This window comes from Podarcis cretensis (genome assembly GCF_951804945.1).
Source record: "Podarcis cretensis genome assembly, chromosome: 1".
NCBI classification, from domain to species: domain Eukaryota; kingdom Metazoa; phylum Chordata; class Lepidosauria; order Squamata; family Lacertidae; genus Podarcis; species Podarcis cretensis.
The window spans coordinates 129,017,120-129,088,114 of record NC_137170.1 but is presented as its reverse complement, the minus strand read 5'-3'; the positions used below and the strand labels follow the sequence as shown (position 1 = coordinate 129,088,114).

At 45.5% G+C, this 70,995-nt stretch overlaps 3 protein-coding genes across 6 annotated transcripts; 1 reads left to right on the top strand and 2 right to left on the bottom strand.

Annotated features, from left to right (window-relative positions):
• Positions 1–34,398: 34,398 nt before the first annotated feature.
• MAIP1 (matrix AAA peptidase interacting protein 1) lies at positions 34,399–39,529 on the bottom strand. Its single transcript, XM_079982828.1, has 5 exons — positions 39,143–39,529; positions 38,384–38,455; positions 37,606–37,732; positions 35,445–35,595; positions 34,399–34,637 (listed from the first exon to the last, which is right to left on the bottom strand). Exons 1-5 carry the CDS (start codon positions 39,512–39,514, stop codon positions 34,559–34,561), a joined length of 801 nt encoding a protein of 266 aa, XP_079838954.1. The 5' UTR covers positions 39,515–39,529; the 3' UTR covers positions 34,399–34,558.
• A 339-nt stretch (positions 39,530–39,868) lies between these two features.
• TYW5 (tRNA-yW synthesizing protein 5) lies at positions 39,869–56,145 on the top strand. 4 transcript variants are annotated; one of them, XR_013840404.1, is made up of 9 exons: positions 39,876–40,335; positions 41,864–42,018; positions 46,758–46,827; positions 49,477–49,521; positions 51,042–51,179; positions 51,397–51,484; positions 53,440–53,556; positions 55,087–55,507; positions 55,568–56,145. XR_013840404.1 is itself a non-coding variant. In XM_079982588.1 (8 exons), exons 1-8 carry the CDS (start codon positions 40,255–40,257, stop codon positions 55,341–55,343), a joined length of 951 nt encoding a protein of 316 aa, XP_079838714.1. In that variant the 5' UTR covers positions 39,876–40,254; the 3' UTR covers positions 55,344–56,145. The 4 variants fall into 4 exon arrangements, 3 of the variants coding, with proteins under 3 accessions (XP_079838715.1, XP_079838714.1, XP_079838716.1); XM_079982588.1 differs by having other exon boundaries at positions 55,087–56,145; XM_079982590.1 differs by lacking the exon at positions 39,876–40,335 and adding an exon at positions 40,350–40,548 and having other exon boundaries at positions 55,087–56,145.
• A 3,744-nt stretch (positions 56,146–59,889) lies between these two features.
• Positions 59,890–63,462, bottom strand: LOC307221762 (mitochondrial protein C2orf69 homolog). Its single transcript, XM_079986546.1, has 2 exons — positions 62,974–63,462; positions 59,890–61,516 (listed from the first exon to the last, which is right to left on the bottom strand). The coding sequence occupies exons 1-2, from the start codon at positions 63,352–63,354 to the stop codon at positions 60,683–60,685; spliced, it is 1,215 nt and encodes a 404-aa protein (XP_079842672.1). The 5' UTR covers positions 63,355–63,462; the 3' UTR covers positions 59,890–60,682.
• Positions 63,463–70,995: the final 7,533 nt, after the last annotated feature.

The window sequence follows — 70,995 nt, the reverse complement described above, 5'->3', positions numbered from 1 at the left end:
ACCACCCACGTCCCTTCCAACCTTTACAAATGGATCTATTTTATACCTGCCTGCTTAGAACCTGAAGTGGTAATTACTTGTGTAATTATGCCACTTGCGACAGCAGGCAAGTTTGTAAAGTAGGAATTACTGATTAGAGTTGAAGAGGGTTGGGCTAGTAGTGAAGCTCAAGTGAGAAGACTAACCTTTTCAAACTGTGTGCAGAATAATTAGAGTGGCACCATGTCTAGCATTACCAACTTTTCAACCTGATCAGAATTGCTGGCTCCAATAGCAATTGCTGGATCTGTAGCAATTGGTAGGCGGTTATGTTTAACGCTATGTCATGAAAAATGTCCCCAGTTGATATATGCCTATGCTGCATAGCTGTCAACCATCCCTTATTTGGCGGGAAACTCCCTTATCCCAGCGCCGCCGTGTCCCGCTGCTGTCCCTTATTGATGATGTCCCTTAAATTTCCCGGGTTTCAAAGGAAGCAGCTCCTCTCCCTCCCTCCCTGCCGGCCAGGGAGGAGGGAGGCTCCAACTGTGTTGCTTGGCTGCGTTGCTCACCCAATAAGGAGTCTAAGAACGACTGGGGGGGTGGAGCTTGCATGCCTTGTGCTGATGAAATCGGCTGCGTTGCCTGGGGACTCGCCTTTGCTCAGCGCTTCCCAGCAGAGAGGTGATGGGGGTTTTCCTTGCTGCATCCCCTTTGCCGGGTTGCTGTGCTGTGGGAACCACCGCTTGAGGCTTCGTTTGGCTGCTGGCTGGGCTTTCTGCCTTTGGATTGGAGGGGCTCAGAAGTTGAACATACCTGTGCTTGGAAAATCCCTTATTTTGGCTGCTGATCCCTTATTTTCGAGGCTGCTGGTCCCTTATTTTCAAATCTGTAAGTTGACAGCTACGCAGTATGCTGTCAGTAGGAGGGGGACAGGATGGTGGGCAGGCTGGCATGGGGAGGATGCATTGACAGGACCACCAGATTGGCCCTGTGCTGACCTCCCAATGCCTTGCCCCTCTCACTCCTGGTAAGCAACAGTGACTTTGGTGCTGAGAGGACAGGTAAGGGTCACTGCCCCTCCTCACTGGACGCTCCTGAACTCATGACTTCAGGGGGGGGGCTTTTTATTCTTAGCATTTAGCATCTAACCCAGGCATAGGCAAACTCGGCCCTCCAGATGTTTTGGGACTACAATTCCCATCATCCCTGACCACTGTTAGCTAGGGATGATGGGAGTTGTAGTCCCAAAATATCTGGAGGGCCGAGTTTGCCTATGCCTGATCTAACCTTTTTACCTGCCTGATTAGAAGCTGAATACAGTCATACCTCGAGTTGAATGTGCTTCAGGTTGAGCACTTTCAGGTTGCGTTACTTCAGGGTATGGAGCAAGGGTGTGCGTTACTTCCGGGTTTCGCTGCTTGTGCGTGCGCAAACGCTCAAAATAACATCACACACATGTGCGGAAGTGGCAAAACGCGACCCACACAGTCGCGTGTTACGTTCTACTCAGGATGCGAACAGGGCTCTGGAACGGATCCTGTTCGCATCCCGAGGTACCACTGTAAAGCGGTCATTTCTTGTGTTCGTGTCCCTTGCAATACGTGGAAATGGATTGCCTTGCAATGTACTGATGAGTCTAAAATATCAAGGCTGAAAGACGCAAAGTATAATATGGAATATGCAGATAAACAATATATTGGTTGGCATCAAGAAACCAAGTGAACAACTTAAGCATTCAAATTAAATTATCTCTTAATTGAAGTCCGGCAAAGCAGCATTGAAAGCATTCCTAACAACTGACAGAATTTTAAAACTGTCCAAGTATGCGTGTGACTGTGAGCCATGTGATCCACAAGGATCAGTTCAGTTAAGAACAAGTTAGGGAACCTTGTGTCTGTTGAATATAGTGATTTAATTCACTGAAATGGTAAATGCTTCTAGGCATTACCATGTACTTAAATTTGATTGGTTGGTAACTAAATTCTAGAGAGTTCTCTAGTAGTTCTCATGTGATTGGCTAATGTTGGTCACATGGGACATAGCTAGTGAAGGAGAGACTCCATTTTATGAATAATAATAATACTCCACCCATAATAATACCCCAACCTAAGAAAGTGGTTTACATATTATTATTAAAACAATAAGCATCCATTTAAAAAACAAGTTACAATAAAATGGAAAAGACAGCTTATTTATTTAGAAGCAGCTGTTACCGCTTCTTCTCATTCCTCTCAGGGCAAGATGGTTCCGCAGAAGCCCTTATAGTAGTGTTGCCATATTGGATTTTAAAAGCATTAAAAAACACCAGCTCGCCCTACTTGCCATACGTCCGGCTTTTACTGGACATTTTGCTGACCAATTCCTGGACAATGGTTTCCTGTGATGGCAGACAGATGGTGGCAATCCCCAAAGCTTCTCTTCCATCTACAGTGGTACCTCAGGTTATATACGCTTCAGGTTACCGTATTTTTCGCTCTATAAGGCGCACCAGACCACAAGACGCACCTAGTTTTTGGAGGAGGAAAACAAGAAAAAAAAATATTCTGAATCTCAGAAGCCAGAACAGCAAGAGGGATCGCTATGCAGTGAAAGCAACGATCCCTTTTGCTGTTCTGGCTTCTGGCATAGCTGCGCAGCATGCATTCGCTCCATAAGACGCACACACATTTCCCCTTACTTTTTAGGAGGGAAAAAGTGAGTCTTATGGAGCAAAAAATACGGTACATACGCTTCAGGTTACAGACTCCGCTAACTCAGAAATAGTGCTTCAGGTTAAGAACTTTGCTTCAGGATGAGAACAGAAATCGTGCTCCAGTGGAGCGGCAGCAGCAGGAGGCCCCATTAGCTAAAGTGGTACCTCAGGTTAAGAACAGTTTCAGGTTAAGAACAGACCTCCGGAACGAATTAAGTACTTAACCCGAGGTACCACTGTATTCACTAAATGTGGAAGACTTATTGGCATCTCCAGAAAAGGCTGAGGAAGATTCTTTTCTTCTTTTCTTGTTGAGAGCTTGGCCAGCCACTGTTGCCAGTGATGTGTAGATCAGGATACTCGATGTGATACCCTCCAGATGTACGGTATAAGCCAGGTTCATATGTTCAGCTGAGAAAGACTTTCTAGGCCAAAAGGACTAGTTTGCATGTGCTGGCCCATTCTAACTCTGCATTTCTCACCTGGTTACCAACCACATATCCACTATATGGTTTCCACACTAGGGATGCTTTAGGGCAGGGGTGCCCAAACTTTTTTCAAAGAGGGCCAGATTTGATGAAGTGAACATGTGCGGGGGCCGACTACAGTTGCTGAGATTTTTTTTCTTTTACGATTTTACTCCATAGTTGTTGACCTTTTTAAAGGATTGAAGTTGTTGAACTTTTTTAGGGTTGAAGTTGCTGAGCTTTTTTTCAATTTTACCTAATAGTTGTTGGGCTTTTTAAAAAGGATTTAACTTGTTGAGCTTCTTTTGGGATCTGACCATAATAAATAAACTGCCACAGGGGCCGGATAAAGACGGCCGGGGGGATTAGGCCCCCAAATCAGATTTTGGACATGTCTGCTTTAGGGGGTTGGGCTAGAGATTACAGAAGTTGGAGTCCAATCACAACTGAAAGACCACAGGCTCCTAGTCCTTGAGCAAGGAAAACAAGTATTATTATTATTATTATTATTATTATTATTATTTCAATTTACACACTGCCCTTTATCGAAAGATCTCAGGGCGATGTACAACAATAGACACATTACAAAACACCAATGATAGAAACATAATAAAAACACGGCAGAAACTAGCATGCTGACAAACAGCCTAATAGTAAAACAATCACAATAATAACAACAACAGTTCTCTTCTACTAATGAATTTACTAATGGATCTGTTTATCAGAATGCTTTTCGTATTTGTTTAAACCTGGACGCATTACATTTCTGGACTGGAATTAAGATACTTTCCACTCAGAAAAGGCAACCAGTAGTTCAGATTAGAATTCTTACAGCATCAAGGCCTGTTCTTCTGCTCTTTCTTTTACCTGTTCCACTTGATTTCATCCCTTAGTTTTATGTCAAACAAATTCTTAAAGTAATGCAATGCATGGGATATGTTTTCCCTGGCTTTTGCTCCTTATTTCCCTGTTGACCTTGGCTAAGAATATATCCAGACATTCTAGCCTTTTATTTGGACCTGTTGTGAGAAGCTCCTCAAACCAGACAGAACTCACTAGCTAGCAGAATTTTTTAAAAAAATGTTTATCGGGAACAAGCAGTTCAAGGCAGTGAATGTCCTGTATGTTAAGCAGTGTTTGGAGGTGATGATAAATATTAGACTTATATGAAACATTCCTAGCATTTTTCCATTGCTCATGGTGAATGGATGTTAATGGCATTTGCTTAGCGTTTTAAGTAAAGCTAGCTCAGAAGGATGTTAAAATTTGGTGTTGGGGAAGAAATCAATATTGGCCCAAGAAGTATTTTTTAAAAAACAAACAAACATAGATTTTGTTTTATGGAATATTTTACAGCCTGAAAATTTATTTCCACACGTTGTCTCATATGCTCACTGCACTGGGAATTTAACTCTTGGTCTCTAGGCTGTTTAGCCCTGCCATCATAACATTTAATTTCAGGGAGGTTTTTGGAATGAGTCTACTGGAGGAAAACATATGGTAAGCATTGCACTGCAATTGAAAACCCATGTGGATTTTTACAGAAAAGATTCCTGTATCTAAATGGTATCTAAATAGCATAAGATATCATTTCTTGAAAAGTTAAGAGAATTTTCAACGCCAGCATGACACTATTCCATGTATATTACACCACAGGAATCACTCTAAATCTGCAAACTATTAGAACGCTCTGGAATGTTTTGTGCAAATTTTCAGCACATTACATAAATATAGAACCAGCTATTTTAAATTCAGGAACAGGGCAGCCATGTTTATCTTGTTGTAGCAAAACCTACAAAGGGCCTGTGGCACCTTGAAGAAAAATTATACGTCGTAATAAATACGTTAGCCGTTTAATGTTCCAGACTTTATGATATTTCACCCAACTGCACTAGTTTCCTTGTTACCTCCCCCCCACCTCCAGCAGTATGTGATAGCTAATCACACAGCTAATCTTTCTTGTATCTTCCAATGCATTTCAAGGCCCTGCAAAGTTAACCACAAGTCTCCTATGACAGACAACAACAAGGAATTATAATTTTTATATAACATTGCTGGCACTCCACCAGTGGAATTATAATTTTGTGGGATTTTGTGGGATTAGACCAGGAATGAGGAACCTGTGGCCCTCCAGATGTTACTGGACCACAATCCCCATCATCCTTGACCATTGTCTATGCTGGCTGGGAATAATAATAATAATAATAATAATAATAATAATAATTTATATATACCCCACCCATCTGGCTGGGTTTCCCCAGCCACTCTGGGTGGCTTCCAGCAGAATATTAAAATACAATGATTCATCAAATATTAACAGCTTCTCTAAACAGGGCTGCCTTAAAATGTCTGAAGAGGATGATGGGAGATGCAAGCACAACATCTGGAGGGCCACAAGTCTCCCACCCCAGAATTAAGCATTAATGAAGGCAGAGGCACCAACTTGTGAGGGAGATTGGGAGAGGGGCTGACATTGTGCATGTGACGTCACACATGTGGTGTGCGGCATGTGACAACATCGTGTCAGGATGTCGGGATGTCAGGAGGAGCCAGAGGGCAGAATCCAATGCTGTAGCAGTACAGCTTCTGGCTTCTTCTCCTCTCTGGTGCTTGGCCTCTTCCTCCTCAAGTTGCCGACCTTAGCTGGAAGCTGCTTCCACCCCCCCCCCCTTCTTCCCCTCCGTGGCAGAAGGAAGAGAAGGAGCTGGCCACTGAAGCCATGCCATGCTCAGCTCTGTGCTTGGCCTCCTCTGCCCCCTGCTTTTGTTAACATTGCCCCTCCCAAATTATTAGGTAAAGGTAAAGGGACCCCTGACCATTAGGTCCAGTCGGGACCGACTCTGGGGTTGTGGCGCTCATCTCGCTTTATTAGCTGAGGGAGCCGGCGTACAGCTTCCGGGTCATGTGGCCAGCATGACTAAGCCGCTTCTGGCGAACCAGAGCAGCGCACGGAAACGCCGTTTACCTTCCCGCCAGACTGGTACCTATTTATCTACTTGCACTTTGACGTGCTTTGGAACTGCTAGGTGGGCAGGAGCTGGGACTGAGCAACGGGAGCTCACCCCGTTGCGGGGATTCGAACCGCCAACCTTCTGATCAGCAAGTCCTAGGCTCTGTGGTTTAACCCACAGCGCCACCCACGTCTCTTCAAATTATTAGTGGAGCCCAAAAGAACTGGGCCACCAGGAGTTGGTGCCCCTGACTTGAGGATAAATCTAGTTGCACACCTATTAGTTAACAACATCACCTTCTTTTTCAGAGGACACATGCCTCTAATAACCAGGTACAGAATGTCTGCCTCCATCATGCTTTGCTTATGAGCTTGGCAGTGGTATCTAGTGGTATCTTCCCAGGCTGAGAGGGAGAAATGGTGAAAACAGGTTATTTATTGGGACAGTGTGATTTTTGCAACTGGAGAATTTCTGAAACTCCAATGGGATATTTGCTCCGCCCAAGGCATGATGGAGAACAGCTACAACTGGGAAAATATAGACATAATATTCTACAAGGACAAGGAAAAACAACAGGGACAGAATAATTACTACACACAGGAAGAACAAGGATATAGTTTGAACGCCTCACCTGTAGATTGATGTGTCAATACAAATGGAAGTTGCTAATACTGCAGTTGTTGTATAAGGAATTGTTCTTTTGACTGGAGTGCAATTGAAATTAATAATATATTGGAACGCAGAAATAAAGTGAATAATCAAACCATCAATTCTAGCACATGGGGGGGGCACCTAAATTATATAATTTGGTATCTGAATGATTGGCATTAGTATTATATTTTGGCATTGTTATAACAAGGCTACTATTGGATTATTGTAATTGAAAACTAATCCACTGGATCAGTGTTGGAGACTGACTGCTGAGCTAGATGAGCAAGATTTTTGTTTAACACTCATACACGGATTCTGTAAGTATGCCAAGCTACAGGGAGTCTAAGTACAGAGGAATTGACAAGGAAAGCCATCTTGCTACACAACCAATCCATCTAGTAATGCATGAAGTACTGTGTTTGGGCCTTAGACCACTGTATTCCAATCCCTGCCTAGCTATAGATTCACTGAGTATCCTGTTGTCTCATAGTTTTGCTGCTCCTGTACAAAATCACACCAGTAAGAACCCCTCTCTAAATAATAACATTTGCACATTAGATGTATGAGGCAAACAAAAGATACTAAAAGTCAAACCTGCAGAGCCCCATAAAAGGATGTTCTTCAAACATTAAGCCTCAGCATACCGCCAATTCAGCCCTACTTATAATTCAATGTTCTTTGCACAGCTGTTATTTTGTACAGCAACAAGCCGTATGGTTTTCCTGTTACTGAAAAGTAAGAATGCCTGTTTCTACAAGTGTCTTTGTAGTACACTTACATTAGTAAAGGTAAAGGGACCCCTGACCATTAGGTCCAGTCGTGACCGACTCTGGGCTTGCGGCGCTTGTGGCAATCACACACAGGGCTCCCAGATGTTTGACGGTCTATTGACCCTGTGCCGCCACTGTGATAGCTTTTTCCACTGCCACCACCCCGTATCTCAAGGGGAAACACGGAGTCCAGTCAGTTGTTAACATAAACAAATAATCAAGTTTATTTTTAAATGCAGGAACAAGCTTTTGGTTACAGTTAATTTTTCTCTTGTCAGTTTCTTATTCTTAGTTCCTAACAACTCCAAACTGATTACAGTGGTGCCCCGCAAGACAAATGCCTTGCAAGACGAAAAACTCGCTAGACGAAAGAGTTTTCCGTTTTTTGAGGTGCTTTGCAAGACGAATTTCCCTATGGGCTTCCCCTATGAGTTCTTGCGAGTTTGTTTCCTTTTTCTTAAAGCCGCTAAGCCGTTAATAGCCGCTAAGCCGCTAATAGCCGTGCTTCGCAAGACGAAAAAACCGCAAGACGAAGAGACTCGCGGAACGGATTAATTTCGTCTTGCGAGGCACCACTGTATTCCCAACTATCTACCGGTATCTGACTCCACCTAACAATTCCTCTCACTCTCTCACAATACAACTCTACCAACCCACACCTAAACCTCCCTCTTCCTTCTTCAACTCCCAAACCTCAACCCTCAACTCAACTTCACTTCAGCTTCAACTCAACTGACTTTCAAAACCTCCCACTCTAACTTTTATTCCCCCCTTGCATTCTCACTGGCCAATCACATCACACCCATTTTAACCTTTTCCTTATGACCCATCCTAGGAGGCAAATGCCACAGCGCTCATCTCGTTTTATTGGCCGAGGGAGCCGGTGTACAGCTTCCGCGTCATGTGGCCAGCATGACTAAGCCGCTTCTGGCGAACCAGAGCAGCGCATGGAAATGCCATTTACCTTCCCGCCAGAGCGGTACCTATTTATCTACTTGCACTTTGATGTGCTTTCGAACTGCTAGGTTGGCAGGAGCAGGGACCAAGCAACGGGAGCTCACCCCGTCGTGGGGATTCGAACTGCCGACCTTCTGATCGGCAAGTCCTAGGCTCTGTGATTTAACCCACAGCGCCACCCACGTCCCTACACTTACATTACTTGAGGGCTATTTTGGTTTTCAATACAATCATAAATCCAAGATCATCTGTCACTGTGATTACCAAGAACTGAACATGTGTTGTGGGCAGAGTATAATCAACTTGGATCAGAGAAGTGCTTGGTTTGAAGTATGAAGATCTCCAGTTGGCCTTCAGAAATGTATATGTAAAATCAACCTCTCAGTAGCCTAGTTTACACATAATGCTAAGCCATGGTTTATTAAACTGGGGCCTATTAAATCACATCTTAGTATTATGTGTGAATCCTGTCGAAGAGCTTAACTATGGTTTGTTCAAGTCATAGTTCGCTTCTGTCTTATGAACCTTGGTTTGTCTTAACTATGACTTGGTATTACTTGTAAAGCTGGTACTCTTCCTTAACCATAGTTTGTTTTATCATCCCACCGCATGAAATTATAAAGGTACAATACAAGAGCAGTTGGGTTGAGAAATTAAGCTGTGGGTTTCTTTTTAATGGTCGATAGGAAAACTCATGGTTTGTTAAACAAACCATGGCTTAGAGCTTTGTGTGAATGAGCCCAGAATTGTGAAGATAAAATGTACACCCCCCTCCCAGCTCCTTGGAGGAAGGTTGGGATTACCAATATGAAAAGTGCTGATTTTCTCAATTTTGTTAAAAAGCCCGGAGAACACCATTTATACCAAATCAGCAAAGTTGTTCCAAAGAAAGTAAGATGACTTACCCTTATCTCCTTCCTGTCCTCTGTGCTTTGGATTGCCTTTAGCGGGTTTGCTTAGAGATAACAACTTGACAGATGTTAAAGGCTAGAGTAAAAATCAATGACCATTCCAAACAAATTGCAAGCACATCAAATGGTCCGCTGTCAGCTTTAGGGGTCAGCTCCATGTCAAGAAGGCCTGCACAAGTCAATTCTACAAACCTCGCATGTAAACACCGCTTTCAATGCAGGGTCACAGAACTCATTTCGACACAAAGACCCTGACATTTGTTTCAGTGCCTACGTACTGGAAAAACCATAATTGTGTGGTTAGGGAGGGAAATAAAACACCACATTCAGAGAATGACCTTGTATTATTATGTACAAAATCTTTAAGCAGCATGGCAATAACAGTTTTTCTTATTTCCTGATTCTGCAGAGACATCAGCCATGAGTGTCCTTGAGTTACTGTCTTCAAAGGCAGAGGGACTCCCTTTCTCCTCCAGATGGGGTCTAGGCCAGGAGTCAGCAATCTTTTTCAGCAGGGGGCTGGTCCACTGTCCCTCAAACCTTGGGAGGGGGGACAGACTATATTTTTGAGGGGAGGGGAATGATGCAAGAGTACCACAAGCCCTGGTGACTGCTTATCTGGGTCTTGTGAGGAGCAGGGGCTGGCGGCAGTGGTGGCAGGACGATGAGCGGCGTACGAAAGGACTCTGGAGAGGGGTTGCTTAAAATGGCGGCTGCTTGAGCGCTGCTGCTGCTGGCACCAAGAAAGCCCAGCCCCCTTCCTCCTCTAGGCAGGGTGGGAAGAAGCCAGGAGGAGGGAGGGAGGAGGCGCTGCCGCCGCCATATGAATGAGAGGGAGGGAGGGAGAGGGAAAGAACACATATGCTGGCGATCCACACAGCGATTCCTGGACTGTCCACGGGCCAGATCCAGAAGGCAATTGGGCCTGATCCCGCCCATGGGTCTTAGTTTGCTGACCCATGGTCTAGGCTGATTGTGTAGGCCGGGGTGGAGAACGTGGAAGAAGAAGAAGAAGAAGAAGAAGAAGAAGAAGAGGAGGAGGAGGAGGAGGAGGAGGAAGAAGAAGAAGAAGAAGAAGAAGAAGAAGAAGAAGAAGAAAATTGAGGGGGGCAAAGCCCCTTCTGCCCCCTATAGTTGACACCCCTGCATACGGTTGTCTCTATTTTTATCAAAAAGCTGTTTCCATGTTCCAGGAATAAGCCCTTTGGGGACAATAGTGGCTGGAGGAATTGTGTTTGGTGCTCGGCGAACCTCTTCTCTTTGCAGTCCTCAGCATTATTCCTGACGTTGATCTGTCAGGTGATCATCCTGGTTCTGCAGCTCCACTCCCATTCGCAGCCACTGAGAGAAGGATCCCTGGGACATGTCAAAGAAGGGATGTCCTCTAACTACAGCTTTCCACACCTCACAACTTCCTGAGCAATCAGGACGAGCCCACATCAGTTTTGTGTTTGTTTGTTTTGCTTAGTGAACAGAATAAAGGTCCAAGAATAAGCCCTCCAGGAACAAGAGATGGCTGGGAGAACTGAGTGCACTATTCTTGCCAAAGGACAGGCTGTTGTCTGTCTGGTAGTGTGCTGGCCCAGGAACTAACAGCTTTTGCCAAATTAATAGGAACACAGCATAGGTTGTTATGAATAAATGAAGTCTAGATGTGGCTCTGCTTATTTTTCTGTGACCTCTGCTGACATTGGAGGTCTCATGCCGTTCCTTTGTTGTTGCCTGTTTAGTGGTATGTAGCTGCTTGGTAACCAGATTTGAAAAAAGAGAGAGAGAGAGGAAGAAAACCCAAACCCTTTGCCTGGATCAAGTAAATTCATATCGATTGATCTTGGGGAACAACAAGCTCTGATTGGTTGTCAGTTTGGAGTTGATGGTCAGAGGGAAGAAATAAGGAGTTAGGAAAGACAGTTAAAAGGGGATAATAATAATAATAATAATAATAATAATAATAATAATAATAATTTATTATTTGTACCCCGCCCATCTGGCTGGGTTTCCCCAGCCACTCTGGGCGGCTTCCATAGAAACCAAAAATACAGTAAAATATCACAGATTAATAACTTCCCTGAACAGGGCTGCCTTAAGATGTCTTCTGAATGTCAGGTAGTTATTTATCGCTTTGACATCTGATGGGAGGGCGTTCCACAGGGCGGGTGCCACTACTGAGAAGGCCCTCTGCCTGGTTCCCTGTAGCTTTGCTTCTCGCAGTGAGGGAACCGACAGAAGGCCCTCGGCGCTGGACCTCAGCGTCCGGGCAGAACGATGGGGGTGGAGACGCTCCTTCAGGTATACTGGGCCGAGGCCGTTTAGGGCTTTAAAGGTCAACACCAGCACTTTGAATTGTGCTCGGAAACGTACTGGGAGCCAATGTAGGTCTTTCAAGACCGGTGTTATGTGGTCTCGGCGGCCGCCCCCAGTCACCAGTCTAGCTGCCGCATTCTGGATTAGTTGTAGGTTCCGAGTCACCTTCAAAGGTAGCCCCACGTAGAGCGCATTGCAGTAGTCCAAGCGGGAGATAACTAGAGCATGCACCACTCTGGCGAGACAGTCCGCGGGCAGGTAGGGTCTCAGCCTGCGTACCGGGTGGAGTTGGTAGACAGCTGCCCTGGATACAGAATTGACCTGCGCCTCCATGGGCAGCTGTGAGTCCAAAATGACTCCCAGGCTGCGCACCTGGTCCTTCAGGGGCACAGTTACCCTATTCAGGACCAGGGAGTCCTCCACACCAGCTTGCCCCCTGTCCCCCCAAAACAGTACTTCTGTCTTGTCAGGATTCAACTTCAATCCATTAGCCGCCATCCATGCTCCAACTGCCTCCAGGCACTCACACAGGACCTTCACCGCCTTCACTGGTTCTGATCTGAAAGAGAGGTAGAGCTGGGTATCATCTGCATATTGATGGACACCCAGTCCATCAATATGGCTGAAGACTGCTGAAGATGGCTGAAGACTGCTGGTGTGGACTGTTGACATCCATCTGTCTTGGGAGACAATGGAGAAGTGGACCTTTCCGGGTGAAGTCAAACCATTGGGGAGTTACAGCTCCTGCTGTGGCTGTAGAGACCGATACAAGAGAGACATGTTTTGTTGCAGCTGGGGCAGATGAAGCCGTCCGGTTGTGCTGCTGCAGATGCACCATGGCATTTCCTTTCTCTGTGCTCCTCCCAATGGTCATTCCTCTTTTGGCTACTGCTGTGGGTACATGACCTGACACTCTGTCTCCAGGCGCTGCAGTCATCTGCAAGGGATTTCCACATGGCAGGAGCTGATGCTAGCCAATGAAGCCACGCCATGCTCAGCTCTGTGCTTGGCCTCCTCTGCCCCCTGCTTTTGTTAGCATTGCCCCTCCCAAATTATTAGGTAAAGGTAAAGGGACCCCTGACCATTAGGTCCAATTGGGACCGACCCTGGGGTTGCGGCGCTCATCTCACTTTATTGGCCGAGGGAGCCGGCGTACAGCTTCCGGGTCATGTGGCCAGCATGACTAAGCCGCTTCTGGCAAACCAGAGTAGCGCACGGAAACGCCGTTTACCTTCCCGCCAGAGCGGTACCTATTTATCTACTTGCACTTTGACGTGCTTTGGAACTGCTACGTGGGCAGGAGCAGGGACCGAGCAACGGGAGCTCACCCTGTCGCGGGGATTCGAACCGCCGACCTTCTGATCAGCAAGTCCTAGGCTCTGTGGTTTTAACCCACAGGGCCCCCGCTTCCCAGAAGTATAGGAAGGACCAAAAGGAGAGGGAGCTGCTCTCTTACATCAACAGCACACAAGTGGGAGAAGTAAACATGTTGCTCTGTAGCACCTTTATATTATAGAAGCTCCCCTCTCAGCCCATGTGGCCAAATCTCTCAAGTGCTCAATAGATCTCCTGCTCTATGTGAAAAGTGAGTGTGACCTCCTTTCTCTTCTCCTGTGTTCGAGACACTAGAATCAGCACTGGGTGTTGGTTGCAGAATGGCGTAAACAAACACATTGGGGGACATCAGTGCCATGGAAGTGGCGCTTTCACACTGCCTTACAAACATGTCAGCCTATAAGGAGGAGGATGTAAATTGTTACTGTTCACATGGTGCATCATCGTATACAGCCTTTGGCAGTGTGACATGGGAAGAGGAGACACGATCCTGTCTGAAGAAACATGCCGTCTAAGTTGCCATGGTTCAAGAACTAACAGATGTTGGGGTAGAGGGCTAAGAAAGGTTAGATGTTTCTTTATTTTTAGGCAGTGCTTTTTCTGGGGGGGGGTACGCATACCCCTAAATATTTTGTTAGGGATGTATGGAAGTGAGAGCTGGACCATAAAGAAGGCTGATCACCGAAGAATTGATGCATTTGAATTATGGAGCTGGAGGAGACTCTTGAGAGTCCCATGGACTGCAAGAAGATCAAACCTATCCATTCTGAAGGAAATCAGCCCTGAGTGCTCACTGGAAGGACAGATCCTGAAGCTGAGACTCCAATACTTTGGCCACCTCACGAGAAGAGAAGTCTCCCTGGAAAAGACCCTGATGTTGGGAAAGAAGGAGGGCACAAGGAGAAGGAGACAACAGAGGATGAGATGGTTGGACAGTGTTCTCGAAGCTACCAGCATGAGTTTGACTAAGCTGCGGGAGGCGGTGGAAGACAGAAGTGCCTGGCGTGCTCTGGTCCATGGGGTCACGAAGAGTCAGACACGACTATATGACTAAACAACAACAACAACATATTTTGTGCATCTAAGTTTGGCCTCATTGAGGGGCAGTATTTCAATATGAGTAGGAAAATGAGAGTACCCCTACACATTAAAAAAAGCACTGTTTTTAGGTGTTTGGGGAATTCTTCAACACATTCAGTGGTTATCTTTCCTAAACAGAGCTTTGTTTTACAGCCCCAAATCTGAGAACCAGTGAGGTTGGCATCCTTCTGGTCTATTCCTTCCCTCCCTGAGCATGGATAGGAGCTAATGGAGATGGATGTGAACTACTTAGGTTCCGCTTGCTCCGACGACGACGAACATTGGATAATGTGATTCTGCAAAGCAGCCCCTTTTAAAAGGACAGGAGTAAATGATGACTTTCCTCCTTGTTCTGCACACATAGCAGGAAGCGCCCCAGACCTTTCAGCGTGCTGATGGACATTAGAGGAGCTAAACCCCTCTAAATCCTGTCGAACAGGAAGGGGCTTCTGCTGACATAGCAAACCTGAACATCAAATACTTAATCTATGAGCACTTTATGAGACAAGGTGTTAGTAAGCATTTGGAATCACAGCTCTCTACATAATCTTAACCAGTAGCCAAGACAACAAGTAGCAAGCGGTATAAAAATAGCCAACTTAACAAACCTTAGCATGGTCCATTAGGGTTATGACGCATTGTATATGAATTTGAATCAACCACCATCTAAATACTGTACACTGTGACTGGAACTGATGCAAGATCAATACAGATTTAAAGACTGGGGGATGCCTGAGCTCAAGTTGTTTCAAATTAAGATGGTTCTATAATAATAATAATAATAATAATAATAATAATAATAATAATAATAATAATAATATATTATTTATACCCCACCCATTTGGCTGAGTTTCCCCAGCCACTCTGGGCGGCTCCCAATCAAATGTTAAAAACAATACATCATTAAATATTAAAAACTTCCCTGAACAGGGCTGCCTTCAGATGTCTTTTAAAGATAGGATAGCTGCTTATTTCCTTCACATCTGAAGGGAGGGTGTTCCACAGGGTGGGCGCCACTACCGAGAAGGCCCTCTGTCTGGTTCCCTGTAACCTCACTTCTCGCAATGAGGGAACCGCCAGAAGGCCCTCGCCGCTGGACTTCAGTGTCCGGGCTGAAAGATGGGGGTGGAGACGCTCCTTCAGGTATACAGGACCGAGGCCGTTTAGGGCTTTAAAGGTCAGCACCGACACTTTGAAGTGTGCTCGGAAATGTACTGGCAGCCAATACAGATCTCTCAGGACCGGTGTTATGTGGTCCTGGCAGCCGCTCCCAGTCACCAGTCTAGCTGCCGCATTCTGGATTAATTGCAGTTTCCGGGTCACCTTCAAAGGTAGCCCCACGTAGAGCGCATTGCAGTAGTCCAAGCGGGAGATAAGCAGAGCATGCGCCACTCTGGCGTGTGTGTCTGTGCATGCATGTACTCAAAACACACAAGTGTAGCATAAGCACAGCCCTTTTACCTTTGTGACGGCAAAGTGTTCAAGAACAGACTTGAGCATGGAAAAACAATTACAGTGGGTGCTGCACACAAAGAAAGCAGGAAAGTGAACTGCTGAAATAGGAAGGGTGTTGTGAATGAAAGCCTTTTTTTTTAAAAAAAATCATAGTAAGTGATCATAAATTCCTGCACAAATACTTTCTCAAACCACAAGAGACAATGCAACAGTGTGGGAGGAAGCCATAACCGCTGCAGATCCTATTTAAGTTTCTCTAGCAGAAATGAATGGAGAGAACAGGGGGGAAACTGCTTAGAACAGATCCTAGAGTACTGCATTAAAGTGATTGCTTTAGCAGTGAAGGAAGAGGCTGGAAGACAGAAAAACACAATGTCTAAATTCATTATCCAAAGCAGTGACTCTTGGGGTGTGTGGTCTGTTTGGAGTGTGTGACTAGTACAGATTTATTTTTAGATTACAGTGGTACCTTGGTTCTCAAACTTAATCTGTTCCGGAAGTCCCTTCCAAAACCAAAGCGTTCCAAAACCAAGGTGCACTTTTCCAGAGAAAGTAATGCAAAATGGATTAAACCACTCCAGACTTTTAAAAACAACCCCTAAAACAGGAATTTAACATGAATTTTACTATCTAACAAGACCATTGATCCATAAAATGAAAGGAATAAACAATGTGCTGCAGTCACACTATCAATCAATCAGTAGCTGAACTGGGTTCCACACAGTCACACACACACAAAAAGACAAAAACACAAATGCAAAATAAATAGCAAAAACAGACAGACTTCAGCGTAACACTCAAAACGGAAGTGTTGCACTCAAAACGTGTACCAAGGCGTTCGAGAACCAAGGTACCACTGTACAGTGGTACCTCAGGTTACATACGCTTCAGGTTACATACGCTTCAGGTTACAGACTCCGCTAACCCAGAAATAGTGCTTTAGGTTAAGAATTTTGCTTCAGGATGAGAACAGAAATTGTGCTCCAGCAGCGCGGCGGCAGCAGGAGGCCCCATAAGCTAAAGTGGTGCTTCAAGTTAAGAACAGTTTCAGGTTAAGACTGGACCTCCGGAACGAATTAAGTACTTAGCCTGAGGTACCACTGTATAAGCAATTTGGGGCAAGGACTCGTCATTGCACACTTTGTCCAAGGGTTGTGGATTGTTTGTTATTTATTTATTCTATGATATTATTTATCCATGTACATAGATGACACTATGTCAATTAATACCAACATATTGCTAAAGGAGAGCACAAGGTGTGGCTGGTATCCTGTCATACATTTAGGCTGAAGAATGTGAAAGCAAACTGACAGAATACCAGTCAAGGTAAGCTAGAGACATCCCTCTGATTCAAATCTGAAAATCGCAGGTAAGTAATTAAAGGCTTAAACCACTTTTGCTATAGTGGTTTGGCAATGGATAGTCTAATAGAGAAATAGTGCAAAAAGGGATCCAATGGGCCATAGCACATAAAAAGCCCAAATCTGAATCCATAAAAACGTAATCTGAATACGGTGCATTTACAGGTTGCATTTAGCCACACAGGCTTTCCTTTTTATCAGTCAAAACCTTCAAAGCACCATTTGCTAGTTTAAAGGGTGCTTGCGGGGCGCAATGTAACGCAGCAGAAAAATTCCATTAAAAACCCAACACCCTCTCCCCACACTGACTGCCAGCCTTTCTCAGCTCCTCCAGGCAAATGTTACGCCCCTGTTTAAATGTCAACTCTTAGCTGGGTGACCCTAGAACAACAGTATTGAATGGCAGTAAGCTTCTTGAGAGAGACAACTATCTAGAAGGACAAATTCATTGCAACAGCAATTTTAACCCAGAACAGCCTTATCTGGTAACTGTAAATAGGCTTGGCCCAAAAGGGTCTCATGGTATTTTTGAACCACATTGCTGGGGAAACTGCATTAGGCGATCCTCCCACTGACATTAGGTTGTTAGGACAACAACAACAGCATTTTTACCTTGTCCACCTGACTGGGTTGCCCCAGCCACTCTGGGCAGCTTCCAACATATATAAAAACATAATAAAACATTACATATTAAAAATGGGTGTACACATGGTATCGACGCTTCATTTGACACATGATCGAAACTGACAATAGCATCCAGCCAGGACATCATTCAGCATCGCCCACTTTGGAAAACCCTGCTCTAGCTTATCCATATTCTTTCTCAGTTCGGCGAGGCTTGGGAGGGTTTCAAGAGGTATTCGTGGCTTTCCACCATGTTCATGTCTAAAGCCTTATCAAACATCTTTTGGAAATTGGAGAAGTCAGACAGCAGCACCCTCAGAGGTCCTGTGAACAATGCATATACTGACGTACTGCAGTTGAAAGCTTTTTCCAGTGCCTCTATTCAGGGGCATATGAAAGGGGTGCAGTCCACCCTGGGTGCCACCCTGATGGGGGGGTTGGTAAAAAAATGGCGGGCGGAACTCATCATCCCGGGGCCTGCAGCATGCACAAGCCATGCGTCTCAGTGCCCACAGGTTGTCTGCCTGCTGCCTCCCCTCCAGCTGTAGGGTAGCTGAGGCCCTGCTGCGCTCCCCATCCCTATGGGCGCCGTTCGCTGCGTCTCCTCCCTATGGGTACCACGTCCATCCCGTATGGGTGCCACGCACCCTGTCCTTATGGGTCCCACGGCCGTGTCTTGTCCCTATGGGCGCCGCATGCCCTGTGGCATGTGGCGCCCATAGGGACGGGGACGGCACAACACGGGGCATGCCGCGGTGCCCATAAGGGCAGCACAGCACGCTGAGCACCCTGTTCCGTCCTTATGGGCGCCACGTACCCTGGGCATGCCCAAGGGTACCCAAGAGGCTTACTCCGCCGCTGCCTCTATAGTAGTACCTCGGGTTAAGAACTTAATTCGTTTTGGAGGTCCATTCTTAACCTGAAACTGTTCTTAACCTGAAGCACCACTTTAGCTAATGGGGCCTCCCGCTGCCGCTGCACAATTTCTGTTCTCATCCTGAAGCAAAGTTCTTAACTTTGGGTATTCTTTCTGGGTTAGCAGAGCCTGTAACCTGAAGTGTATGTAACCTGAAATGTATGTAACCCGAGGTACCACTGTATCACGTTCGATATCGGATTAATAGCCTGGTATATTTTGTAACAGTCCTGGAGTGCGACTTTCTGGGGGAATTTTTTCACCATCCGATTGAAGTCCAGAAAGCAACAGAGCAGATTGTGAAGAGGCTGCCTCAGATCTGTGTCTTCCACAAAGGCCTCCACCAAGTTTAGCCTTTCCACTGGTTCACCAGCCTCTGTCCTTGAGCTGTTCTGCACTTATTTAACAGGCTGGCCAAAGACCGGGTACCTCGGACATTTTCTGGACATCCCTGGAAAAGGTTAAGTGCCCTGACAACAGAATGATCCAGTGTGGCATACTAATTGAGGTTCAAGGTGGAGACTTCAAATTGCCCAAAATTAGACTCATCTAAATAGTTCTAAATTAGAGGGACGCGAGCCAGTGTGGTGTAGTGGTTAAGAGCGGTAGTCTTGTAATCTGGGGAACCGGGTTCGCGTCTCCGCTCCTCCACATTCAGCTGCTGGGTGACCTTGGGCCAGTCACGCTTCTCTGAAGTCTCTCAGCCCCACTCACCTCACAGAGTGTTTGTTGTGGGGGAGGAAGGGAAAGGAGAATGTTAGCCGCTTTGAGACTCCTGAAGGGGAGTAAAAGGCAGGATATCAAATCCAAACTACTCCTCCTCCTCCTCCTCCTCCTCTTCTTCTTCTTCTTCATAATGTGGCCAAAGTATTGGAGCCTCAGCTTCAGGATCTGTCCTTCCAGTGAGCACTCAGGGCTGATTTCCTCCAGAATGGATAGGTTTGATTGTCTTGCAGTCCATGGGACTCTCAAGAGTCTCCTCCAGCACCAGAATTCAAAAGCATCCATTCTTTGCCGATCAGCCTTCTTTATGGTCCAGCTCTAACTTCCATACATCACTACTGGGAAAACCATAGCTTTAACTATACGGACCTTTGTTAGTACCACAAGTTAAGAACTTTGCTTTAGGATGAGAACAGAAATTGTGTGGCGGCGGCAGAGGGAGGCCCCATTAGCTAAAGTAGTACCTCAGGTTAAGAAGAGTTTCAGGTTAAGAACAGACCTCCGGAACGAATTAAGTTCTTAATCCGAGGTACCATTGTATACCATTCAAAGCAACAAAACAGAAAACAAAATCCTTTTTTTTCCTCCATAACGGTGGTTTATAATTAGGGTTGTGCCATACTTTTTAAAGATAATAATAATAAAGGTTCTGGGACTTACCATGAAGTTGTTATAGTGAGTGCCACATGTTTAACATGGGGGGGGGGGCGAGTGCCAGTACTGAGTACCCTTGAGTAACCCCAGAAAAAGAAAAAAAGCACCAGGACTGTGTATCTTGTTTTAATTATTCCACTACTGCAACTTTGGCAAAAACTGAATGTCGTACAGGGCTGGATGCAGCAAATAATTAGAATAATGCAGTTCTTTGGCTGAATCTATGGCCCAAGTCAATTCTTGGATGGGAGACAATAGTGTTGCGTGCTGAGGTCCCCAAAACACCCCTACCCCAATAACTCACACATCACACATAATTTTGTTTAAGGTTTTTGGCATAATTTTGGCCACAACTTTATTATCATACAATTTTTTGTGAGTGGTTGCTTAGGCATTGGTTATGACTAGCTATCCCCCCCGCCTTGGGGATAGCACTGACTCCCGGATTCCAGCGAGAGTCAGTGTGGAGGAACAAGATCAGGGCAACTGGGGCTGCGCTACAGACCCTTCAGTTCCTCCCCGCATGCTCCTTGGGGTCTTACGCGGCCCGCACCCGATTCCAGGGGTTTGGACAAAGGGATGGTAAGCCCCAGAATTCCTTTAACGGAATTCCCATGCAGCAGCAACATTGGAGGGGTAGGCACAGCCAATCCATACCCCTCCACCAACCAATTTAACCAATGCCTAACCGCCAACCTTACAAGTTGTGACGATTTGCTACGCAGTAGGCAAAACCCAATTGGCACACACTAATCAGCCAAAAGGTAAATTCCTACCAGGCCCCCGCACCAATGCGAACGACCCCATGACAGGCATAGCAAGGTCAAGGAGAAACCCTTTCAAGGGAGGGCGGGCGGGTGATCCGGTGTCCACAGCGAAAGAGAAAGGAACAAGCTGTGGACCTAGAATAAATACCCTCTGATCCCACCCCTAAATTGGCAACATCAATTTCTCCCCAGTAACAACAGCCACCAATCTGGCCCAAATACCTTGCACCAGCCTGGCTGGCCACTATAGGATGTTTTGTCTGGCCCCATCCGCAACACGTGCTCTCTCTTTATTGAGAACACGCTTTGCGTGCTGAGGTCCCCAAAACACCCCTACCCCAATAACTCACACATCACACATAATTTTGTTTAAGGTTTTTGGCATAATTTTGGCCACAACTTTATTATCATACAATTTTTTGTGAGTGGTTGCTTAGGCATTGGTTATGACTAGCTATCCCCCCCGCCTTGGGGATAGCACTGACTCCCGGATTCCAGCGAGAGTCAGTGTGGAGGAACAAGATCAGGGCAACTGGGGCTGCGCTACAGACCCTTCAGTTCCTCCCCGCATGCTCCTTGGGGTCTTACGCGGCCCGCACCCGATTCCAGGGGTTTGGACAAAGGGATGGTAAGCCCCAGAATTCCTTTAACGGAATTCCCATGCAGCAGCAACATTGGAGGGGTAGGCACAGCCAATCCATACCCCTCCACCAACCAATTTAACCAATGCCTAACCGCCACCCGAGCCCTAACGCTCGCCGCCAACCACTCACCTACCAAGCCACACCCTCAACCTGGACACCACTGCATCCAACCAAACATCATTCCCCATTGCAGAAAAATGAACCCCATCAGCCCTGTATAGGACCGCAGCCTTAAAGGAAATAAGAGGGTGAGGAATCACCAATCCGCCCAAGCCCACCACCAACTTGCCCACTGCGGAATTAATCCGCTTCCTGGCTCGTTCAGCGGTCGCTGGGCTGGGACTACCCCGCCAAACGCGGCGTTGAAGCAACTGCGACCAAATCAATTTAGCATTAGGCACCATAGCCGCAAGGTCCCTCAGGTCCTGTAACATAGCCATACGCAGCACATAGCAGGGAGTGGAAACCAGATCATTTTCCCCCAACTGTAACACAATCGCTGAAGGAGGGCCAACCAGAAGGACACGTCTATGCAAGAGTGGTAAGAGTTCACTCCAACGCATCCCCCTTCTGGAGATCCAGGACACCTGCACGTGCTGTGGAAAGCCCAGGCCGTCTCCCAATCCAGACTGGCGAGCTCTGTCAGCGGCCCAATGCACAATACTGTGACCCACTATCCAGATACGAATAGTGCCCGGACCTAGGGTAAAACAGAATTGTAAGTATACCAACAACATTATCTCCTCACATACGTTTTGAATGCATCCGACCTCCACCGACCCAAATCTTTAATCCTCTTTACAGATAAACCCCAATGGGCAGCCGTCGTCGCAGCCCCAATCCGGAAAGAGTGAGGGGCAAACTCTGAAGCCTCAAGGCCACAAGCCACAATGACCTTACGCAACACCTTGGTGAATTGATGCCGTACTAACGGGTGCCCATTTTCATGAATAAATAAGGGCCCTTCTCCCGCAGGACGCAGCGCCAGATACTTCCTAAGATCCCTTACCGGACAAGGGCCCCTTTCCCCAGCTGCCGGGAGCCTGATAACGGCTCCCCTGCCTAGCTGATCCGTCTTCGAGTTTCTGATAGTAACCTGCAGGTCGGACAAAGACAAACTCACGTCCTGCATCAGCAAGCCCCTGGAACCTCCATCCCTCTTAGGTTCAAGGACCACCTCCCCTACTCTCATGGCCCCAAAGAAAGCTAACGAGAAGGCTGCGGAGAATAGACGAGCCTCAAAACTCGACCAACAGATGCTACGCAATTTTTTGCGCATCCGTGCCAGCAACTCCAATGTAATGGGCCGCCTGGGAATAGGCCTAGAAGGAGTGAGTCGCCCCCATCCCTCCAAAGCTCTGCGCACCACGAACTTCCCACACGGGTCCTTATTAAAATAAGCCCTGCTAAAAAAGGAAATTGCTGCCGAATGAAGTCGCAGCGTCCTGGCCGCCCGGCGCATCTGGAATAGATGCGCCAAATACTTGAGGACCTGAGAGGTAGAATGGGGGGCAGTAACCTCCCCAACGACCATCTGCCCATTAAATACCAAAAAATCTGCCCAGGCCTTTTTGTATGACCTCAACGTAGACGGGGCAACAGATGCAGCTACTCCCTGTAAAACTAAGTGCTGCCAAGGTTCCAGAGATGATCCGGGAAAATTTCCGGACGGTCTCGAGCCAGTGGCGCCAGGGACCTGAATCGCTCCATCTGAAAACGGGACAGAGCATCAGCAATCTCGTTAGAAATGCCCGGAACAAAACGAGCAGAAAATACAATATTAAAACGCAAACAATGCAAAACAAAAGCCCGTAGCAAGGCTGATACCCTAGGAGATCGTGAAGACTGCTTGGCTAGTACATTCACCACTGCCTGGTTATCGGACCAAAAGCAAACACGATGGTCCTTGAAATGCTCAACCCACAAGTGCACGGCCACTACAATGGGAAAGAACTCAAGAAAAGTTAGATCCCGAGTGATAGCCTCCCCACGCCAAGCAGGAGGCCATCGTTCCGCACACCACCTCCCGTCCCAGAACAGACCAAACCCAAGGGACCCCGCTGCATCTGAGTGCACCTGGAAGTCGTTATGGAGGTTCATGGTGTCCTGCCACAGCGACACCCCATTGAATTCCCCCAGGAATTCCAACCAGATGCGAAGGTCAGCACGCACCTGGCTAGAAAGGCGCACCCTATGCTGTGGGGCACGCAATCCCGCGGTAAGTCTGGCTAAACGGGAGCAGAATGGTCGCCCAGGGGCGACCACCCTGCAAGCAAAATTTAAATGGCCTAACAGCGACTGCAGCTGTCGCAAGGTGACCTTCTTTAAGGGAAGCAATTCTTCGATGACCCTTTTCAAAGTGGTTATCTTATCGGCCGGCAAGCTGGAGGTTTGGGCCACGGTATCCAGCCAGATACCCAAATAAGTAAGTTCCGTAGAGGGACCCTCAGTCTTCTCTGCCGCCAATGGAACGCCCAGCTCCTCTGTTAAGGAAGCAAAAGCCTGCAACAATACCACGCAGTCCCCTGTATTGTTCGCTGAGGCCAGTAAAAATCATCGAGATAATGCGTGACTCCGCCCAAACCAGTTCTATTACGCAAGGCCCACTCCAAAAAGGAACTAAAACATTCAAAAGCTGCACAGGCCACAGAACAGCCCATGGGCATAGCCTTATCAAAATAAAATCCACCTTCAAACTGAAAACCAAGCAACCAGAAATCATCGGGGTGGATTGGAAGCAGCCGGAACGCCGACTCAATGTCGCATTTGGCCAATAGGGCACCAGGCCCAAACTTCCGTATCATCTTGATCGCGTGATCAAGAGAAGCATATTTCACCGAACAAAGCTCCGGGGGAATCACGTCATTTACTGACGTGCCTCTAGGATGAGAGAGATTATGAATGAGGCGAAATTCCCCTGGGGCTTTCTTGGGTACTATACCCAAGGGAGAAACATGCAGATTAGGAAAAGGAGGGACGGAAAAAGGACCGGCCATACGATGTAAAGCCAGTTCCTTACCGATTTTCCTGCGTGCCACCTCTGGCATATCCTTAACAGATTTCTGGTTAACAGGTTTTCCAGAAGTGGGGGCCGAAGCCACCGGAATCCTAAAGCCTAAAGAAAAACCATCACGCAAATAAGACGCTGCTTCTTTGTCAGGGTAAGAACTCAATAAGGACAATAACGGCTGCAGCCGAACCGGTGTATAAGCTAATGAGTATAGGATACTACTTTCCTGCTCCGGCGGCTGGCACTTGGGTAGCGGCTTTTGGGGGCTGCTGAAAGCCCCCTCCTTTTCGAAAGGGGCGCCGCCCCCCGGCGCACACGGATGCCGAATGATTCCCTGAGCACTTCTCACACAAGTGTGAGAACCTGCAGGGTTGTCGTTGACAGACACCCTTATTGAAATCCCAACAGAACAGCTTGCGGCCCGCCTTCTGAGGGAAGGCCTTGAGTTTTTGCAGATCAGAGGCCTTTTTATCAATACGTGGGGCCACGTAAGTGGTCCAGACATCCAAGTCCTTTCGGTCCCAGCGGGCAGTGGGAATCTTGGCTGCTCTACGCCTAAAATTTTGGTCATAAGACAACGCAGCCGCCTCTCCAGCCATCGTAAAGGCCGAACGGACTATAGACAGATACACCCATAAATGCAAAGATCTCCGCGGATAGGCTGCAGAAACCACGCCAGCAAAGACTTGGAAACTGTCTAACCATCGTTCGAAAGTCCTCTCTGCCTTGGGCACGATGACTCGTTTTTTAGAGGGAGGAAACCCCCTATCTAAGGGCTCCTGACCGTCAAGTGGTGGGGCAAGGCTAAATATATCAACATAACGGCCATTCAGAATCCTGGACCGTAACCTTGTAGACAGGTGGGCACCAGGAATAATATCCCTAGCCGAATTGGTGGAGGCTTTTATGTCAGGCACCAAAACCCCTTCTCTACAATCCTGCACCGCCCCATACCTGGCCCTATGGGAGTTTGCCCTCCGCTCCCACACCCACTTTGGGAGCCCCGAAGTCTCCCCGAAGCCCCAATAAAGTTTGAGGGAAGCTTCATCATTGCTACTGGAACTCTGGGAAGAAGTACCTGAAGAAGAGGACGAAGTGTGCTTCCGCCTTCTCTTAGACCGCCTCCTGGAACTCCTCCTGTGGCGCCGGTGACCGCCAGAAGATGTCTTCGGAGGTGGAGGAAGGCTGTCTTCCACAGAAGACTCAGAGACCTCATCATGCTGCACAGTGCCTGGAAGTGACTGAAAAGAGACAACCTGAGAACGATCTACGGTAGAAAGTGGCGCCACAGAAGACTGCGCAGAGGAACCTCGCCCAACACGGCCCCGCGCCGATGCCCTTCTTCTGGCTCCAAGCCTTGCACGCCCACGCCCCCTATGCGTAGCAACCTGTGGCCCAGGCAGGACAGGGGACGGGGCCGGTTGCGTGACAGGTAATAAGCCCTCAGCCGACAAATATACTCCCTCCTCTCCACTAGATGACGAAGCTGGAGAAGAGGCACACGCAGGGGGAGCCAGCAACGCCGATGAGGTCGACGGGGTAGAGCAACGATGCATCAAGCCATCCATCTCCGCCTCCACCCTTGCCAGTGCCCTCGGATCGCCGGCTAAACTAGAAACCATGGATTGAATGCGTTTCAATGACTGGCCGGGCTCAGGAGAACGTAAGGCCTGAGACGGGCCTTTTATCGGTCGCTTCGCAGAGACGGCCGAACCAGACTTCCTTGTTGCCTTCTTTGGAGCCATACCTACTACTGGGGTAAAATCAAAATAAAATTAAAATCAAAACAAGGATTGGAATTAACACAAATTACTAATAATAAAGGAAACAGAAGCTAATAGGTGAAAGGAAGAACAATATAAAATAAAGTGAATTAAATCTCCAGCAGTAAGTACAATGCAAACAGCAAATATCACCACCACTAGAAGAGGAAGAGAGCAATTAATGCCCCGTCGTTACCCAAGGCGACCACTAGAGGTCCCTACTGAGCTCCAGGCCAGGCCTGCAATTGCAAGGCCTGACCACTAGATGCCGCCACTAGGCCCAACCAGGAAACAAAATGGCGCTCCCGCCAAAATCCTCAGGCTGTAAGGCCTACAGTCGCCCCTTCCAGCACGTCCCCAGCCAGCCAGCAGCCCCCCGGGCAGCCACTAAAGGACCCAGGAAAGGAGGTAAGCGGCCTCCGGAGAACGGATGGCCTCCCCCCCACGCCCAAAGAGAAGGGAAGGAAAAGGCCCCAACCAGGCCAGAGCAGGCCGTCGGCGCGATTCCGGCGGCTGCAGGGCGAAAAGGCCTCGCCAAGCCTCAGCCCGGCCCAATAGCGCGCCGGGCCCAACAATCCCGCGCGCACGTCGCGCGCGGGGATCAGGGCCCCCCCCAGGCGCCAAATGCAGGGAGGCAAGAGAGAAGGCCCAACTGGACCAAGGCGGGCCGCGGGGCGATCCCCGGCGGCCTCGCGGCGCTCCCCGGCGCCCACCAGCCACCCGAGCAGCGGGCCGGCGGCCCGGAGCGCTGCGCGCGCCGCGGGCCTACTAACCCGGGCGCGCACCGCGCCCAGGGATCAGGGCCTCCCCCGGCGCCCCCGGAGCCCAACCGGGCGAAATCGGGGCCCCAGAATAATTAGAAAAGAGAGGGGAAAAAAGCCCCCCCCCCCGCCGGGCCGATATAGGCCGCGGGGCGCCCCCCGGAGCCCTCAGGCCCTATGGGGGAACCAAACTTAGGAACAAAACGGAGGGATCAGAAAAAACGAAAAACAAATTAAGGAGGAATAGACGTAATAAAATTGAGAGGAAAGGAAAAGCGAGGGGAAGACTAGGAAAGAGTATACAACCAAACTCTCGCTGTAATCACTCCGATGCTGATGATCCGGTGTCCACAGCGAAAGAGAAAGGAACAAGCTGTGGACCTAGAATAAATACCCTCTGATCCCACCCCTAAATTGGCAACATCAATTTCTCCCCAGTAACAACAGCCACCAATCTGGCCCAAATACCTTGCACCAGCCTGGCTGGCCACTATAGGATGTTTTGTCTGGCCCCATCCGCAACACGTGCTCTCTCTTTATTGAGAACACGCTTTGTAAACAAAAATTGCCCTTTTCCCTTATGGGGTATCCAAGAGCCCATATAGAGTCCTTACATAGGTTCCCTATTGGTAGGAGAAGATAACAGAGGCCAGCCAGAGAATATTGAGAAGCAAAGCAGCTAGTAAGCTTGATCTTTGTTGATCTGTTGCAACAGGGTGCTCCCCTCACCCGCAGGAGAGGAAGAGGGACCCAGAAAAATGGCGCGCAAGGCCTGAAGACTTTTGAAATTGCCACCCTGTAGATCAAGACCACCCCCAGAAACATCATACATACATCACAGAAGGGGTGTAACCTAAGACCACCCCTCAGATACATCATACCTACATCACAGAAAAGGTGGTCTTAAAACAGAAATTTGAATGTTGTTTTTCTCCTGTCCTTGTTTATCTCCTGTCTGGCAGGTTACTTGATGGATTGCCTGGGGAGCCTGGCCAGTCTTTTGTAATGATAAATACTTAGTTCCTAGGCCATGTCACAAGCTCACACCCTATTCATATCTTAAATGTGCCCTTAAGACAGGATTTGTGAGGAAAGAGACAATGGGGAGGTTTCCCACTTTGACCTTGCAGAGAAAACATTTGCTCAGTTTAGGAATCAAAATGGTTCCAAGTCGGTCTTCCTGTGCTGATCTATGTACGTGCTTGGTTGGTACACTTATGAACATTACTATATATCTAAGACCTCAAAATTCCTAGCACAATAGAAAGCCCTATATAGTATTGAGAAATAGGCTAATAAATGTGTGTTTAAAACCAACAAAACCCACAAAATTGTCAATAGTCCCAGCAATCTCCATTTTATTTTTAAATAGAAAATTATAGTCATTATGGATGCAAAATAGGCTTCAAAGTGCTGGCGGGGGGGGGGGGGGAGGTCGGCCGGCAGGAAGGAGGTGAATAGCCCAAGAAGTTCCACTAGTGCTTAGAGGCTGGGATTCTGCTCATTCTACTTTCAGCTATAACAATACCAAAGAAGTAAACAAGGAACAAATCGTTTAATTTGCAAAATTGGAGAGATCAGAGATTATCGCTTTTAATTGGCAGAGATTTGGGATTCATGTTTTCACTTCCCCACTGAGTCATCAAACCATCTGCTGCAGATAAAAAGCATTAGGCTGGGTTCAACCAGAGGAGTACCCTTCCATTTAGGAAAAACTAGCTGTTTGAATAAATCAGCCATTGGTGTTTCAAGTTGCTGGAATAAAATAGTTGGGAGTGGCAACAAAATGTTCTGGCTGTAGAAAAACACTCCCACCTAATGTTTGCAGAAGGGAAGTGCAAAGAATAAGGCCTCTTACATATGTTTTATATAAGGGTTATTCTTCCCACTTTTTGTTTATGCATTTTTACAACTTATAAATACACCGTACAATATTCATCGTTATCCCCTATCCTTGGACTTCCCAATCCATCTCTCCATGGCATTCTAGGTAGTCTATTATCGGCTGCATAATCTAATATTCCACGCATTTTCATCTCAGATCTTCCTTTATTTAATGCTATCTTCTGCTCATATGTTCATTCCTACTTGTTGGTTAAACCGACTATCATACCCTCTGAGATACTCTTCAAAACACTTCCACTCATTTCTTATCCGTGACTCATCCTTATTTCTTAGTTTTGCGGTCATTTTGTTGTTTAGTCGTTTAGTCATGACCGACTCTTCGTGACCCCATGGACCAGAGAACGCCAGGCACTCCTGTCCTCCACTGCCCCCCGCAGCTTGGTCAGACTCATGCTGGTAACCTCGAAAACACTATCCAACCATCTCGTCCTCTGTCGCCCCCTTCTCCTTGTGCCCTCCATCTTTCCCAACATCAGGGTCTTCTCCAGGGAGTAGTTATACATAATTCTGTGTATTCTATCCATTTATTCTGCCGTATTATTTCTTTTGGGGGTATCTCTTATTCACTCCATTTTTATCGCATATACCATTCTAGCTGCCACAGTCACATATAAAAAGAGACTGAGTGCCTTTTTCAGGATTTCAGCGCTTGTTATCCCTAACAGAAAGGCCTCAGGTCTTTGGGGAAATGTGATTTTAAGGATCGTTTAAAATTCTGTATGAATCATCTCTCAGAATTCTCTAACATATTTACACAACCACCACATGTGGATCAGGGTTCCTTCTACCTCATGGCACTTCCAACATAGATTGGACCCCTTTCTGTACATTTCCCCCCGTTTGCTGGGTGTCAAGTATCACCTTTTGTAAATTTTCCTTAATAAGATAGCAGGCAAAGAAGTTAGGTTCCCCCCATAGTTTTTCTCATCCTGACATTTATATATTATAACCAATATCTATAGCTCATTTAATCATTGTCGCTGTTATGTACTGAGTTGAATAAGATCCAAAATGCAGCAGTCTGAATGGTCCTAGAACAATAGGATCCAAAATGAAGCAGTCTGATTGGTCCTAGAACAATGCAGCAGTATGATTGGTCCGCAGGAGCCACCCAATCCAGCTCCAGGTGGAAGTGAATCCACAACCTGATTGCCTACAGGAGAATCCCGGAATTAGCCAATCACGTGCAGCCCATTGTGTAAATAATGTATATAAAGCAGATATTGTGGGGGAACTTCCATTCCTCCTCACCACTATGAGCTGAATAAAGAGCATCAAATCCACTCTTGACTCCGAGTCGCCTTTACCAAGGATTATTTTTCCACCCTACCTGGGCAAGGTAGGGCTTCCCTTCCACTTTCAGTTCAGAAAATGTTTGCCTGTTGTAGAACATTCATCAACGTAAAGCATGGATCACAATATTGCAACTTAAAAAACCAACAACACGCTTTTAGTTAATGCTGAGTTTTCTCAGTTTGCGCACGAGATTGTGGCGAGGGCTTTCATGTTTGCTAATCTGTTTTGCTCCCTGCGCCACTGCCCGCAATTCATCCGTCTCTAGTTATCTCTAACCCAGCAATATTCCTTCCTCTGACTTTTCTGATCTCTCCGTTTTAGGCATTGACTCTCTAGTTGTGACGGCAATATAGGTAGGTAAAGGCAAAGGTACCTCAACGTGTGCAGTGGTACCTCGGGTTACATGCGATTCAGGTTACAGTGGTACCTCGCAAGACAAATGCCTCGTAAGACGAAAAACTCGCAAAAAGAGAGTTTTTCGTTTTTTGAGTTGCTTCGCAAGACGGATTTCCCTATGGGCTTGCTTCGCAAGACGAAAACGTCTTGCAAGTTTGTTTCCTTTGTCTTGCAAGTTTGTTTCCTTTTTCTTAAAACCGTGCATTCACTTCGAGGAGCAACTCATAGTGTGGTAGCCTTTTTTGAGATTTTTGAAGACTGGTGATTTTTGAAGCTTTTCCAAAGTACGTGCTTTGCAAGACGAAAAAATCGCAAGACGAAAAAACTCGCGGAACGAATTAATTTTGTCTTGCGAGGCACCACTGTACATACACTTCAGGTTACAGACTCCGCTAACCCAGAAATAGTACCTCGGGTTAAGAACTTTGCTTCAGGATGAGAACAGAAATTGTGCAGCAGTGGCACGGCAGCAGTGGGAGGCCCCATTAGCTAAAGTGGTGCTTCAGGTTACAAACAGTTTCAGGTTAAGAACGGACCTCCAGAACGAATTAAGTACGTAACCAGAGGTACCACTGTATTAAAAACTTCCCTAAACAGGGCTGCCTTCAGATGTCTTTTAAAGATAAGATAGCTGCTTATTTCCTTCACATCTGAAGGGAGGGTGTTCCACAGGGTGGGCACCACTACTGAGAAGGCCCTCTGTCTGGTTCCCTGTAACCTCACCTCTTGCAATGAGGGACCCGCTTCGGCGCTGGATCTCAGTGTCCGGGCTGAACGATGGGGGTGGAGACGCTCCTTCAGGTATACAGGAAACAGAATGCAGGGCTTTATGAGTCTTTGGCCTGACCCAGCAAAGCACTTCTTACATTCCTTAGTGACATCACAGAATCACATACAAGGTTCTGAAAGCATCACAAACAGCGCCTCATACTTTGTTTAAGCTACCTGTAAAACTAATTCAAATATTACATACAGCAAATTCTAATTGATCGGGGGGGGGGGGGGAGGATAATAGGAGAGACCGGGAGTTAATGACACTATATTTTTATACAATCATTTCAGCATCAATGTGTTACTCTAATGGGACAAACTTAAAAATAATATAGATTTTTCTCCTTAGCAATTTGTTGCTAGGTTTTTGTTTTTTTAAAAACTGTAAGGTCTTTTATGCTTCCTTTAGGTAAAGCTTTCCCAAACTTGAGCCTCCTGCTGTTTTTGCACTACAACTCCCATCAGCGTTACCTAGTAGGACCAGTGTTCAGGGATGATGGGGATTGTAGTCAAAAAACAGCTGGAGACCCAAGTTTGGGAAACCCTGCTTTAGATCCTGAAAAGCATTTGGGTTGGAAGATGTTATGAAGGTTTGGTTAATGAAATTGATCAGTTTTGGAGAGAGACAGTAGTTCAGATACTTACCGTATTTTTCGCTCTATAGGACGCACTTTCCCCCCTCCAAACATTAAGGGGAAATGTGTGTGCATCCTATGGAGCGAATGCAGGCTCCTTGACTTCAGCGATAGCAACGTGAAGCCTCCTTAGCACAGAGGGAGCGCTCCCTCCACGCTCCGGAGGCTTAGCATTGCTTTCTCGAAGCACCGACCCCTCTCGCTCTCCAGGCCTCAGGGGTGGCTGCCTGAAGCCTTTGGAGCGCAGTGGGACCTCGCGCTGCGCTCCAAAGGCTTCGGGTTCCTTTTGCTGAAGCCGGGAGAGCAAGACTCTCCTGGCTTCAGCAGAGAGGGAGAGCTGCGCAGCGCCCCTTGAGCGAAGCGGGAGGAGAAATGGAAGGGGCTCCGTTTCTCCCCTCCGTTGAAGGGGCGCTGAGCAGAGAGGGGGAGAATTTTTTTTCTTGTTCTCCCCTTCTAAAACAAGGTGCGTCCTATGGTTGGGTGTGTCCTATAGAGCGAAAAATAATAATATATTATTTATACCCCACCCTACTTATTGAGAGCAGCCCTACTTATTGAGACAGCATAATCACCGGCCTGGTCCACACCCTGCAAGCATACATCAGATGTGTTTTGGGTTATGCAATGTTGGAAAGCTTTCTTATATCATGTCAGATTATATGTCCACCAAGCCTAGTGTTGACTATTCTTGACTGTAAGCAGCCCTCTGGAGTCTCAGGCAGAAGAGTGTTTCTTATCACCTGCTACCTAATGTTTTTAAAATCAGGTGTGGGGGACCTTTGGCCCTCCAGATATTGCTGAACCATCATTCCTAGCCACTGGACATGCTTGCTGGGGCTGATGGGAGTTGTTCAGCAACATCTGGAGCATCAAAGGTCCTCCACACCTGTTTTAAATGAAGATTCCAGGGATTCTGCATGCAAATCAGTTCTCTTCCACTGTATTATATTCCCTCTCCAGTAGGTGTGGTAGCTTTCAGATAATGAGAATGATAAAAGCAAGATAGCAGCAGAAAAAGCATCCCACCTTCCACCCCGAATTGGTAGGCATTTTGGGAAAGCAGCCTCTAGGTCATTTGTTAACAGTTTTGCCTCCTCCAACAGCTTACTAGAATGCCACTCATATGAATGAGTTGTCTGATGCTGGCAATATATATTTGTGGCATATGGGAAGAGTCAGGGCATCCATTTATCATGGAGGAGGAGGAGGAGGAGTTTGGACTTGATATCCCGCTTTATCACTACCCGAAGGAGTCTCAAAGCGGCTAACCATCTCCTTTCCCTTCCTCCCCCACAACAAACACTCTGTGAGGTGAGTGGGGCTGAGAGACTTCAAAGAAGTGTGACTGGCCCAAGGTCACCCAGCAGCTGCATGTGGAGGAGCGGAGACGCGAACCCGGTTCCCCAGATTACGAGTCCACCGCTCTTAACCATTGCACCATACTGGCTCACTGGCTGATGTTGATGTAACACCTACAGTGATTATTCCATGAGTGCCTAAGCTGCCAGCTTATGTTCAGCATTAGAAAGGAGCAGGTCATTGTAGAAGGAGGAACAAGAAGTCACAGAACATGTTTTGCCAATGAGACAGTCTAGTCTGATGTGGAGTTAGGATATACCTAACCCTCCATATAGGTTCAGTGTTTAAATCCTTCCAGTCATACAGGCGATACCAAAATTGCAATACGACTGTGCACTTCATTGCTGAGTCAGGAGCTAAAAAACAGATGCCTTCTCAATAGGGTGAGATAATATTCACTTATAAGATCTCTGGTAGAGAACACACTTTGCATGTATAAGGATCCAGCTTCATGCTCTACAGAGCTCTCCACAATCATATTGAGCTCATCAAACCAAGCCTATAGTAGCCCTTTCTTCTTACCCTTTAATGTACCTCACCTTAAGAGATGGGGGGGGGGGGGGGGAGGGCAGTGAAGGAAGAGAGCTCATCGCAAAGCTTGACTTGCTGTATAACCACAAGTTATTAAGCATCTTTTCTTTCACAGTGGAATGCTACAGATGAGATAGGCCAGGCATGTCCAAAGTCCGTTGCGGGGGCTGGTTAGTCTAATCTGGCCCCTGTGGCAGTTTATTTACTGGGGTAAAACCCTAAAAAAAACCTCAACAACTTCAATCCTAAAGAAAGCTCAACAACTTCGGGGTAAAATCAACAACTTCAATCCTAAAAAAGGTCAACAACTTTGGTTGGCCCTCACGGTCCTTTACTTCATCAAATCTGGCCCTCTTTGAACAAAGTTTGGACACCACTGAGACAGGCTGTAAATTAGTTCTAATGTTCCTGAAAAACAAATATTTTTGACTGTATCCATTATCTAACTTCTACTTCGGTGACACATAAAACAGGAAGTTTAGAACTCACTCTTCTTCTTTCCTTATTGTGCACCCCCCTCCCGAAGAAAAAACCATTTGAACAGATCATTGGGGGGGGGGGGAGAGAGAACAGGACATTCAGTTATGAACTGCCAGACGATGCATCACTTTCTTTCAAATTTACACCAATATTTCTCAGCATAACCACTTAGCATGCTTCATATTGAAAGTGACTTCGAATGATGCTTTCAACGGCGGGCAAAGAACACATCTGTGAAGTTTCCAAGTCTGCTGAAAAAGATTTTATTTTTATGCTTTGGAGCGAGACTGTGTTCCGGTAATCGAGAAGTACAAAAGCAGTCCACAAAAGATTGTGGCACACAAATCTTGAGATGTCTTCTGATATGCCAGAATATTAATAACTGTCTATGAAAGTGTCCAGTCAATTCATTCTAATAGCTTTGGATGCTCAATCCGTGTAATTGTCCAGTCTGGTTTCACACCTTGTGTAAATTCTCTTCGAAATCTTGGAGGGGGGGGGTGGCGGAGAGAGAGAGAGAACAGAAATAAGAGACTGTAACACAAGCCAAGCAGTAAAACGTTCCCAAATCCTTTATAAAGCTTTTAGTGTTGTAGCAAATCCAATACTGAACTGATGGATAAAGTATGGTTTGGCAATGTAATAATAGGCTCAAACCTGGCTGCTTAATCCCAGTGGGTTGTTTTCAATGTAGAAATAAGGCAAATATTCCACCAGCACAAGGTTATCTCCTTGCAAAAGGAAACATTTCCCTACTCTTCTCCCCCTGTGCCCCAGATAATCTGTTTTGGGTTCCCCCCAGCCCTCTGGAGCAGATTTTGGGATTGTGTGGGGCTTAGGGAAAGGGAAAGTCCAATGGTACTTCCACTCTCACAATTTTTTATTTAGATGGATACTTTCCAATGGTACAATAAATGTTGGGACAATAAACCAATCAAATTTTAATGATTCTGTATTGATACTTTTGGAGACCCGTTAAAACATCCTCTCTTTCGCCGGAGAAGTTTAATGCACCTATTCCTGGTCTCAACTTTTATTTGCCATTTTTTCACATTTATGTATTATTCACAATTATAAGTGCATAAATTTGATTATCTTCTTCATCCCCCTCACCCACCTTACTGTTGCTCACATTTCAGGAGAGAAAATAGTCAACTAAGTGGCTTTCTCACAATGGCATGGGGTTTTTTTCAGGAAAGTAAACCCTGAACTAAAATGCACTGATTTGATGGGAGTTTCTTTATAGACAGAGTACAATGCCGCGGCTACGCAGAAAACCAAAGATGTGCTTACTCATAATTTGCTGTTAAAAGACGCTTCGTTTCCTGTGAAGTTTCATCTCCAAACACGACCTGGAATATTTTGGTTCCATCTGGAGTCTCATCAGGGAGATCAGCACTCGTCAGATACCAGAAACGCATCAGGATGCTAACAAACTTTCTTCCTGTTTTCAAGATAAAAGGGGTATTAGAAGAGTAAATACTATTCTACAGCTTCAGACACATGGATTGGTACAAAAAGGATGGAGCAGACAGATGCTCCATTTAAGAACAAACACACACATACAGCCTAATTTGGAAGGCTATTATACACATACTACAGCTTTCAAGGAGGTGAGGAAGGTGGTGGGATAAGCGACAGATCGTTGATGGAGAAAGAATGTTACTTCCACTCAGCCATTCAAAGGTTCTTGGTTGCATCTCTGAACACAAAAAGCTTCTGAATTCCTCCATCAAGTTTAGTGGCTCTTCAGTCATAACCAATTTCAGTCGCTTGGCTAGATTATGAGTAGACCTCTAATTACAAGCAAGCTACTCTCTCAGGCAGGGACGTGGGTGGCGCTGTGGTTTAAACCACAGAGCCTAGGACTTGCCGATCAGAAGGTTGGCGGTTCGAATCCCCGCGACGGGGTGAGCTCCCGTTGCTCGGTCCCTGCTCCTGCCCATCTAGCAGTTCAAAAGCATGTCAAAGTGCAAGTAGATAAATAGGTACCACTCCGGCGGGAAGGTAAACAGCGTTTCCGTGCGCTGCTCTGGTTTGCCAGAAGCGGCTTAGTCATGCTGGCCACATGACCCGGAAGATGTACGCCGGCTCCATTGGCCAGTAAAGCGAGATGAGCACCACAACCCCAGAGTCAGTCACGACTGGACCTAATGGTCAGGGGTCCCTTTACCTTTACCTTTACTCTCTCAGGCATCTCATTGCCTCCCTGACAGGGCTACTGATTCTCCTATATCTACCCCTTTGGCCCTCTTCTTCCTTCTCACCCCCCACAACATGGAACCTGCTCTTACCATCTGGGATAACCTCTTTATCTCCAAGTGCTGCCATGCAAAGAGAGTCAGGACAGAACCCTATGTATGCTTAAAGTTCTAAGCATGGGAGCTCATTGATCAAATCTGAACTGGACCAAACACTGGACTTACTGCTGTTCATTCATTACACATATGTTTTGCCCATCCTCCAATGAGTTCAAGCAATTATGTTGCACTCAGAGAGGGCGACTGGTTCAAGCTCACCCCTGTGAGCTTCCCCAATTGAGCAGAAATTTGAACCTGGGTTTCCCCAGCCCTAGTTCACACTCTAACCCAAGATTGGGGACCCTTTCCTAGGCAGCAGGCCAGATGCTCATCTCACCATCCCTGCCACTACAAATTTGACAGGTTGCCCACCTGTCAATCACCTGACACCACTATGCCATCAGGTGATGCTGCCCTTTGAAGGCCCAATTGTCGGGACCACAAAGGACAGAGAAACAAACAGAGGTCTGAAGAGCAGCGTGGGACTGTTTGCAAAAGGGATTTCAAACACCTCCATGCTGATCTTTGAACCAATGATTCAAAGCTAATGGGTAGTAGGAGCGCACCTTGCTCCAGCAAAAGGTTAACCGGGAGTTCACCTTAAGCTCCCCATTGCTCCTCTACAGCTCTGCACTTCCATGCTTTATTGTGTATAACAACATGTGTAGGCCGGATGGGCATGGCTTGCCCAAAATGGCTTTGCTGTCCAAAGTTCTCCATCCCTCCTATACAGGGTGCGGCAAGGACACACCAAGAGATGAACAATGTACAGGACCCTAGTGGCATAGAGCCAGTGTGGTGTAGTGGTTAAGAGTGGGAGACTCGTAATCTGGGGAACCGGGTTCGCGTCTCCGCTCCTCCACATGCAGCTGCTGGGTGACCTTGGGCTAGTCACACTTCTCTGAAGTCTCTCAGCCCCACTCACCTCACAGAGTGTTTGTTGTGGGGAAGGAAGGGAAAGGAGAATGTTAGCCGCTTTGAAACTCCTTCGGGTAGTGATAAAGCGGGATATCTAATCCAAACTCTTAATATTATTAATGTTAGCATCAGATTGAAGAAAAGTACTTTGAACAGTATCACAGGGAACGGATGATAAGCGTTTCCCAAAAGCGGCCAAAGGATTTAAAGTAAAGCATTCTGAGCCGGTTACATACCACTGTCGTCATAGTAAATGCCAACATCTCCTGCTGTTGTGTACATTATTTCATCCACGTCGGCAGCTAGGGCACTTCTGTGGCTTTCGGAGAGTGAAGAAAGCTTCTCCTTCAGCACCTGCAGCATCTGATTGAGAAGGAATCACTGTTAACAAGTTTACAGAATGGAAGACGGCAGGATCTCCAAGGATGCGCTCTACAGGGAGCTGAGTTTGGGCACCAGGCACACGCCTTTTCACAAGGGGCTTAACTGAGAGATTCAGGTTTCACAACTTAGTCCCTACATAAAGGTTACAGACTCTAACTTGGGAGCCTTTCCCCCCATGAGTGGCTGGTGGTGGAGATTGCTCATTGATGAGGGGAGAAGTACTCTGCATGTCTTCATAGTTGTTCTTCCTAGTTGTACTGCATCTTCCAGGAATGAGCCTTCCTAGTGAAAGAGCTATGGACCTGTGACTTGGCTCATATGCTTCTTTAAGAGATGGCAGTAGAACTGAGGGAGTTAAATTGGGTGGGTGGGAACTGAAGAAAGAATGAAGAGAGTATGAAGTGGCAATGAGTAGGTTATAAACTGCAGGACACAGAGGAGGGAGGATAGATCCTGCTTCCTGTTCCTAGAAGCTCAGGTGCTAAACCCATTTTTTTGAGGTGTCAGTTGCTATTCCTGCTTAAGCAGTAGATATGAACCGAATAATATATTCTAGTCTTCGTCTACTACATCAGCTTAAGGAACAATGGATATATCAGTTTTACCATAACAATGGAAATAAACATTTACCTCTTTTGATACAAGCTCCTCCAGTAGATCATATTTACACTGAGAAATTAGCCTTGAAACAAGAGCAAAAGCCTAGAAGACAGGACACACAAACAAATATCAATTTTTTTACTCAGAAGTAAATTCACAGTATTCTCTCTGTGTATTAAGTACATGTTATGTCTCACAAATCAATGTGCTCTTGTTGTTCAGCTATATTCCCAAACAAACGGCAAACTGGGAATGATAGTTATTTTATGCTCAGTTGCCTAGACTGCTTAATGGTGTCCTGTTTGTGCAACTTGAAAACGGACTCAAATGATGGATAGTGCCAGAGAAAAGGAAGACGGGCTCTCCAGTTGGTCACGACGACCTAATGGTCAGGGGTCCCTTTACCTTTACTTAAGAGGGTGGGGCCTAAGATATAGCTTGTTTAGCTTATACAGTGGTACCTCAGGTTACATACGCTTCAGGTTAGAGACTCCACTAACCCAGAAATAGTACCTCGGGTTAAGAACTTTGCTTCAGGATGAGAACAGAAATTGTGCTCTGGCGGCGCGGCGGCAGCAGGAGGCCCCATTCGCTAAAGTGGTGCTTCTGGTTAAGAACAGTTTCAGGTTAAGAACGGACCTCCGGAACGAAAAGTTCTTAACCCGAGGTACCACTGTACGTGAAATCCGGCCCTGACAAGGGCCGATGGGGAAAAAGAGGAGCCATGGGGGTCTGCTGCCCCGTGGATCCTGACCCCCTGAGGCGGCCCTCCTTCCCTCGCCTCCTCACCTGCTTGGCCCCTTCCGTGAACTCGTGGACGCTGAACTCCTGATCGAAGTAGGCGCGGACGAGGAAGAAGTAGAGGCGGGTGCGGAGCCACATGAGCGGGTTGGGCACCCCGACCACCACCACGCCGGCCTTCCGCCGCCCGCCGGGCTCGGGGCCGCCGCTGCAGGGGCGCGCGGGGACCACGGGCAAGCGGGGCGGCGCCGAAACGGGAGGCCGTGGGAACCCGGCCCGGCCGGGCTTGGCCTGGTCCGCCGCCGGGAGCAGGAAGTACCGCCGCGGGTGGGCCGCGGGGACCCGCAGGGCCCACGGGCAACGGCTGCGGGAGGCGCCCACGGGCAGCGCCATCGCTCCCCGCCTCAGCCCTCCCGTCATCCCGCGGGAGTCCGGCCGCGAAAGGGGTCCGGGCGGAGCGAGAGAGTGCCGGGAGGAAGGTTCCGCCGGGAGGAAGGTTCCGGGCGCCTCCCCTCGCCGCTCCTTCAGCGCCTTAGGGCCGAGCCATAGAAGCGTCGGAAGGGACCATCTCACCCCCCAAACCCTTGCAAAGCAGGGATCTTTTAGCCCAAACTCCTGCTGTTTTCGGACTACAATCCCCGAGCACCGGTCTTGCTCGCTAGGGATGGTGGGAGTTGTAGTCCAAAATCAGCTGCTCGCTAGGGATGGTGGGAGTTGAAGTCCAAAAAAAAAAAAAAGCCGCCGGAGACCCAAGCTTGGGAAATATTGTTTTAGCCTAACAAAGCGCTCGATCATGCTCTGCTGCAGGGTTTCCCAAACTTGGGTCGCCAGCTGCTTTTTTCGGACTACAATTCCCATCATCCCTGGCCACTGGGTCCTCCTAGCTAGGGATGATGGGAATTGTAGTCCAAAATCAGCTGGAGACCCACGTGTGGGGAACCCTGCCCTACGGACTGAGCTGACCCAGCCCATGATCGTCTACTACGCGCTGGGCTGGAAGCGCCTCGCGAGGGGTTTCCAGGCAGGAGTCTGCTTTATCCCACCTTCCCCTTGCGAAAGGAGAAAACAACCGCGCGGTCTTCTCAGCCTGGAAAGCCTGGTTTCCCTGGAGGAAGCAACCTGATCGCGGAAACAACAGGGAGAGAGGATCTGGTCCCGGCATGGAGGGGCAGCGAGTCATCCCCCTGGCTCAGTACCCCGGGGTCACCCGGGAGCGCTTTCTGCAGGACATCTATCCTCTGGTAGGGAAAAAAAAAATCGCACTTTCCCTGGTTCTCTGGTTCCCAGCGTTGTAACGATAATATCCTTTATATTTTTGTAGAACTCTTAAAAAAACAAAAACAAAACCGTCGGACTGATTGCCATGCAGCTTCTTCGCCTTCTGTAAAACAGCAACACCACATGATGCCCTTTCCAAATGCATGTGTTTGAAAGGTCATGCATTTAAGCCCTGGGTAGGTAAGGTAACGCAGGTGGCGCTGTGGGTTAAAGCCTCAGTGCCTAGGACTTGCCGATCGAAAGGTTGGCGGTTCGAATTCCTGCGGCGGGGTGCGCTCCCGCTGCTCGGTCCCAGCGCCTGCCAACCTAGCAGTTCGAAAGCACCTTCAGGTGCAAGTAGATAAATAGGGACCGCTTACCAGCGGGAAGGTAAACGGCGTTTCCGTGTGCGGCTCTGGCTCGCCAGATGCAGCTTTGTCACGCTGGCCACGTGACCCGGAAGTGTCTCCGGACAGCGCTGGCCCCTGGCCTCTTGAGTGAGATGGGTGCACAACCCCAGAGTCTGTCAAGACTGGCCCGTACGGGCAGGGGTACCTTTACCTTTACCTAGGTAAGGTAAAGGGACCCTGACCATTAGGTCCAGTGGTGGCCGACTCTGGGGTTGCGGCGCTCATCTCGCTTTATTGGCTGAGGGAGCCGATATACAGCTTCTGGGTTATGTGGCCAGCATGACTAAGCCGCACCAGAGCAGCGCACAGAAACGCCGTTTACCTTCCCGCCAGAGCGGTACCTATTTATCTACTTGCACATGACATGCTTTCGAACTGCTAGATTGGCAGGAGCAGGGACCAAGCAACGGGAGCTCACCCTGTCGCGGGGATTCGAACCGCCAACCTTCTGATCAGCAAGTCCTAGGCTCTGTGGTTTAACCCACAGCGCCACCTGTGTCCCAATGTAGATATAGCCAGAGGTTTTTGGGGAAAGCACTCATTCACTGTTTGCCATGAGCTGAAATAAAGAACATGAAATCAACACTCAACTCTGAGTATATTTCAGAGCAGCGCACAGAAAGGTCGTTTACCATCCCTCCGGAGAGGTACCTATTTATCTGCTTGCACTGTGTGCTTTCGAACTGCTAGGTTGTAGCCAGGCCCAAACAGGTCTACAAATTCATGTGTATGTGGGTGACAGAGTCCAGGAAGGTCCTCCTGTTAGGCTGTAATAGGTTGTAATGGATTGCTTTCAAGTCACTTCAGCACCAGATAAAAAAAAAAATCACCCACCAACCGCCCTGCCCTGCCCTGCCCTGTATTTTACCAGAACATCACAACGTCAACATGACGCTCATATTGACTTTCAGCATTTTTAAGTTGGAACTCAACTTAACAAAGATGTAAAGTTTGAAAGCATGTATGTATTTGCATTGATTAGTAACATTATGCCAGTATATTCTTAGATGTCATAACTGTCTGTACTGTTGAGAATGGTTGTTGGTAGAAGGTAGTAAAATTGCAAAAATGTTCTGCAATGATATATTTTTTTAATTCTTAGAGAAAGCCAGGAGTTCTGAAAGGTATCGATTTGGGCCCTTGCATGACCAAGTGGACAGTGGATTACCTCTGTCAAACATCAGGAAATAAAGAAGTAAAGGTTCATGTTTCTGCGGTGCCACAGATGGACTTCCTCAGTAAGAACTTTCTGTATAGGTATTCCGTTTCAATACTTTCTCTGCTTTTGGAGGAATGCTCCAGACTTTTAGAGACTCGGTACTTCTGCTTGAAACTTTTTATACGGGATCTGTGCTTTCACTTTGCAAATGACATTCTGAATTATCTTGTGCTGCTTTTGAAGCTGTAAGAGATTTTTTCCCTTCCAAGAACGGTTGACCTGATGTTCTGTGGTGGGTGATATCTGGTTTTCAACGTGATATATTACCAGTTAAACATTGTGACATACTGATATACAGTGGTACCTCAGGTTACATACGCTTCAGGTTACATATGCTTCAGGTTACAGACTCCGCTAACCCAGAAATAGTGCTTCAGGTTAAGAACTTTGCTTCAGGATAAGAACAGAAATCGTGCTCCGGCGGCGCAGCAGCAGCAGGAGGCCCCATTAGCTAAAGTGGTGCTTCAGGTTAAGAACAGTTTCAGGTTAAGAACAGACCTCCGGAATAAATTAAGTACTTAACCCGAGGTACCACTGTATCAGGCATTGGCTGGCTTCATGTTTCCCCCCCACATTTGATTTTGGCATCACACACACACACCATGATTCGCAATATATTGCCGGGTCAAAAATTATAAAACCAATATCATATGGACTTGAAACCGGTTTTGGATGATATATTGCCCAGCCCTAACACACACCATGATTTGCGATATATTGTTAGGTCAAAAACCATGAAACCAAAATCAAGATATGGATGATATATTGATATATCGCCCCGCGCTATCTGTGACCTCTTCTGCTCCTCAGTTTAATTTTCAGGCCTTCACATCTTATGGGACACCAAGGCAAAAGCAGTTCCCTGCCTATGTGGCTTTGTGATACATTCAAATATTGTGCAGATCGGACCACTTTGCTGATGACTTGTGCTTTCTTCTGTACACTCACCCTGTTGTTTTCCTACTGTTATGACATCACAATTGGGTTTTGTGGCTTTTTCAAACCAGAACTGGGAAATATATATACCAGGAGTGTGGAACTTCTGGACTGTAGGCCTAATTAGGCCTTGCCTCATCTATGACATGAGCTGTGGAGGACGTAAAGTAGTGGCTGGGCCAGAAAGCCCTTTGCAAGGAACTTTGAAGGAACTGTCGGCTGTTTGTAGGGGTGAAGTGGGACCTCCCCCCAACCAGGCCTCAAAGCCTCAAGCACTTTTCAAATTGCACTTTTCAAATTATTTTCTCTAAGGCTAAAAAAGTTTTTAGCTAAGCATCTTTCTTTGTAGCAAAAAGGTAGCTGAAGAACAATGCCTTTTCGCTTCTCAGGCTAGCTGACCTTGTCAATAGCACATCCAGCTTGTTGCAAACTTTCTTCCGGGAACAGAGCCAGGGAACAAGAGAGAAACATTTCTATGCAAACCTGTGAAGGGGGAGAGGAAAAAAGGGGTTTGAAAAAAGGATAAAACCTGCTTGTACGGTGGTGCCCCGCAAGACGAATGCCTCGCAAGACGGAAAACCCGCTAGACGAAAGGGTTTTCCCTTTTGGAGGTGCTTCGCAAAACGAATTTCCTATGGGCTTGCTTCGCAAGACGAAAATGTCTTGTGAGTTCCTGCGGGTTTTTTCCCCCTCCCCCCTTTTTCTAAGCCGCTAAGCCGCTTATCAGCTGATCCGCTAAGCCGCTTATCAGCTGATCCGCTAAGCCGCTTATCAGCTGATCCGCTAAGCCGCTAATGGGCTTGTTCGCAAGACGAAAAAACCGCAAGACGAAGAGACTCACGGAACGGATTCTTTTCGTCTTGCGAGGCACCACTGTAAAAATGTTTTCGGCGCGGCCTGTTTTGTGAATTCAACACACAGGTGCCTCAGCCCCCCCCCCGAATGGCAGAATAAACGCTCTTTCTCTGTATTTAACCCCTTGGTGTCATTTTGTCTCTTTTCTTCCCTCCCCGGGTGCAACGCTTTCCTACCCATGGTTAAAGGGCCTAGAAAGGCTACAGGTGCTTCAAGTGCAGAGGATGCAGTTTGGATTTAAGGTGCTGGGGGAAAACATTTCTGAATCCCAACCATGTTCTTAGCAGACAGAAATGCTCTCTTTTCAGGAGATTTCATTTAAGTGCCAACCAGCTGATTAGCTGCTGAACTTTGACAGGTGTCAATCACCTGCCATCTTTATGACACCAGGTAATTGACTAGTGGTCCCACCCACCTGTCTGAGTTAGAAGGCTCTCTTGCCTCTTTCCCCATAACTTCACTTCTCGCAGGGAGGGAACCGCCAGAAGGCCTTTGGAGCTGGACCTCAGTGTCAGGGCTGAATAACAGGGGTGGAGATGCTCCTTCAGGTATACTGGACCGAGGCCGTTTAGGGCTTTAAAGGTCAGCACCAACACTTTAAATGCTATACAGTGGTACCTCAGGTTAAGTACTTAATTTGTTCCGGAGGTCCAGACTTAACCTGAAACTGTTCTTAACCTGAAGCACCACTTTAGCTAATGGGGCCTCCTGCTGCCGCCGCGCCGCCAGAGCACAATTTCTGTTCTCATCCTGAAGCAAAGTTCTTAACCGGAAGCACTACTTCTGGGTTAGTGGAGTCTGTAACCTGAAGCGTATGTAACCCGAGGTACCACTGTATATACCTGTGTCATGTCTTGTTGGTAGTAGGCCAATAAAGAATCAAGACTTGGAGTTCTAATATGGGTGATCCTACTAGCATTGTTGAAAGGAAGGGGTTCCAGATTGTGCTGAGAATCTATGTTCCTGTGTGTGAGAAAGAGGGAGGGAGAGAGAGAGAGAGAGAGAGAGAGAGAGAGAGAGAGAGAGAGTGAGCTGGGTATGTGGTGAAGAAGCACTAAAGTGGATGCTAGAGAACCTGGGGAAAATAAGCAAGGGGGTTTATAGGCTAAGGGCCAGGGGTAGCCAGTGTCTTGCCCTCCAGATGATTTTTTTTTTCAATTTTTTTATTGGTTTTCACAATTTTACAAACAAACAGACACACAAGACAAACAAACATAAATCATAACCTTATTGAAAATTACACTTATTAACTTTGTTAAGTGACTTCGTTGCTTCCCCTTGGTTGAATTTCATTGCATGTCCTTTTAACGGTTTTCCAAATCACAATTCTTATGAAATTTAACTTAAACATAAACATCCTTAAATCTTCACATTATGGAATTAAACATATTACTTCATCACTTAACATAAATAAAATCCCAAACCAATTAAGTATCTGCAAGCTGTTTTCAGTTATATTAACTTAACATATTTAACTAAATAATCATTAAATTTAATCCACTCTTCCTGGTCATGGACTCTTCCGGTTAGGTCGGCTAGCTCCGAAAAATCCATCATCTTCATCTGCCACTCTTCTATCGTTGGTAATTCTTGGGTTGCCCTCCAGATGATTTTGCACTATGATTCTCATCAACCTCAGCCAGCATGGCCAATGGTCAACTGTAGTTCAGCAACAACTGGAAGGTGACATACAAAAGACCTAATATGTTTAGGAAACAGGTGGGATTCAACTACCCAATTCCATTAGCAGAAGGCAGCACAAGGAATCCTACTAGTGCAGGCATGTCCAAAGTCCGTTTCGGGGGGCCTAATCTGGCGCCGGTTGGTTTAATCTGGCCCCTTCAAATCCCAAAACTTCAATCCTTAAAAAAGCTTGGTTGGCCCTTTGGTCGGTCCTCACGGCCCTTCACGTCATCAAATCTGGCCGTCTTTGAAAAAAGTTTGGACAGTGACTAGCGCAATGGGATTCTCGCCCCCACTGGAGATTCAGGAGACCCCCCAGAGATTCAGGAGAACCCCCAGGAGAACATACCCTTTATATATGCAGTGTAATTGACAGAAGTATGTCTGGTTATATGACAATTACAGTATGCATTTTAACAGGTTTCTGATAAGTTTCCATGACTGGAAGTTTAAAATTGATTTGATCTAGCACCAATTAACTGAAAAAATGCAGTTTTGTTAAAATGAAAAAACAACTTTTTTGGCATTGGGTTTGGGAGCGTTCTGCTACCCAGAGTGTTTTTTTCTTGAATTGTTGGAACTGCTTTTCAAAGCCTAATTGCTGTATCCCCACCTCACGACCCTTGATGGACAGACCTTTTTGTTCTGCTGTGGCTCTGAATAATCGTTCCTTCTTCCCCAGTGAACCAAGCAGGGTAATGTCACCACCAAGAGCCCGTTTATCCAATTGTCCATTATCATTTGCCTGTGAAATTCCTAAGCTGTCTTAGACAGCTCCTATCCTCGTGACCCATTTAAACACCAAAGGGGGACATTGTGTGCTCTTACTTCAACTTCAGGCTGCTCCGTGTAAAAGAAAACGAGAGCCTTGGTTTTTGAATATAATGCCCCAGCATAATTGAAAATCACAAATTTGGTGTGTCGGGGCTACTTGTAATTATTTCCATTGTAAACAGTGGGGCTCATAGCACAATCCTAAAGGAATGCACTTAGAGTTAAGTCCAGTGATATGTTTCCTTGCCAGTATTAACATGACACAACATAAATGAAACATTAAAACATTAAAACCACCAATGCTGTGCAAAGCTAAAAACATAAATCAACGAACAGTATAAATATAAGCCAGTTAAGCAATTTGCAGGGGGTTCCACACACCCCTGCCCACACCGTTTAGCCTTGTGGGTTTTAAAAAGTGAAGCAATCTATTTGGAGTTGTTATTGCAATGGTGCCCCATATCTGGCAAAAGTCCTATTCCATGTGAAACGCCTGGAGAGTTTTAATTTAAATATATTTTTATTTCAGAACGTTACCTTTCGATGTATTCATAAGGAGAGCTGCTGAAGCCAAACATACAGATTACTTTATTTCAGAGGTAAGACTGTGATATTGTAATTACACTGAGATATGGGTTTCTTGGGGGAGGTGTAGATTGAAATTCAAAATATTAATCCTGCGAAATGCCTTAAAATGTGAGATAATAACTGTATTTCGCTGTAAGTTCTACTGGGTGTGGGTGGTTCTTACTCTCAAGTAACTGTGGGCAGGGTTGCATTATATCAGTACAATCTTAGGACTGTCTACTCAAAAGTAAGTACTCCCAGGTATGTGTTTGTGTGTGCAGGATTGCAGTGCCTTGATGGGAAGTTTTGCTTCTACACATGACTCTGGCTAAATCATTTTAAGCTGAGACATTCCTTCATCGCCCTAGAATGTTCAGTTCACATTGAGTTCATGAGACATTGCATCCTGACCTGTTCTTAGTGCTTGGTTGACCACATCTACGGATGAATACTATATCAATCACTAGTAATAGTTTAATAAGGAGGTTTTCACGCCTGTCCAATTCTGTGTTCCCTTTCCCAACCTTTAATCTATTGATGATTAATGCCTATATGCAACCCTTGCATTGTATTTGTGTTAACCAATCAGCAACAAGCACATATGTGGCAATGCTGTAATATTCAATAAAAGGGGCTCCCCGAGAAATGCTCAAGAGATGCCTCCCATATGACACTTGTCATTCGTCTGTCGTTTATTTCAACCCAACAGTGCCTCACTTTGGCCCAATCTTTGATGCATTTATAGCCAGTGCACATAGACTATGGTGGGATCCAGCATTAACAACCACCATCACCTGGGGGTCCTTTTCAACTCTACATTTCTATGATATTCACCCCGGTGACTTACACTTTATATTTGCAGCGTAATTGACTGCATTGTGGCTGATTATATGACAATAGGCAGAAGAGTTCTTTTTAATAGCACTTGTTCTATGCTGGATTCGAAGCTGTTTCACATACAGTTTCTGAAGCACTTCGACCCCTTTAGCTGAGTAGCTACTTTAAACATTTCTCCTTTTATTTCAAAATGTTTTAGTATTTGCCATGTGACGTGAGTAGGGACACGGGTGGCGCTGTGGGTTAAACCACAGAGCCTAGGACTTGCCGATCAGAAGGTCGGCGGTTCGAATCCCCGCGACGAGGTGAGCTCCCGTTGCTCGGTCCCTGCTCCTGCCAACCTAGCAGTTTGAAAGCACGTCAAAGTGCAAGTAGATAAATAGGTACCACTCCGGTGGGAAGGTAAACGGTGTTTCCGTGCACTGCTCTGGTTCGCCAGAAGTGGCTTAGTCATGCTGCCTGCATGACCTGGAAGCTGTACGCCGGCTCCCTTGGCCAATAAAGCGAGATGAGCGCCGCAACCCCAGAGTCGGTCACGACTGGACCTAATGGTCAGGGGTCCCTTTACCTTTACCTTTAATAATAACTCCCACTGTATTAAGCATGGGGCTCATTCTCTATTTGGCATGGCAGTTTTTGAGTGGACAAAGACCTAAAACCGGCTTCCACAACATTGGCCCGCCAGATGTTTTTGGCCTACAACTCCCGTGATCCCTAGCTACCAGGACCAGTGGTCAGGGGTGATGGGAATTGTAGTCTCAAAACATCTGGAGGGCCGAGGTTGAGGAAGCCTGACCTAAAATCTTTAAGCTGATTAGCTAATGATACATGTTTTGCTGAGACAAGACAGTGGTTCCTCTTGGCTAAAGATCACCAGACTTTAATATTGTAATAATTTATTCAGTTAGCTGCTAATAATTAGGTGAGTGGCAAATTGCAACTCTGTTTTACACATCTACAGCCCACTTTTTTCAAAAATGAGATTTTTTGCAATAGGGAAAGTGACTGGAAAATGCCCTGCAAAATATGAGGTGAACAGTTGCTTTGATGCAAACAAATCAGAATGAATGCTAATTAAATAGCTACTGTTGGATGGGCTTTAAATGAGTCAATAATTGTCCAAGATATCAGGACCTTGCTTACACTGATTTGCATTATTTCTAAATAATGTTCCATTTCTTCAGCAAACAACAGGAAAAAAACCCATCAACTTAGCAAATTAGACTGGATCCATCAAGCCATTTGTTGTTGTTGTTTAGTCATTTAGTCGTGTCCGACTCTTCGTGACCCCATGGACCAGAGCACGCCAGGCACTCCTGCCTTCCACTGCCTCCCGCAGTTTGGTCAAACTCATGCTGGTAGCTTCGAGAACACTGTCCAACCATCACGTCCTCTGTAGTCCCCTTCTCCTTGTGCCCTCCATCTTTCCCAACATCAGGGTCTTTTCCAGGGAGTCTTCTCATGAGGTGGCCAAAGTACTGGAGCCTCCGCTTCACGATCAGTCCTTCCAGTGAGCACTCAGGGCTGATTTTCTTAAGAATGGAGAGGTTTGATCTTCTTGCAGTCCATGGGACTCTCAAGAGTCTCCTCCAGCACCATAATTCAAAAGCATCAATTCTTCAGCGATCAGCCTTCTTTATGGTCCAGCTCTTCCATACATCACTACTGGGGAAACCATAGCTTTAACTATACGGACCTTTGTCGGCAAGGTGATGTCTCTGCTTTTTAAGATGCTGTCTAGGTTTGTCATTGCTTTTCTCCCAAGAAGCAGGCGTCTTTTAATTTCATGACCCACAGCAAAATGTTGATGTGTGTTCATTGAAATGACTTCTGTCTTTCTTAAGGATGAAAAATATTATTTGCGATCCCTGGGAGAAGACCCAAGGAAGGTGAGTAATGGTGTCTCTTCTTAAGGAGTGTTCATTGCTTTCCTATAAAACACTTCATTTGAATATGTCTTGTCTTAGAAAAAGAAAAGAGGGGAAAAGAGGGCAGTTTGGATCTGATGGGGGTGGGTGGGAGAATTGAGTGAACCCTTTTCACTCATTTAGAGGGCATGTAGGCACAAAATGCCAGACCATTCCCTGTCACAGTCCTCCCTGATTCACAGTCGTGGATTTACGTATAGGCTTAACATGCTATAGCTTAGGGCCCCAAGCCCCCCAAAAAATTTAAAGGGAAAAAAACCCTGGATGTACATTTCCAAAATATAAGTTAAAAAAGAAATAAAATAAAACCGACATACAGCAACAGTGTTTTGTGTTGTGTAGGCACCTATTGGTTATGTGCAAATGGCTTTAGATAGTGATTAGGTTCATAAATTACCATTAAGCATATATTCAACACAAAAAACAGTGACAATTTGTTGTTGACAAAGGACAGCTGGACTTATAAAGGGCCCCATTCTCTTCAGTAGCTTAGGGCCTCATCAAACCTAAATCTGGCCCTGCTGATTCATATGGTTTTGGAGATTGATCTGAAAGTGTACAGGTAGTGTTTGCAAAAGACGCTACTGGTTCTGAAGAATGTGTAATGTTTCCTACGCAAACTTCAACCATGTTATTCCAGCCAGATGTTCCTAATCTACTTGTACCTCTCCTGCCCCCTTGCAAAAAACAAACCCCTGTTTCTGCAGGGTTTGGAATTGAATGCGGTGTTTGGGACCTTTTTTTTTTTTAAGATGCAAAATGTACACACAATTACCGCATTCGTACACAATTCCTATTGTGCCTTATTTATCCAAACGTAGACCACGAACAACCCTGGTTATTGTGGCTCAAGGACCCAATTTATCCTTGTCAAACAAAAAGGCCCTTTTTTTTGGCAGCTCATACTAGTTCATCTAGGGACAGGGTTAAACCACAGAGCCTAGGACTTGCCGATCAGGAGGTTGGTGGTTCGAATCCCCGAGCTCCCGTTGCTCGGTCCCTGCTCCTGCCAACCTAGCAGTTTGAAAGCATGTTAAGGTGCAAGTAGATAAGTAGGTACCGCTCCAGCGGGAAGGTAAACGGCGTTTCCATGCACTGCTCTGGTTTGCCAGAAGCGGCTTAGTCATGCTGGCCACATGACCCGGAAGCTGTACATTGGCTCCCTCGGCCAATAAAGCGAGATGAGCGCCGCAACCCCAGAGTTGGCCACGACTGGACCTAATGGTCAGGGGTCCCTTTAACCTTTTTACCAGTTCATCTACTAAGTCAAAATATTCAGTCGAGTTTCCAATGGCCCCTCATATTTATGTGGGAAGAAATACGGATGGATCTGCTCCTTAATTATTCTCAGCACCTGCTGAGGAATGAGATCATGCCTGTAATGTAGTGTCCCAATGATTTCCACCCTTTCCCCTTGGATCGGACACTTCATAGAAAACCTTAAATATGACCCCTCCCTTTATTCTTTGTTTTTGATTCAGGAGATTGCAGATCTCAGAAAGCAGTTTCCTCTGCTGGCAGATGATATTAAGATCCCGGAGTACTTTGAAAAAGAGCAGTTTTTCTCCACTGTATTCCGCATAAGCTCAGCACGAATGCAACTTTGGACACATTATGATGTAGGTAATATGCCTCTAAGCATCTTTTAACAAAGAACGATGACAAGCTCATCTTACGCTTTATTGGCAGCGTAACTGAAACGGTTCTTAACCTGAAGCACTACTAGTGGAGTCTGTAACCTGAAGCGTATGTAACCCGAGGTACCACTGTATTGTGATAACTGAAATTCTTTTCTGGTTGCATGCCAAGTAATACTTGTCATTTTCACATTTTTAGGTAATGGATAACTTCTTAATTCAGGTGACCGGAAAGAAGAAGGTTGTACTGTACAGTCCTCGTGATGCACCATATTTGTATTTATCAGGTATGTTACATGCCACAGGAACCTGCTTTCACTTGTGCAGTGGGATTCCCCCTCCCTGCCTCCTCCTCCCCCCCCAGTCCCACCTGCGACACCTCCCCCCAGAAACTACTCCAATGGAGACCCTCCAGAGTAGATTTGGGGGGCACACAAGCGAAAGGAGAAATCCAGTTGCATAAGTGGAAGCCTGCTTTCCTAACAATGGATTCTGCCCATGGGGTTTTATCTAGCTAGGCCAGAGCAGATCCACTGAAGTCAATGAGCTTAAACTAGTCATGTCCATTGATTTCAGTGGGTCTGCTCTGACTTCGCTGGATACAACCCATTTTCTTCACTATTGGGTAGCTTAGTACTCACATGACCGGCTGGATCAAACCAAAGGCCGATCCTGTCCCACGGCGACCCACCAGATGCCTCTGGCGAGCCCACGTGAAGCAGGGCATCACAACAGCAACATTTCCCCGCTGTTGCCCTCCGGCAACTGCTATTTGCTGTCAAACTGCCTCTGAACCTGAAGTTTCCATTTAGCCATAACAATTGATGGTCATTGGGCCCTGGGATAGCCTAGCTGGTACAGCATGAGACTCTTAATCTCAGGGTTATTCCATACTAAGTAATGCTTTATTCCACTTTTTTTACAGACCAGATGTTAAGCGAACTGCCCTGTAATTTTCAGGATGCTTTTTTTAAAAAAATAGCATTGCCTAGGATTGTGAGCACATTGCTTTCTAAACAACTCCACATCTCCTGGGTCAGCACTTAGTCACTTCCAAGCTATAAAAAAGGGGGGAACACCCCAAACCCCAACCAGACAAATCCAGTCATTTCCCCCACTGAGATAGCTAGACAGAGTAGGCAACTTATGAACCAGGTGCAAATTGGTAGAGATCATTTGACAGTTACTCTGATTGGCAGTTTGCATTCTAGATGAGACTGAGTAGAAAATTCTGTTCAGAATGATCCATACATTCAAGCAATCTTTACGGAAATCACTTGAGTGGAGAAACATAACAGGCTTGTGGCAAAATCCTGTTGTGCTATGTTTACTTTTGTAGCCTTATGAGGCTTTGCCCTCGGGTGGGAAAAATATTGCGCCCGGGAAAGGGAAAATGGGAGTCAACAGACACTCAAGGAATAGTTTCAGAGAAAAAGCTTTATTTCTACCATCCATGAACTGGTAGAAGGAGCAAGTGTGATAACTCACAAAAGGCATGCACAAGTTCACAGTCATGTGCACAGAGTATATATCCCTTCCAGTTCCCTCCCCTTTTCTCCTCCCTCAGGAGTCCTGCCCATGAGTTCCTCTGAGCATGAACAGAAAGCTCCCCTGTCTTGGGTATTCTTTTGGATTCTTGGCACCCTTCCCAGGAAAGGGGGAATGAGAGAAGCCTTGCGTTCAGCATGTTCAGATGTGTTGCAACTGGAATGAGATAAGATTCAATTCTCATGCCTTGCCTTGCCTATTCATTAGCTTTTTGAAGCTTTCTTGTATTGATAAAAAGTAACGGTTTGCCTATGCACATCAACTTGTGAAAATAAGCAGAGGAAAGCTTTAGCTGTGGATTTTTAGAAGACAAAAGGAATTTTGGACAGTTTTGAGGCCTGGGGTGATTTCACAGACAGGATTTGGGTATCCTGTCCCTTCACTTTCAGTGAAACAGGTTCTAGTATTTTTAGGATTGAGGGTAAGTATGTCAGCCGTTCTGATGAATGTTTCCTTTAAAAGTACACCGTGGCTGAATTGGATTCACTTATATTTGATAGCTGCAAATGTCAGCTAGAGTAATAGAAATAGGGTACTATTGACAGCCTTCAGCACACAGGAATGTATACACAAACATGCAGTTTTTCCTCTCTGTCTTTTCCCACATTGGGATACCTGCATAGTATGTTTGCATCCCTGAGAGTAATCGAATAGCAAAACAGTCATGTCCATTGTTTGTTCACATCTTCATTAGGTACCAAATCAGAGGTGCTAGATGTGGACGAGCCAGATTTGAAAAAATACCCTCTCTTTGTCAAGGCCAGACGTTATGAATGCCAGCTAAATGCAGGAGATGTCTTGTTTATTCCAGGTAAGTGGGCACAGAAATCTCGTTTTGTTTTCCTCCATTACTTCTTGGATTGCTGTTTAAGGGGCTAAAGGTGTACAATGTATGTAACAATCCAAAAAACTTACGGTGGTACGATTAATCAGCTTAAATCGCATGGTGCAGCTGTGTGTGTGTCTCTGTGGATTTTTCCAAGAGGATGCATCTTTTAAAAACTGCACCCAAATGAATGCTGCATCACACCTACAAAAATTATGTATTGGGTATGCTTTGCATGTGGATACATTTTCAATATAGCTTGTTTCAAAACTGACCTGGCATAATTATGTTAGCATAATAATAGCATTTCAGAGTACTGACAGCGTTGCAGACGCTGAGGACACTAGGCAGTTGTAGCTATCTGCTCTCCTCAAGAGGGTTTAAGTATTTAAATAGCACACGAGCGGACTAAAATCTAATCAATGTACTTGCATCAGAATACATGACATGCAGTTTAAGACAGCATTAATGCTCAGGTGAGGAAATAGTTGCATTCACAAGTCTTTGTTTTGTAATAAGTGTGATTAATCTAGCCTACCTGGGAAAATGGCAGAGTGGACTGTTACAAACCTCAGCACTTCAGTTTTCTTAGAAAACGTGAATGCAATGTTGACTGAATTATATAACATTTCTGGAAATGAGGATTGGTGTATAAAGCAGAAAATCACATTTCCCCCCCTTAACACTTACTGCCATTTTTTTCAGTTAACCATGGTGCTGCATTTTAGCAACCTGAGTCCTCTGCTATACAGGTTTTTCAAGTTCTCTTCCTTTAAACAGTAAAAACTAAGTTACAGATAGGTAGCCGTGTTGGTCTGCCATAGTAAAAACTAAGTCCCTGAAGACTTACAAAAGGCTATGTCTGAATACTATCAAGATAAGGACTCATTCTATGAACTGATCTTTGAGGTTTGAGGTTAAAATACTGTCTTCTTCAAAATGTGTCATTGGGAGTCTTTATTTCAATTTATGCTTAAATCAGGCCCCTGCAAATTATGAGCCACTAAATCAAACCTAGCTGCCTGCCCATGACAAAGCAGATCACTAGCAAATAAATAAACCTCCCATTTTTGCTGCCAGGCTTGGGCTGTGGAAACAGGGGTGTCAAGCACTTGGCAGGTCCAGATTGCATGGAAGGCGTGCTATATTATATGCCGCTTGGTGAGGGCATTACATAGCCCTGCTCCTAGGTATTGCATTGGTCACACAGGATCTTAGGGCTGAGAATATTGTCATACTGTGGTCTTAGCTGTAGAAAATCGTAAGCTCCACCTAACTGTGCATATAATTAATATTTACACAAAATACTGAAGGCTGAATACTGAAAATATAGCATTCTTAAAGTGCAATTACTGTTTGCTAGCCATAAAAATTGGTATTTTATTTTTTAAAAACAAAACTAGAGCATTTGGAACAGCATTCTCTTTAACTGTTCACAGCAATATCTTACAGATTCTAGTTACTGCATTGTCTGTAAGGCATTTTCATTTAAAGTTTTTCTCTCTCTCCTTATAGCTTTGTGGTTCCATAATGTGACTTCTGAGGAGTTTGGCGTGGGAGTCAATGTTTTCTGGAAACACCTTCCTTCTAATTGCTATGATAAGACAGACACCTATGGAAACAAAGACCTTGCGGCAGCCTCAAGGGCAGTACAGATTTTAGACAGGGCACTGAAAACCCTAGAAGAGCTACCAGAGGAATACAGAGACTTTTACGGCCGGAGAATGGTTTTACGGATTCAAGAAAAAACCTACAGTACTAACTATGAATAGTTTTTTTTACAAACATCTCATGAGCTGGCCTACAGACATTGCACATACTTTGCCATGGGTACTTCCATTGTTCACTTTATGTGTGTGTTTGTTGGAACTTTGCCCCAAGTTTATATAAAAGTAAAGCTGGAGTACTGGTCCATTAATGAATAGACACATAATTTGTCACCAAAAGAATTTATTTAAAACTTGTTTTAAATAGTTAGATTACACAATACAAAGAGATGTGGGTGGTTGTTTCCTCTAACATTTCTTCTAAAAACTGCTCTGAATTTTGTGGTAGCTTCAAGCAACTATTTGCACACAGAGCTCTCTGGACCAGGTGATTTTAAATATATAAAGGAAAAAAACAGTAAAGTATCCCCCCCCCAACTGAAATACAAAGTTTATACAAGCAAAGCCTACACAATTCACTTGGCAGAATCCATGAGCGGGTATTGAACAGAGTTTAATGGCTGCCTTTCCACATGAAGATGAAACTGAGTCAAGCATATAAAGTACTGCAAAATAACAACTGCAGTTATTATGGGATTGATGCCGGGGGCTACAAATTAGCAGGTTGTGCCTTATCAAATATCTGGCTCCAGTAGATACCACTCTTATAATCCACTGAGCACCCCCTCAGTGCTTTATGAAACCTGTTTTATTTCTTCCAAGATCTTATTCCCGCTTGAGGAGACTATCCTAACATTATTATCCTCATGACAAAACACATTTCTGCTCATTAACTTCCATTCCCACTTTCTAGAAATGTCTTTGCATTTTTATTTCAAAATATGAAATTTTAGCTTGCAAATCACAAGGTTTGATCCAGTGAACTGCGCAAGGAAGACAACAGATGCTGGAACTGACCTTAAAATGCAGGTGCAAACATTCATATGGTGCCGTAATAGGGAGCTTCTATAGCCATGCTCATATTTGTGCAAGTGATTCTATAACCAGAACACTTTTGGGTTTAGCTCTACTCTTCAGCTTCTGTTTGAAAAGGTGTCTACCATAAGCATTTTTGGGCTGTCTACTACAAAATCTTAAATTAAAACTCATTCAATATGGTGTAACACTTGTGTTTTAAAAATAGATGCAGGTGTAAGCATTCAGTCTAAATTTATGAAGCTGAAAGTACCATATTTTTTGCTCTATAGGAAGCACCGGACCATAGGAGGGGGAGAACAGGTCGGGGAACAGCGCAAAGGCTGCTTTCCCCCACCGCCAGCCTCAAAGATCCCTGAAGCCTTTGGAGCACAGCGGGACCTCGGGTTCCTTTCGCTGACCCAGGGTTCCTCGGGTTCCTTTCGCTGACCCAAAGCCTTTGGAGCGCAGCGCGAGTTCCCGCTGCACTCCAAAGGCTTGAGGCTTCGGGGACAGCCCTTGTAGCCTCCGCAGGGCAGCGGGGTGAAGGCACCCCGCTGCCCTGCAGAGATTTTGCGCAGCCATCCCCAAGCTAGAAGAGCAAGACGGAGCGCTCCGTCTCCCTGTTCTGGCTTTAGGGACAGCCTTTCTAGCCTCCGCAGGACAGTGGGGTGCCTTCACCCTGCTGCACTGCAGAGGCTTTGCGCAGCTAACCCCAAGCTAGAAGAGCGAGATGGAGCGCTTCACAGCGCTCCGTCTCCCTGTTCTGGCTTTGGGCTTAGCCGCACAGCCTGCATTCGCTCTATAGGACGCACACACATTTCACCTTAATTTTTGAGGGGGGAAATGCATCCTATGGAGCGAAAAATACAGTATATTCCACATTTCAATGGCAAAGTACCATATTTTTCGCTCTATAGGACACACTTCCCCCCTCCAAAAATGAAGGGGAAATGTGTGTGCGTCTTATGGAGCGAATGCAGGCTTTCACTGAAGCCTGGAGAGCAAGAGGGGTCGGTGTGCACCAACCCCTCTTGCTCTCCAGGCAGCTATCCGCAAGCCTTCAGAGCCTGGCGGGAATTCCCGCAGGGCTCCCAAGGCTTGCGGATAGCAGGCAGCAGCCTGAATCCCAGTGAGCGCAGCGCTATGCACCCCGGGCTTGGAGCAGTTATCCGCAAGCCTTTGGAGCTCGGTGGGACTTCCCGCCAGGCTCCCAAGGCTTGCAGATAGCAGCCCCAAGCCCGAAGCTGTTCTAGCTTCGGGATGGTTGCTCAAAGCCTCCGCTTGAAAGACTGTCCCCGAAGCCAAAACAGGGAGACGGGGCGCTGCGCAGCCCTCCGTCTCGCTGTTCCAGCTTGGGGGTGGCTGTGCAAAGCCTTCACCCTGCTGCCCTGCGGAGGCTTGAAAGGCTGTCCCCGAAGCCTCTGGAGTGCAGCTGCGCTCCAAAGGCTTCAGGGATCTTTGAGGCTGGCGGTGGGGGAAAGCAGCGCTTCCCCCCACCGCCAGGCCCACAAGCTTGGGGGGCAGCGGTAAGGCTGCGTGCAGCCTTTGCGCTGTTCCCTGACCTGCTCTTGAATGCACCTTGTTTTAGAGGGGCAGAACAAGAAAAACATTTCCCCCCCCCCCTGTTCTCCCCCTCCTATGGTCCGGTGCGTCCTATAGAGCGAAAAATACAGCACTTTAAATTTGGCTGGTTGTTTCTTAAAGCCAAACTTAATTAGTCCACCTTGCCTTGGTAGATGATTAAGTCTCCTGTATAGACATACTTGGTATATGAGAAGGTAACATTCACATTTCTAGACCAAAACCTACAGAGTGTTTGAAGGGGACTGGCTAGTTTAAAGCAAGCAGCTTTAAACTAGTGCATTCTTTTTTTGCTGCTATTTGCTCAACTTACTGCCATCAAATGGGAGTACTTAAAAGAGAGCAACTAGTCAAGAGCTGTGGATTTATCTGATGAAGCATGGAACACTAATGAAAGCACTACTATTAGAGAAACAACGATCTGTGCAGGAGGTGGGGGGAACCTCTTGGAACACTGGAGAAATTATTCAGTGAGCTCCTTTTGTCAACAGCAGCAATTTAGAGAAAACAGCATTCTATCACATGAATGGGTAACAATACTCTTAATGACTGTAAAACAGGCAAGCATTATAGTCACTGAATGAAATCCACTGCTTCCACTATGATTATGTAACAGCTTCTGACATAGGAGAGGCATCTGCTAGCGTAAGACATGGAGAAGCAATTTTCTCCCTCTTCCCTCTGTAATCCCCCACATTGTGTTCTATGATGTTCTGGAGGATCCCCCAACTCTCTGGAACTGATTGAGGGACGCAGTGGGATGTAAGAGGGAAAAAAAGAAGAATATCACCTTTTATATTAGTCGACACCTCCACTGGATTAAAAGACATCCCATTAAGTGGAGCAGCAGCACAGGATTCTACTCCTTTGCTTTTTGCCCAAGGGGATGATGTTTCAAGGTCAGAACATGATTTAATATATTCTTCCTTAAACACTAGAAATCTTTCATCTTGGTTATAGAAATCTAAGGATGCATTTATTCAATGTTCGTTTGTGTGACAACTCTGAACGGTCTCATTCCGACATGGCAGCCTTTTTAAAAACACTGTAAAATAGATGTCCAACAATCAGAATAGCTTAAGTACTGACTGGAACAACTAGCAACCACTTTTTCACTCTTCAAATTATTTTCAGTTTTAATTAAGAATGGTGACTCGATATGAACATTCTTAATTAAAACTGAAAATAATTTGAAGAGTAAAAAAGTGGTTGCCAGTTGCTAAACTGGTAAGAGAATCATTTCAAAATACATCAACACTTAATGTTTGGAAAAGGAATTGCTTATTCATAAACGCAGCTTTCAAAGGCCAACACCAGTTTCCTGTATGCCACAATGAAAAAAAAATTATTGGCACAGAAAACCAACTTAACATGTTCATACTATGGAAGTTAGTCTTATTCCACTATTCTGGTCAACATCAGCTTTCAAATTGATAATAGAACTGTCACTGCTAAAATCTGCATATTTTGGTCACAACACAGATGGTTAAGCCACCCCAACAGGAATGGCTTTCAATTATTTTGTAAAGTGAGCTCCACAAATGGAAGTGCAAAAACTTTGCTTACTTCTCATAAGTAAATCAAAAGTGCTGCAGAAACATATGATTGGAATGTGCTAACTGCAAAACTTGCTCCTAACATTCAGTAATACAAACTGGTATCCTGGCTACACAAAAAACCCTCATCTGTATGATTGCCATTTGGCAACAGGAACTTGTAAGAGATAGTCTATGGATGCTGCAGTCACTTTAACGATAGCTCTCAGTAAATTCTTAACCATGTGGATGAATCACCTTAACATCCACATGGTTAAGAAGCGACTGCAGCATCCATAGACTATCTCTTACAAGTTCCTCTATTACCAAATGGCAATCATACAGGTTCTTACAGATTGATAATGTTACTCTTAGAATAATATTAGTTGCACCAGTCTTTGGAAAAATTCCTAGTATAATCTGAATTTTTCCAAAGACTGGTGCAACTAATATTATTCTAAGATGTACCATAACCTGTAACATCACCCTGTAAGAACCTGTGGTTTGATTTTTAGCAAAACGCATTTGCCACAATTGCCTAACAGTCTCACAATATAAAAGTTCAAAAATGCATTAAGTTAAATCAAGCTTTCGTATTAATAGGGAATGTTGAAACAGCAGCAAGATAATACATTCTTGGTCACTTAACAAAAATAGATGTTTAATACTCTTAAGTCTTAAAAAAGGTTATTCACTAGTAGATGTTCAGCAATGGTTAGAAGTTGCACAGCACCTCTAAGGCAACAGTATAGTCATTATGCACCTTATTTCCCATGCAAAGTGTCATTTATACTTAGTTGTAATGAATATTTAGCCCCTTGGCAACATTACCAACTTACTGCATTGCTTGTGCTATGGCTATGCCAAGGGGCTAAATACCAATGTTAACAACATAATATATGTTATCTCATACTTCTTTAGTTCTAGAATTGAGTGTTGAGTATTTTAAACGCGACTAATCATTCAAAAATACTCAACACTCATAAATGTATGCCATCCAAAACATTTTAGGATGCAAATTATTGAGTCCGGATCTGAATATTTTGCTCACAAAAATCCACACTTGTAAGACAAACATTAGTTCCAACTGATGTTTAGAAAATTAGTCAGATGAACTGGTGTGGCTTTTCCTCAGGAATCTTATCGTTTCAACCAGAACAAAATAATTTCTTTAAGCCAGAAATTTGTTGTTGCTCCTCAATTGCAAAAGCAAGACAAGATTGGCTTCACTGAAGGTCTTAAAAAGTAAGTATTAGCGCACACAGCATTAAGCCTTTCCAGGACTTAGGAGAAAGCACATTCTCAAACTGTCAAGTCAAAGTTTAAAATGTATTTTTGCAATTAACATAGTATTTTGATATATTCACTGTGTCAGAATACTTCATGAACTCTGAAGTGGTTATCTAAGGAAGGTGCTTCATCAGCAAAATGAAGCTGGCTATTTACATTTACACCAAGCTCCTCCAGAATTTGCACGAATCTCTTATGCTCTTTTCCAATCCATGCCCTCATTGTATCAAATACCTGATATGGTGTAACATGTGCATTAACTGAAATCCCAGTCTCTGAAAAATCTTTCAGCACATCAGGGTAGGTCACCCAAGTATTGCTTCCTCCAGAATGGCCACCATCGAGCCAGTAAATTGCTCTTATGTTTTTTATGAAGGCATTTGTGTCCTTTCCCTTTTTAGCTTCCTTTAGTTCATGAAGTAATTGATTCAAGACAACACAACCTTTACTGAACCCTATTAACGTGAATGACGCTTCACCAATCACAGAAGGCTCAATGAGGTTCATGGCAGAGCTGTTGAAATATTCACAATCTCTTCCCCTTTCTGTTGCGGGGCATCCATTAGTAGTAGCAACAGTAGGTGATTGACAAGCAATGGTCTTTGCATCCTTGCTGAAATTATACAGGCTTTTCTGAGACAGAAGAACATTTTGAGCAAGTTTAAACGCATTAACTAGTAATGCATGAAGATGTTTGAAGGCTCCAAAATCAGTGCTGTGTTCAGGTGCACCAAACATATTGCTTGCCACAAAATTGTCATAGCAGCTGAATTTGTGCAAATGCATACGGGAACATTTTATAACCCAAATGTAACTCTGAGGGAAACGGCGACCCAGAAGAGAAGCAACGTTTTCTAAGCACCATTGTTCCCACTGGAAATTTTCTGGATGGCAAACCATAATTTCATGATAGTTCTGAAATAAAACAACATATAAAGAGCCTTACTATTTGGAACACAACATGAACAATTAATCACTTAAATTATAATTGTACAAGTAGGTTGCTGGGAAAGGTTATTCTTGGCAACTAACAAAATTTTAATAAGGCATGCACTTGAAAATGAAATTAGAAAACAGCACAAAGTGGAGTATGTGAATCTCAACTGAAAGAGAATTAAAATGTTTGGAATAATTAGGAAAGAGACTGAAAACAAATCAAGTATCATTATGCAATTAAATAATTTAAAGTTGTGAACACCTTTAGAATACTTTGTAGCTCTGACTGCCTCATCTCAATAGACATATTAAAGTGATTGAACATTGGAACACCTTCCCTGCAAGCAAACACGTACAGTTTCTCAAGTAAGAAAGGCATTTTCTCTGCCTCCTCCCAACCTGTCACCCACCCCCTGCCCCAGCAAGCAAGGCAATAGTCACTCTCAATTTTCATCCAACGATGATGAAGAATCCTTGCAAACTTCTGCATTGTCACTTATACAGTGCTTTTAAAACATGTCAAAATCTTCCTACTTTTAGTTAAGTATTTTTATTTATCTACTTAATTCAGGGGGGCCTGCTGCCCGCCCCCCGCTATGCCCATGGTGAAGAGCACCAAGGGAAGAAAGTTCCAAGTGCCAGTTTTCCTTCTACACTGGGCACCATCAACCATCTCCTTGGTGCTTACACCTGTGCATTTCTATTAATATTCTGTGTGCGATCCCTTGCATAATACAAATACAAGCAGTCTGCACTCGCAAACGGAACTATGCAGGAGAGATGCACATTTTAACACCGGGAGCAGAAACGCCCGAGAGTCCCTGGTCGAAAGGATTTAACCTTCACAGGTGCTCCATCAGATGCTGCAAAAACCAGCATCATCAGGAAGAAATATTAAGTTCTGGCGAGCGGAATGAAAAAAATTAGGGCCTAAACAGAGGCTATGGCTTCTTCCAGAAGATCACCTCTGCTTGGGTATCCAACAGGAAGAGGGTCGTCTCCCCTCAGTCTGCAGCTTCGGAATCCCTCAGGAAAATAACACGCCACACGCTCTTTCGGTACAGCATGAAGCTCGTAACCCGAGGGTCGCGGGTTCGAGTCCCACATTGGGCAAAAGGATTCCTGCATTGCGGTGGTTTGGACTAGAATTCAGTGTTTCCCAACCTTGTGCCTCCAGCTGTTTTTGAACTACAACTCCCATCATCCCTGACTAGCAAGACCAGTGGCAAGGGATGATGGGAATTGTAGTCCAAAAACAGCTGGAGGCACAAGGTTGGGAAACATTGGACTAGATGACCCTCGGGACCCCCTTTCCAAACCCTAACTAGCCACGTCTACTCAAGATGCAAGCTCCGTTTCTCCCAGGCTCTCTGAAAGGCAGCTGGGCTCCCTTCTTCCTACCCCGCCGCCGGGTACCTTCCTCCCCTCAGCCTTACCTGCACGTCGCCGGGAAAATAGACGACATGATGCTGAGGCGGCTCCGGCAAAGGGCCGGCCAAGGGCGGCGGCGGCGGCAGCAGCAGCACGTCGTTGGCTCGGAAGGGCTCGGCGCCCGGCACCTCAGGGAGCCGCAGCCACGGCAGGTTCAGCCGAGGCGACGACGACGAGGAGGAGGAGGCTCCGCCGCCGCCGCCGCTACTACTACTACTACTACTACTACTACGGCCGCCGCTTCCTCCGGCGCTCCCGCCGCCCGAGGGCCCCGACAAGCAGCTGGCCGGAGCTCCTCGCAGGCTCATAGTCCGCGCGAGGCAGAGGAATGCGGAGCCGACGAGTCCCCTCAGGACGGAGGAGGCAGGTGGGCAGCGCCTGCTCATGGAGGCTCCGCGGCGCAGAAACCGCCTTCCTCCCTCAACGCGCGCTCGCGCACTGACAGACCTGCCAACGGCTCCCGCAGACGAAAACAAACAGGCCAGCCAACCAACCGGCCACGCCTCCGGGGCGGAGCCACGCCGACCGCGCAGGCGCCCGAGAGGGAGCGAAAGGAGCTTTCCTGCGAGGGGAGGGGCGGCGAAAGAGTCGCCCTATCGTGTGGTGGGAAGCTTCGGTTCCTCTCCGCTGATTGGGTGTGGGTGGCAGGGAGGGAAGCTCAAAGAGGGGAAGTGGGGGGGGGGAGCGCGCGCAGTTAGTTCTGTAACGGATTTTTTTTTCTTTCAAAAACAGAGAGAGGACTTTATGCAAATAAGTACGACGATTTATTTATTTTCCCATTTTTTTAAAAAAAATTGTTTTCCAAATTTATAACAAACAAATAAAAAGAAAACATCAAAAAACAAACAAATAAACATTTATCCTAACTGTAATAATTCCACTTTTGTTAAAATTGTTGGGTGACTTCCTCCAGTCCCCCTGGCTGAGTTTCCATATAAATCTTTGTAGCAGTTTTCCAAAACTATTTTCACATAAAATTTACTTGGTCAATTAACATCTTTCTTTCTTTCTTTTCATTATTATTTTTTGCCATAGTCTTCTACAACATCACTTATTTAAGTCCTAGGCTATCTGATACTCACAAGTAATTCTATTTATTTTTTTTAAATTGTTTTTATTGGTTTTCACAATATTATAAACAAACAAACAAACAAACACACAAACAAACAAACATAAATCATAGCCTTATTGAAAATTACACTTATTAACTTTGTTAAGTGACTTCCCTGCTTCCCCTTGGTTGAATTTCATTGCATATCCTTTTAGCAGTTTCCCAAGTCACAATTCTTATAAAATTTAACTTAAACATTAACATCCTTATATCTTCACTTTATGAAATTAAACATATTAGTTCATCATTTAACATAAATAAAATCCTAAGCCAATTAAGTATCTGCAAGCTGTTTTCAGTTAGTTTAACTTAACATATTTAACTAAATAATCATTAAATTTAATCCACTCTTCCTGATACTCCTCCTCCTTCTGGTCGTGGACTCTTTGGGTTAGGTCGGCTAGCTCCCAAAAGTCTTCATTTGCCGTTCTTCTATCGTTGGTAATTCTTGGGTTTTCCACTTTTTAGCTAACAAAATAAGAGCAGCAGTTGTGGCATACAAAAATAATTTAACATCTTTCTTGGGCAAGCAAGTAATTCTATTTAGGTTATCTTAACATATTTAGATAAATAGTCTTTAAATTTCTTCCATTCCTCTTGGTACTCCTCCTCCTTCTGGTTGCGGACTCTTCCGGTCAGGTCGGCTAGCTCCCATCATCTTCATCTGCCATTCCTCCACTGTTGGTACTTCTTGTAATTTCCAATTTTTGGTCAAGATTTTTTGATTTTTTAAAAACGGGCTCCTTTTTAAGCTGCTCCTTCGCTATCTAAGGATGGGGTCACGTTGGGATGGGGCCATGTCCCAGGGCACTTACCTCAGGGTGCACTGTTTTATACTAATTCACACCTGGAGTACTGTGTCCAGTTCTGGGCACCACAGTTCAAGAAGGACACTGACAAACTGGAACGTGTCCAGAGGAGGGCAACCAAAATGGCCAAAGGCCTGGAAACGATGCCTTATGAAGAACGGCTAAGGGAGCTGGGCATGTTTAGCCTGGAGAAGAGGAGGTTAAGGGGTGATATGATAGCCATGTTCAAATATATAAAAGGATGTCACATAGAGGAGGGAGAAAGGTTGTTTTCTGCTGCTCCAGAGAAGCGGACACGGAGCAATGGTTCCAAACTACAAGAAAGAAGATTCCACCTAAACATTAGGAAGAACTTCCTGACAGTAAACAACCATTTTCCCACACTTAGTCATGCTGGCCACATGACCTGGAAGCTGTCTGCAGACAAACGCTGGCTCCCACGGCCAATAAAGCGAGATGAGCGCCGCAACCCCAGAGTCTGCCACGACTGGACCTAATGGTCAGGGGTCCCTTTATCTTTACCTTTAGGGTGCAAAATAACTTGGCACCAGCATTTCCCATACCTCTGTCTGGCCCTTGAGACATTTCTCCAAGGCCACACCTCTCACCAGTCCTGCTCTGTACCCTCCTATAATACTTTCCCAGTCAAAATGTGTCCCTGAACTCGGACCACCTTGGCTGTTAGGCCTGGAAGACCTGCTCTCTGCCTTGCAGGCCTTTCCCACCTGGCCTGCGATGGCAGTGCCATGACTGACTCCAACTACAAAAGCTGAGGCTGCTGAAGAGGCCAGAGACCATCTTGGCTGTCTCTTAGTGCCAACCCAGGTCACTGAGCCTGAGCTTCCACAGTCGCCTGCTTGCCATGAACCACCATTGGCAGGATTGGCAGCAACAACAGCTGATATGATCATATTTTTAATATTCTGTTGGGAGCTGCCCAGAGTGCCTGGGGAAATCCAGCCAGATGGTCGGGGTATCTATAAATTACTATTATTATTATTAGCTTATGATAATCTTTGATTCTCTTGTTAATTGTGCTGTTTTAAATGTGCATTTTACATCTGACATCCTTTAGTAATATTTTATTTTGAAATGTTTTTTATATACAGTGGTGCCCCGCAAGACAAATGCCTCGCAAGACGGAAAACCCGCTAGACGAAAGGGTTTTCCGTTTTGGAGGCGCTTCGCAAAACGAATTTCCCTATGGGCTTGCTTTGCAAGACGAAATGTCTTGTGAGTTCCTGCGGGTTTTTCCCCCTTCCCCCCCTTTTCCTAAGCCGCTAAGCCGCTTATCAGCTGATCCGCTGATAAGCCGCTTAACAGCTGATCGCTAAAAGCCGCTAAACCGCTATACGAAGAGCCTCATGGAACGGATTACAGTGGTGCCTCGAAAGACGAAATTAATCCATTCTGTGAGGCTCTCCGTATAGCGGTTTTTTCGTCTTGCAAAGCAAGCCCATTGACAGCTTAGCGGATTAGCGCTATTAGCGGTTTAGCGGCTTTTAGCGATCAGCTGTTAAGTGGCTTATCAGCGGATCAGCTGATAAGCGGCTTAGCGGCTTAGGAAAAGGGGGAAAAAACCCGCAGGAACTCGCAATACATTTTCATCTTGCGAAGCAAGCCCATAGGGAAATTCGTTTTGCGAAGTGCCTCCAATACGGAAAACCCTTTCGTCTAGCGGGTTTTCCGTCTTGCGAGGCATTCGTCTTGCGGGGCACCACTGTAATTTCGTATTGCGAGGCACCACTGTATGCTAATGCAACCGGTTAAGAGAGCCAGTGTGGTGTAGTGGTTAAGAGCGGTAGTCTTGTAATCTGGGGAACCGGGTTTGCGTCTCCGCTCCTCCACATGCAGCAGCTGGGTGACCTTGGGCCAGTCACACTTCTTTGAAGTCTCTCAGCCTCACTCACCTCACAGAGTGTTTGTTGTGGGGGAGGAAGGGAAAGGAGAATGTTAGCCGCTTTGAGACTCCTGAAGGGGTGTGAAAGGCGGGATATCAAATCCAAACTCTTCTTCTTCTTCTTCCTACCAACAAAAGTGATTTTACTTCTCATTACATTTCCTAAAATGTGGTGCAAGCACACTTGCAGTTAGAAATATGTGGCACTTAAGCCCATTATCCTTTTTGCGGAAGATACTGTTTCAACCTCAAAGTTTTCAGGAGTACAAAAAACTTTACAAAAACAAACACTAACTGGAGAAGAACAGCCCAATAAGCATTCTCAGCAGCCACAGAACACGAAGTATTCATAAGAAAATAAAACATATTGTTGCACATCTTATTTGTTCCGCTGCTTTCCTGCTGCAACCCCACACATTTTGTGTCCTTTGGAATGGCTGCGTTCTGTCAGTGTAAGGATAATGTTTTATTTTGCTGGTGAAAGGTGATTTAATAGCGATCCTTCCCTCATCTAGGTGGCATGAGGTGGGCAGGATAACACTGTTACTTTTTAATGTGAAATATACTTTTGTTATCTAGCTAATATTCTATTGGCTTCTAAATATAAAATGAACTCTGATCACCACAAGATGGTGCTGCACATTCTAGCTTGAATAATAAATTTACTATATCCTATATTTTACCATCTGATTATTAGATTTACCCATAAGGTTTTCAGTGATAGTATATATACCAACAAACTTTTTTTTTGCCATTTGTTAAGAAACTGATTAGGCAGCACAACTGTAAAGTTTTAACATTTGAGTTTTTTACATGGAGGGTTCCCCCCGCAATAGCTGTCTCTGTGTGACTCTCACATTTTCTAGTTGTCCTTAAATTATCTCACAAAATTTTGTTTCAATTAATAATTGTTATTGTCGCTCCACTTTTCGGCCCCCAAAGGCCCCCAGACCACCTTATAGATCGGTACAAATAATAACGTCCTAGTCAACAGGCTAACAATCTAAAAATATAGGAAGAATTTTCTGCAAGAGATGTAGATGGAGCTGAGATCAAAGCATCTACTGGGTGACCTTGGGTTAAGCACTCACAGGGTTGTTGTGAGAGCAAAAGGGGGAGCAGAACCATGTCATTTATGCAGGGCCGGATTTAGGTTTGATGAGGCCTTAAGCTACTGAACGTAATGGGACCCTTTATATGTCCAGCCGTCCTTTGTCAGCAACAAATTGTCGTTTTTTTGTGTTGAATATATGCTATATGGTAATTTATGGACCCAATACAGTAGGTATCTAAAGCAGTGGCGTAGCGTGGGTTGTCAGCACCCGGGGCAAGGCAAGTAATTTGCGCCCCCTAACCCATGGATTTGCGCCCCCTAACCCGTGGATTTGCACCCCCTAACCCGTGGATTTGCCCTAACCCCAGATGTTGCGCCCGGTGCGGCCGGCCCACCCTGCACCCCCCACGCTACGCCACTGATCTAAAGCCATTTGCACATAACAAAATATACATTTTATCAAAGTAATTGTTGAACTGAAATACAGTTAAGAAGAAGTATATTAACAGTGAAATAATTATTAAGCTCTAACTGTATGTAGATTTTATTTTAAATGTTTTTTATCTTGTATTTTGGAAATGTACATCCAGGTTTTTTTTCCTTTAAATTTTTTTGGGGCCGACTTCCGGGACGCCGCGGACACAGAAAGGAGCGCGAGGCTGCCCTCCGGGGGGGTCTCGAACAACAAGGAGGTCTATAGGGGACACGAAGGCTCCGTGAACCCCAAAACCCCAGGAGGATTATTCTGGGGGACCAAGCACCCTGCGATGTTGCCGGAGCTCGCCCGTGTTGTCGTTTAACAGGGCTGGAGCTGCAGCATGAAGGGGAAGCAACAGCCTCCATGTTGTGAAGCCTCAGGCTCCGTGCGAGAAGCGGCGGCTCTCTAACAACAGCAGAAAAGCTGGGATACAGCGGATAAAGACTGCTTAAAATATTTAACTGAGTTAAAGTTAAATTTAACGGAGGACCCAGCCGAAAAGGAAAAGAGAAAACGGCTAAAGGAGAAGGAATTCACTACCGGCGGTAAGAACAAAATGGAGTATAGCGGAAAGCTGGGGAGAGAAAGTAAGAAGTAAGAAAGTAACCGCTAAGTGGGTTTGGAGGAAAGACCTCAGACACAAAGTATAAAAAGTCTGAGGCAAAGTTATAAAGAAACAATTTAATGGACTTAAAGGACTTAAAGGACTCAACGGAGGATTTAAAGGACTTAATGGGATAGAGTGAAGAGAAAGGAAATTTCTTGTTACCATCAGATCGGAGATAAGCACAGCAGCAGCTGATGTGAGTTTGGGGAGCGGCGGTATTACACTTAAAGTTCTTTTTAAAACAAAGTATGTTTGAAGGGACCGCTTCTAATTAAGATCAAAAAATAGATAATCTCTTTTCCACAGTTCTGCCCTTAAAAACTGTGAATAAAAGGCAGAGACTGGTACATAGTAAATGCAGTTAAACTCCTGCAAACTCCGATAAAAAGCGGATATAATCTGAGCGGTCACAAGAGGAACACCTAAGGGACTGAAGTGAAAGAAAGCGGCGTAAGGACTGGGGGTTTAAAGTGAAGGGATCATTGCTGCAAAATACTCCTCGACACACAACTTTTTGCTTACATCCTTAGACAGACTGCTCCCAGAGAGAGTCCAGCCCCCATAGAGAACAGATTAAAGAGAGACATCTCACCATCGAAGCAGATTATATGGTTTATATGGAAGGAGACTGAGTTAATTCTGGGAGAAGGAGCTCCAAGACTCTAAAGTCTTTTGTGCTATAGACTATCTATTTCTATTTAACCTACTCTCTGGACTAGATACGTGTTTCTATATTTTTTTTATTTTTTTTTTTGGATTGGGACTTCTCTTTTCTTTTCTTTTTTTTCTTTTTTATCCCTTTTCTATTCTACCTCCCCCCCCCACAAGACTGTATAATTGTATAACTGACTTTTTGCTATACCCTTGTCTAGCTTTCGTTGAGTGATACAGCCAGATTTCTGGATTTGTATTCTTGGCAGATTTTTGTGTCAGTTAAAAGGCTGACAGGGTTATAATATAAGTAAGCTAGAACATACAAAATGAAAAAAGCAGTGGGAACTCCAATGGAAAGGAGGCCATCTAGACAGGAAGAAGGGAAAGAGGGGAAAGAAATCAAAGATTATGATAACTTGATGGCCGAGATAAGGAAAGAATTTAAAAACAACGAGCAATATATTGAAAGAAAGCTATTGGAAGTACAGGATACCTTAAATAAGAAACTGGAGGGGGTGGTAAGTGAACTGACAGGACAAGTTAAAGATCTAACGGTAAGAACCAAGGTTCTGGAAGATACAACGAAAAGGGTGCAAAAAGATGCGAAAGATAGTAAGAAGGAGGTGGACAGGATTAAAATAGAAGTCAAGGAAATAGGAAAGATACAAGAAGAGTTACTGGATAGCCTGGCGATGACTCAGATGAGACAAAATCAATTAAATTTGAAATTTAGAGGGATACCAGAGAAAATAAATGAGAATATAAGATCCAAAATGGTTACAGAGCTAGCAACATGGTTAGGCAGGAATGAAGAAGAGATAAATAGCTCCTTAGCAAATACTTTTCGGATAAAAGTAAAATCGGCCAAGGCTAAGGGGAAGAAACTACCCGGGGATGTACTGGCTATGTTTAACTCGCTGGAGCTAAAAAATGAAATACTGAAACAGAACTATAGTAAAAGATTATACATAGAAGGAAGCTCAATTATTATATTTAAAGAGATCCCTTCGAGATTTCTTCGAAGGAGAGATGTTTATAAAAAAATAACCAATCAGTTGAAGAAAAATGGGATCTTATACAGATGGGAGTTTCCGGAAGGTATCTCCTTTTACTTTAAAGAAAAAAGATTCAAACTGTCCACTCCCTCCGAACTAGAAAAATTTGCAAGGAGATATGAGAAAGATCTGGGAAAGATGGTAGGTGAGGAGGAGGTGGTTGAGAAGCAGGGGGATGAATGCGAGGAGGAGAGGAGTGAAAGAGAAGAGAGAGAGACCAATCTATTAGAAGAAGGGGAAGAACCAGAGAAAGAAGAAAGGGAACAGTAGTCTATAGCCAGATTTGACAATTTAAATAGAAGTGTATAATGATGGCATTAAAAGTATTAACTTGGAATGTGAATGGGATGAACAATAAA

Coding starts and splice junctions, on each gene's coding strand:
- MAIP1 (XM_079982828.1), bottom strand. CDS start 39,514: ATGACGGGAGGGCTGAGGCGGGGAGCGATGGCGCTGCCCGTGGGCGCC. Junction 37,733..38,383: donor AGGAGCTTGTATCAAAAGAG/GTAAATGTTTAT, acceptor CTTCTCAATCAG/ATGCTGCAGGTGCTGAAGGA. Junction 35,596..37,605: donor CATTTACTATGACGACAGTG/GTATGTAACCGG, acceptor TCTTGAAAACAG/GAAGAAAGTTTGTTAGCATC.
- LOC307221762 (XM_079986546.1), bottom strand. CDS start 63,354: ATGAGCAGGCGCTGCCCACCTGCCTCCTCCGTCCTGAGGGGACTCGTC. Junction 61,517..62,973: donor ATTTTCCCGGCGACGTGCAG/GTAAGGCTGAGG, acceptor GTTTTATTTCAG/AACTATCATGAAATTATGGT.
- TYW5 (XM_079982588.1), top strand. CDS start 40,255: ATGGAGGGGCAGCGAGTCATCCCCCTGGCTCAGTACCCCGGGGTCACC. Junction 46,828..49,476: donor CAGATTACTTTATTTCAGAG/GTAAGACTGTGA, acceptor GTCTTTCTTAAG/GATGAAAAATATTATTTGCG. Junction 53,557..55,086: donor AGATGTCTTGTTTATTCCAG/GTAAGTGGGCAC, acceptor CTCTCCTTATAG/CTTTGTGGTTCCATAATGTG.